General features: G+C 42.3%; 3 protein-coding genes and 2 long non-coding RNA genes across 5 annotated transcripts; 4 read left to right on the top strand and 1 right to left on the bottom strand.

Annotated features, from left to right (window-relative positions):
- The first annotated feature begins 8,673 nt into the window (after positions 1-8,673).
- On the top strand, positions 8,674-10,044 carry LOC134439922 (uncharacterized). Its single transcript, XM_063189847.1, has 4 exons — positions 8,674-8,863; positions 8,970-9,269; positions 9,379-9,531; positions 9,896-10,044. Exons 1-4 carry the CDS (start codon positions 8,674-8,676, stop codon positions 9,979-9,981), a joined length of 729 nt encoding a protein of 242 aa, XP_063045917.1. The 3' UTR covers positions 9,982-10,044.
- Positions 10,045-10,718: 674 nt separating this feature from the next.
- LOC134439921 (immunoglobulin superfamily member 1-like) lies at positions 10,719-25,898 on the top strand. Its single transcript, XM_063189846.1, has 12 exons — positions 10,719-10,743; positions 11,519-11,635; positions 16,550-16,849; positions 17,447-17,746; positions 17,846-18,142; positions 18,393-18,508; positions 23,561-23,616; positions 24,582-24,640; positions 24,722-24,749; positions 25,205-25,359; positions 25,509-25,536; positions 25,829-25,898. Exons 1-12 carry the CDS (start codon positions 10,719-10,721, stop codon positions 25,896-25,898), a joined length of 1,551 nt encoding a protein of 516 aa, XP_063045916.1.
- An 82-nt stretch (positions 25,899-25,980) lies between these two features.
- LOC134440487 (uncharacterized) lies at positions 25,981-28,744 on the top strand. The gene is made up of 3 exons (XR_010032970.1): positions 25,981-26,012; positions 27,777-27,824; positions 28,601-28,744. It is a non-coding gene; the product is annotated as an uncharacterized LOC134440487 (long non-coding RNA).
- Positions 28,745-40,306: 11,562 nt separating this feature from the next.
- Positions 40,307-42,151, bottom strand: LOC134439631 (uncharacterized). The gene is made up of 2 exons (XR_010032801.1): positions 41,404-42,151; positions 40,307-41,307 (listed from the first exon to the last, which is right to left on the bottom strand). It is a non-coding gene; the product is annotated as an uncharacterized LOC134439631 (long non-coding RNA).
- A 9,832-nt stretch (positions 42,152-51,983) lies between these two features.
- Positions 51,984-56,331, top strand: LOC134439898 (uncharacterized). Its single transcript, XM_063189808.1, has 8 exons — positions 51,984-52,058; positions 52,196-52,495; positions 53,247-53,288; positions 53,462-53,572; positions 53,947-53,971; positions 54,069-54,124; positions 54,767-54,826; positions 55,317-56,331. Exons 1-8 carry the CDS (start codon positions 52,028-52,030, stop codon positions 55,388-55,390), a joined length of 699 nt encoding a protein of 232 aa, XP_063045878.1. The 5' UTR covers positions 51,984-52,027; the 3' UTR covers positions 55,391-56,331.
- The last annotated feature ends 4,617 nt before the right edge of the window (positions 56,332-60,948 follow it).

Here is a 60,948-nt window from a genome sequence, read left to right as displayed (position 1 = left end):
TTACGGCCCTCAGATAAATTTGAAGTGGCCCCTCCATTGAAAAAGGTTCTCCACCCCTGTTTAAGAGGATGTCAAACATCAGCTGAAACCATGTGACCAAGCTGCTGAAGTATAATGAATATGTACAGTAGTATAGTGAGATAATTGGATACCACTTTGCTGGTTCTTTGATGAAATATCTGTATTATCATGGAATATTATCTTCTTACACTGTACATGCCATAACCTAACCCTTGTATAAACCCCAGCCCATATACATGCAAGTACATAATGTTACAAGCTACATGTATTATACTTTATTAAGCTGTACTTAGTTAATGTAATGAGGACATTCAAATATACTATAGCTGTGATAGTTGTGACCATTTAGCTTCTATGTTGCAAAGCTTTGGAACCAGCTTCCAGATGATGTAAAAAATGCACCCACTATTAAATCTAGACTCAAGACAAAGCTGTTTGCAGACGCTTTCCCCTTGCAGCTTTACATTATATGTTTTCATTCTTGTTTTTTTTTTATATATATTTTCATTTTTTGTGAAGCACATTGAGTTGCACTTGTGTATGAAATAGGCCTACTCTATACAAATACACTTTGCCTTGCCTTGTCATTCTTACTTTTGTTATGACAAAAATGCTTTATCCAACTGTGAAACGGTTGTAATATAAAGGCTCATGTGACACTTGTGGGATGTATTAGGCCTATCTTGAAAAAGGTTAAACAACTGATGTAACATGAGTGATTTTGAAGCAAATCAACTGAAGTCGAATTATTCTATTTTTCTATTTTTATTATTTTATGATGATGAGTCCGGTCCGTTCCTTGCTAATTTCAACAGAACTTTTCAATTCACATCTTTTTAATACATGTGATTTTCTAGCAACATTTTAGCCAAATAGAATGTATGGTTTTTCGTGAGAACATAGGAAAGATAATACCATGCACAAAATGCAAAATAAACTGTCATCAGGTGTTCAATCCTGCCCTTTCCAACGGTATGTACAGTATATCACGTTTGTGCGTTCCAGAGTTGGCAAAATATTAACGCCAACACAAGGCCTACACAATCAAGTGATCAGGGATTTGTTTTAAATCTCGTTTTTTGCACACACGTTTAAATAGGCGTTTGTATTGACATCAGTTTTGTGTATGTGTGAGTGCGTGGTACCATTGAAAATGTCTGTTTCTGCCCTTTCCAACTGTATGCGTATCCCCTTTGAGCGTCCAAAAGTAGACGAAATATTAACGTCAAGTAACAATAGCTGCACAATCAAGTGCTCATCACAAAATGTGACATGTTTGACGACCTCATTCATGCGATTGGCATAGCCTACTGATGGACAGCTGAGCTCATCTTTCGAATGGTAGGCCTTTGTATGCCATGTCGGTAATGTAGGCTATGATTTGGCAGCATTGAAGCACAGAAGTAAGACAGCGTTATGTTAGCCTGATCAGCAATAGGACCAACAAATGTACACACAAAAATCACATTCAATTTAGTTATGAATACAACACAGCCCATAGACTTTTCAGGCTGTAGGTTAGCAATAGCGAAAGTTATGTAATCTAGGCTATATTTAGTTAGTTAGCCTACCTGGCCAAATGGCCTGCACTTCAAACATGTGTACAGGCTATTATTGACACTGCCTACCAATATCAATTAATCAATATCGATATTAATTAAAGGTAGAGTAGGTCTATGTTTTAGTGGCTTATTTCCAGATTGTATGCTGTCCATCATGTTAGGCTACCTTTTCAGAGTATCATCACCATCAAATTCTAGGTATGCTTATTCAGTAGCTTACATAGCCTACTGTAGGCCTATGTCTTGTAAATCTATAGGCCTACATTTTCCATAGGTCTGCTTACTTTGTTGGATCTTCTACATGTGTTGTGCACAGACATTTTAATCTACCTTTTCATCATTTCAAAATCATTACTTGAAAATCATTTGGAGTTATCATTTCTGTCCACCAGTCCCAACTTTTTTTTCTCCACATTTTCACATAGCCTACCTATATGTAGGCCTACATGATGCGGTACCGTATCCAATATTTGTCCTCTGTATTTGAAAATGTCTGGTTACGGCCCTGGACAAGACTATTTGTCCTGATTAAAAATAGCGATGCAAACTGCTGCGCAATGGCACAGATAACGTTACATAGCATCCCTAGGTTTACTGTTTAACTTTAGACATTCTGCTGACATTCCAAGTTGAGCGCTGCATGCACTCATGATTGACAGCTCTAGCTCTGCTCACTCCCACTTCCCGCTTTCTTGAAACGATAGAACAGGCCTTTGTGTGTTTGTGTGTGTGTGTGTGTGTGTGTGTCTGTCTCTGTGTGTGTGTTTGTGTGTGTGTGTGTGTGTGTGTGTCTGTCTCTGTTTGTCTGTATGTGTCAGTGCATGCACACATCCTTGTGGTGTATATCCATGAATGCAGATATGATAAATATAGTACGCAATACACTTACACTTTCTTACATGCAGGCGACACACAGCAGTGAGCACACCCACGCACTTTCTCACACCAGTGTCGAAAGCCACTAGCACTCTGCATACCTTTTGGACAGAGGCTGACCATGAGTCTTCAGCTGATGATGACCCGTAAGTTAGTGTCTTCTTCCATTATGCATTTTACTTAGAGTGAGTATTATTTGGGGCTTGGTGGCTAATAAATACTTATTGTACATTGCATGTGTCATTGCATCCATACTGCCTATCACACATGTGTTCAACAGCTTTTATTACGGCTAAGAGTAAAGGGTGTTTTCGTAATATGGGATGTGCAGTTTGATTGATATTGGAGTAACGTGATCTGTTTTTGTGTGTAGTAAAATAGTTTTTTAAATATCTTGTAATGTTAAGGTTGACTTAAAAAAAAGATTGTATATACAATAATTCATCACTGTAATGCACTTGATAAGTTTTTCATGTGGCACAGAAACCCCTTTGTAAGAAACAAAGGGTTTGTCTGGAATGGCTGGTCTGCATGGGAATTTATCTTGACTCGATGAGCTCTCATTTCTCCACAGTTTTGTTGAGCCTTCTTGATTGGCAACTTAAATCAGGTATTTCTTTTCATTGATTCATGTTACGTTAGGAAGTGATATTTTAACCACCCATATTAAAGCAGTCATCTACTGTCTATTTCTTGCTGTAGCTTACTGTCAAACTGAGCCATTTGAAATCACCACAACACCCTCAAAAGCACCGGATCAAGTGGTGACTGGACTTGGCACTGAGAATCGCACTACACAACCTCCTCATGTAGTATGGCCGGCGACGATCTTTGTGCAGAAAGCTTTCGTAAAGGAGGGTGATGAGGTCACTATAAAGTGTAGCTCAGACGATGCTGTATTAGCTGACAGTAGTGTGTATCAAGAGAAAATCAACATGAAGGTGTACTTATGGAAAGACGGCACCTGGATTGCCCTCAAACCTTACAAGAAAACTGACGACATTCGTTTTAGTTTTCTGAATGCCACTGTAGGCCTTTCGGGAAACTACAGCTGTGTGTACTCAGGTGACACACTCGCACCCAAGGAAGTGATCAGGCCCGGACACAACACCATCTCTATTCTTGTTTACAGTAAGCTCTGTTGGCACTAAAGACACTACAATACACTGAACACTTTTGTAGGAAAAATAAAATAAAATGAGGCCAGTGCGTTGCTTACTTAGTTTTTGGATATTTAACTTACAGTGTAGCTCCTATGGTTAATTATGTTGTTTACAGTGACAGCATCACAGTGTTATATGAAATATGCTTTTATTCCACAGGTAAGTCTACGACAGACACGGCCGCAGGTGAGTACACCATGCCACTCCACTGGAATTTAAAAACTGATGCCTCTTTGAAAAACATTGGTTTGGTTTGAAATGAGGTCAAACATGCATATTTAAAATACTTTTATAAAAAAATGAATTTTATTCATTTTATTTTAATTTTATAGTTGATACACTGTCAGAGGGACTGAAATAAATGATAGAAGTCCGCAACACTGTTAATGCTCCCAGTGATTTATTTGCACTACGTTTCGGACCTTCGTCCTTTCTCAAATCATGAGCTGTGAAACTTGAGAAAGGACGAAGGTCCGAAACGTCGTGCAAATAAATCACTGGGAGCATTAACAGTGTTGCGGACTTCTATCATTTATATCTATATATTTATATATAGATATTTATATATATATATATTTATATATTTTGTCCAGCACCTGTACCACTGATGTGCGCGCATTCTCCACCTTCCTACACTGTCAGAGGGAAACAGTTCTATATCTGTATATGTACATTCCATTTTTAATGCTTTTGTCAAATGGCATGCATTTGGTCACATGAACATCTTCTCTCCGCAGAGTCTGAGTCAAAAGTGGGTCACATGTGGCAGATGAATGTCATCAGATTAATTTTCTCAGCCGTGGTCTTTGCAGCCGGCATTGCACTGACACTTAACCATTTCTGGCCTGCGAGCACTCAGCGTTGGGGGTAAGATCTACTATTAACACCCTCCATACTACAGTAGTCAAACCAGATCTCGAATTTACATGGAGGTAGTATGAGACCCGGAGAGAGTGAATAAGTCCCGCCCCCAGTCAATTAAATGGGAAATGCTAGGCTAGTGAATTTTTTCAGCTTCCAAAATTACTTTCATGGAGCTAATTTCCGGGACCAGTTTACTCAGCCAATTACGTACGTGCCACGTTACTGACTGACGTAAGGTTGACCAGAACGCTATATGGAAGGCGGACATTGCATGGATGCATGGAGGTATTATAAGGTGCCCAACCACAGACCTATATAACCCTAAACTCGTGCATGTGCTGAGAGCAATGGCGCACCTACCAATTATCATGAGCGAAGCCTCCTGAATGAGAATGTATGTACAAAAATAAATGTCATGCACCAAAGAAAGATTGACCCTTAAATGAACACAGACAGGGCCTCGTTTCCGAAAGGGCCTTAAGTACTACTTAACGCTACGTGCTACTTAAGTTCACACGTAACACCATCGTAGAGCTCACGGAGCGTTTCCCAAAGCCAACTTAGCAAAGAACCATCGCAGGTTGACACGTAACTCTAAGAGAAATCCACGAGTGATCTGGAGTAGTCTTAACGCGCTAAGATTGATCGTAACGGCATGGCACAGTGGAGACACCCGTAGCATATGAAGGGAAATAATAATAAAAAAAAGAAACTCGCGCAAAAGATTGCTGTTTTAAGACGCGAGTGGCATGGCACAGTGGAGACACCCACAGGAAAAGAGGAAACTTGCGCTTCAAGTTGATGTTTTAAGACGGGAGTGTAAATATCATGGCACCACAGTTGACACTGTAACGAAAATAAGAAGGTAACATTAATTGTGTAAGTGTATAAAATAAAAGCAATGTGTTTGGAAAATATTTTACAGGCAGTAAAATAGTTCAGCTGTGTTTGATAAATCAGGACATTATTAAACTGTGATCAATCATAATTTGTGTGGATGCTTCGTGAACAAGAACAAGGCATCCACACGCAAAATAAATAGGGGGCTTCGGCGACCAGAGACAAGAGTGGTGATGTCGGAGGGTCACTACCGAAACATTAAAAAAAAGAAAAACGGTCAGCGAGTCGTTGCGCCCTCTTTCATTTTCAAGTACCCTAAGAAAGGGAAGGCGACGCAGAAAAGACAATATAGTTGTAGGCTAAGGGTAAACTATGACATTAAAAAGGCAGCGATGGGAATTCGTGAAGATTTTTTGTTTTAATAACAGCAGACTGCCGTTCAAAATGTTCCTCACAGTTAAAGCCTTGAGTGCACGGTACTTTGCGCGCCGCTCCCCAAATGCGCATTCCAATTTGGAACTACTAGGCCTACTTGTCTTCTTAAATATTAAGCACGGTAGCCAACTGCACGCGCTTTGCCTGGTTTAACGGCGTAGCTCGTGGTTTTGCATGATTTCATTGTGTGTGTGCATTTTATTTCATTTGCCAACAATAACTCCTGTCGATAGTTGCAAACTGCTACAAATGTAGTCCCACCCTTATAGAAAACAACTTTTGATACTGACACACGCCTTACATTTTGTAAATGGTTTAGCAGCATGACGGCGCAGTTCACTCCGAGGACACTTCAGCACCACACATGTGGACAGTGATCCTTAAGAACGACACTACGAATGATTGTAGAGGCTGTGCGCACGCATTCATATACGAGTGTCTTTGAGAAACGGGCGTAGAAAATCTAAGAACATTCGTAGAATCACTGGTTAACGACACACTTAAGGCTAAGAACCATCGTTAAAGGGAAACGAGGCCCTGGGCAGATTTTCACAAGACAAAATTTGTCGCCTATCAAACATAATGTAAAAATAAGCAGATATGTCACTTCAAAACACTTCAAATACGCAGATCGGGTGTTATACTTAATCACTGAATCACTCTCATCTTTAAAAAAAAAATCAACTTTGGCCTTAAGTGTATGTTTAGGGCCATTGTAGTCATGGAAAGCAACACAATGAAAAACAATGAAGATCAATGAGAGATGGTGACATATTCGCTATTCGTAGAGCAATTGTTTAACTTGATTTAATCAATGATAAAAGCCCTCAAACACCTGCAGCATGCATGCAGCTCCTCATAAGAGCTATATCCCTACCATGACTAATGTGTCTTTATTTTTTCCAAAAGGTCAAAAGTCATCGAACAAGCATCCGATATATCACCAGGGAAATTAACCGTAAAGGATCTGGGGCCAGACACATTAGATAGCACAACATGTGATCAAGACATTCAGCTTCCTGTTTCTGAACAGGCAGGGCAGGATGATGAGCAGGACAATGTACAATGTGAGATACTGATGTAGCCTAATTATGTGTGGTATGGGGGACTTAACTCTTTACAGTAATGTAATTGTACGAGGCATATTTCACAGTACTTCAGTGTGTCCTAAAATGTAGCCTATACTATGTGTATGAATTTCGCATGATTTCTGTACCTTCTGTAAATAACTTACCGTGCCCATGTTAGACTTTTGTGTGAATAAAACTGCTTTGTGATTTCTATGAATTGATCCGTGTTTGATAGATGAACAATCGTGTAAAGTTGAGCGATGCACAGATTCATGTAAAAGTTGTAATACAGGTATATAATATAATATAATATAATATATTATAATATAATATAATATAATATCATATAATATAATATGTTTGTGCTATCTTACTATTCCAAATGGAATCTTGTTTGGATAATTTGTCTACAAGATTGTCTTCACGCAGTCACAAACAAGCATCAAACTTCACTGCTCCGTTACCCCTTCACTGTATAGTAATTGCAAGTGAGAGATGATCTTCTGATACTCAGCCACCTCAATGAATTTATCCACAAAATAATCTATCAAAACCATAATACATCTACCCAGCTTACCCATTTCTGACATGCAGTATGACCAATCAAGTTGAGGTAAACAATGAGATATAGTGGGAATTTTCTACCGCTTTTTTGGGGGTATTTCTGCTTCCATATTCCTACTTAAATTAGGCTATTTTAATGTATAATATTTTAATGACCAAGTCTCCATCTGTTACTTAAGGCTCTCAATAATGTACATGTACGTATCGTCCATTAGGACAAACAAATAGATACAATACATTGCCGTTTTACTTCCTGGTGTGTGTGTGTGTAGCGAAGGGGGGTAAAGTTGCCCAGCCGAGACTCAAACCGACGTTCTGGGGTAGTAAACTGGGGCTCTGACCGCTACACCAAAGAGCCAGACTTGTTGGCATGACAATCAGAACATACCCACAACCCTAGTGATGGTCACGCCATCACACAGTCTCCCCCTTCGGGAAGCACACCTGTGTGCTTCACACACTCGTGCCCCATCATCAATGCTTCACCCATCACTGGGGTCCCTCGCACCGGGGTCACCAATCCTGATGTTGGGAAGGGGAGTAGAGTTGCCCAGTTGGGACTCGAACCCAGACCCCAGTATAGAGTAGTAAACGGGCTCTGACCGCTACACCAAAGAGCCAGGCTCGTTGGTGTGACAGTCAGAACACACCCACAACCCTAGTGATGGTTACCCCATCACAGCTATTAATGGCCACATTTGAAACAGCTTTCTTACTGATCGTAGCAGCGTCAAGAGAGTGTCTCATTGCTCATTTATCATGCAAATGAAGGGATTTTGGCTCTTTACTTTAGGTACGTACATGTTTTATGATGTACTGTGAAATGTTTAGCAAGTTCAAGGATACATACCAAGATATTGTAACATCAAATGTACACATAGATTACATTTCTGACGTAACTTTCTGATGAGTGAATTCTGTGTCACAGTAAACATGAAACCTAGCCTAACTAAAAATCATCTGATTTTAATCCTTATCACTTCTATTCTTTAACAAAGTCATTTCATGTGTATTGGGCACCTCTTTTGAGACAGGTATGTTTGCATTAACTTACTTCATTATCTTCAGTGTTACATGGGATTTACACACTCATACTTGTATGCATCAATACAGTATAATCTATGTTGCGAATATTCAGTTTAAATTTGTTTCCCCTGTCATATCTCAGATTTAAAACGTGCAGATATCTTTGCACCAGGAACAGAGCAATTGGCAGGTGATGATGTGGAATTAAAGTGCATGACTTTTAAGACGGATAAGCATGTCGGTGTACGATTCATGTACCTGTGCAAGAATGGCATTGGAGTCAGGATGGAGAAATTTTCAGGTTCAAATGGAGTGGACTTCAAGCTTTCACAAGTGACGCAAGAGGACACGGGAAACTACAGTTGTGTGTATTCAGAAGGCAGACTTGTAGCCCACGAAATTACAACTATTGGTCAGAAACACGTCTTCATTCAAGTCAAAGGTACACCTAATTTGGCTACTCTTCATTTGACTCCTCCTGATAAATGAAATCAATAATTCATCACTTAGAAACGGATCCTTCATATTTTTATGTGCCCATTTTTCAGAATTTCTTTCGGGCAAAATCCATGTGACAAACAGTGTCATATTTGAGGGTGACAGTGTCAGTCTCGCTTGTACTGGCACTGTCACGAACAATAGACCAGCGTTGCACATATACCTTTGCAAGAATGGCGTGGGAGTCGTCAAGAATGTGGTTCAGGGAAAAGAAGGTGTCCAGTTTACATTGGAACAAATCAAGAAGGAACATTCAGGCAATTACACCTGTGTGTACTCATTTAGCAAGTATGACCCCCCGGTCACTGTTTGTTCAATAAGTGACAACCCCGTCCTCATCCAAGTTGAAGGTAGGTCTACAGTAAGAGTGTGTCACACTTCTAAACAACAAAACACATCTTTTGACATACTGTATAATGGAGGCCCTACAATATGGAAATGGCTAATATCTTGCATCAGATTTTACTCGGACAGATTTTACTCAGCCAGATTTGGACGTGGGCGGACGTAGTCGGACATGGTGGGTGAACGTCTTCAGACTGGCGTGTTCAGCTGGAGTTGTCATGGCAGCGGTGGCTGCTCTCGTGGATTCTTATGTCTGGAGCAAGAAAGGTAACCAGGTTACTCTGAATTGCCACATTGTTATTGGGGCTAGGTTCCCAAAATCAGGGAGGGGGGCGTAGCCCCAGGAGCATAATGGAGAATGAGCATTACAAACATGAGCACGCTATCAAATGCTTTGTAAATACATTTATTATTTGAAGAACATTAAGGAAATTAATCTAAAATGGCCCTAGCCACACCCATAGTCATTGCTATTTCAATATCAGTCAGCAAATACTATAATCTGAATCTCACTAAATGAATGTATTTCACATTGTTGCATTTGATGAAACAAGTGCATCAGTGAATTATTATTGATTAATTGATTAGTAATGTGTAAAACTCAGACCTTTTTTGTTTGTTTTTCCCCAAGCGTTGCACAGGGAAACCCCTAACGAAGATCCAAAACGGGATGACGACAATTCCACCTCCATGGGACCACAGACGCTGCCAGAATGAAGAGAAAGAAGTCAACAGGAATACTGAACCCAAACACCTTCTTTTGATCTCAATGAAGTGCAATGCAAATAAAAAATAAATAATCATATTTGGCCTGTTTAATTACATACCTCTATCACTGAGTACTGCAGGGCTGTAAATGCAGAAGTAGCGTATCATATCGGTTAAATATGGTCAGATATTAGAGAAGATAAAATGAACTTGTGTCCCCAAAGAAGAAAATAGGGCAAGTAGAAATCACATGCTGCATAAAAATATATAAAGAAACAGGGATGTATCACCAGCAATAAGTCAATCTATCAATCAACCAATCAAGATATATAAGATATGCTTAGCACAATATCACAACCATACAGTTGACCAAAAAGTGCTTTCACATACACATTTTCACATTCATTTTACTGTTGTTGAATACATACTGTATATATATATATATACACCCTGTGTGTGCTGCGTGCTGTGCTGTACATTTTAGAGGTGGAGCGTGAGGGCTTGAGTAGGGAGAGAAAAAAAAACGCTGATGGAGAAGGAGGTTTGGAGTTTGGAGGTCATACTGACTGAGCAAGTTCTTAACCATTTGAAAGGCTCCTCAGGCAAAACGAAGTCAGTGCTTTTCACAATTCTAGCAGACTGCAAAGTTAGTTTTTAAAATCTACTTCGGGTCTGTAGGAATGACTGTGACCTGATGTAATTCAGGATTAGTTAAACCGTAGATTCACATTATCCTCCACTCGGCGATGAAGCTTCTGATCACTATAATTGGTGAGTATAATCAACACACATCAACAACAGCACATTCAGTTTCATATCATCAACTTAAAATAATTCATAGAATATCCAGTGGGGAGTAAGCTGAACTTTCCATATTTGTCATGTTGCTAATACAAATCACATACCCAGAATAAATCTACAATAAAGCAATTGTCGATTATAACAACACATTGTGTAATGATGAGTGATCCTAAGTAAACTTCTTGTTAAGGCCTGGTCTTCAACAAAGGATGTACATGTGCTTTTAACTTGTCATCAGAGACTGGTATGTACATTTAAATCGTTTACATTTGCACATCAATTAAAAATTTGTATGGAAGGTTGTGAAGGAGCACATATTTTTGTATGCTCTCTAGATGTAAGCCCTGCTGAAATTTTCTCAAGAGTGACTGAAGTCATCGAAGGGGACTCTATGGAACTAAAATGTGTCATTTTCGATGTAAATGAGTCACATGATGATGAGCTACACATGTACCTCTGCAAGGATGGAGTCGAAATCAGGATGGCAAAGCTCTCAAAGAAATACACTGTATTTAAGCTAACAGATGTTAATAAAGATGATGCTGGAAACTATAGTTGTGTCTACTCGAAAAGTAGACATCCACTCCCTGACGTTTGCACTGTTTGTGGCATATCCATCACCATGCATGTCAAAGGTATTTTTTTGTTTGTTTATGTACAATTTTTCTTGGGCACGAGGAACATTCTTCATTTCAAAGCCTGTTGATGTGACAGGCAAACACACATTTTTTCCCTTTTGTTGTAGAGTTTGGTGCAGGCCGCATTGTTCTAAGGAACCAAACCGTATCTCAGGGAGATAGTGTGGCGGTCCAGTGTATGGCTGTTGAAACCAAAACCCAGAGTGCTTTGAACATGTACCTTTGTAAGGATGGAACTGCATTCAACATGGATTTCGTTCAGGCAATTTCAAGCACAGCCCATTTTACACTCACACAAGTCAGAGCCGAAGACTCTGGCAATTAAAGCTGCATGTACTCAAGACAAAAATATCCCAGACCTACAGTAATGTCAGATGCACAGACACAAACTCTGCTTTCATGGAAGTAATAGGTAACTTATTGTAAACACTGCTGTATGCCATTTGGATTTTTTTTTAACAATTCAATCTATTAGTACACTGTTCTGTATTTTAGCATTTTAAGTATCCTATGTATTCTGGTTCCTAAAAACCACTTGCTAAAAACTCATAAATTCACATCAGCCATTGATTACTTTTTCAAATCTTAAATCTAAAATATGTGATTGGATGTTTTATTTTACCAGATTCTGCAGTGATGGAGGTCCATCAGTGGTGGGTGAACGTCTTCAGACTGGTGTGTTCAGCTGGAGTTGTCATGGCAGCTGTGGCTGTTCTGGTGGATTCTCATTTCTGGAAAAAGCACAACACAGCAAAACATAACATACCCAGGTCATTCTAAATATCTTTACATCACCATTGCTATTTCAATATCAATCACCAAAAACTGTATTTAATGAAATACTTGAATCAGTGAAAGCTCTATTGCTGTTGCATCTGGTGGATTCTCATTTCTGGAAAAAGCACAACACAGCAAAACATAACATACCCAGGTCATTCTAAATATCTTTACATCACCATTGCTATTTCAATATCAATCACCAAAAACTGTATTTAATGAAATACTTGAATCAGTGAAAGCTCTATTGCTTAATTTTAATACAGTCAAAATGTGTGAAATTCTTTTTTTGTATGGAAGCATCCAATGAAGATCTGAAACAGGAAAAGGAATCCACCTGGACCCAAGCTGCTGCCAGAATGAAGAAAGGAAAATCAAAATTGATAATGAAGTGCTCAACATACACATTAAATATCTGACTTAAATGCAATAAAAGTCAAATAAATCAATTCACTTGATGGTTGTTTTCATTATACACCCGAATCATATTTGGTTAAATATGATCAAATTGGACTAAATATGAATGTGAGCCAAGTTCAGTGAGGTACAACAGCAGTACAAAAACAAGATAAAAAACATTTAAAAATAAAAGACCAAATCATAACAATTTGTCATCTGAACTTGATTATTTTGATGGGGTTGCTAGTACTGATAGGGCTAGATTGAATCCTGCAAACGCAGTTCCCTCTGAGAATTCAAGGATGCTGATGACATGAAGTCTCCAACCCTGCTACGCAAGGGGGGCTGGGTGGCAAGTTTCGATGTGGTTGTGGCCGCATAAGGACAGGGCTGGACTGGTCATCTCACATACAGGGCATTTTACCGGTGGGCTGACAGTCCTCAGGGGCTGATACTGTTGTTGTTTTCATGGGGATTGGGCCACAAATTAGAGGGGGAGGCCCATTGCTCCATCATCAATAGACAGTGGATTCAGCCACTCAAAATATAGTATGAAAATGATCTTAGGGGCCGGCCTATGCCAAAAATGCCTGGGCCATTTTTGGAACCGGGTCCAGCCCTGAGGACAAGTATTTAACCTTAACTCATATGTAGAGGCGATATTGTATTGCATTGTAATGGGGTCGCAGCTCTGCTTGACAGACATATCGACCACAAACTTCTCCATATGTGGTGTGAAGCTGCACAAAATGTCACTACTCAGTTATTCTAGACAGGCCCGCTATCAAGAACATTTCAGATCTTCCAGTGGTGGGAAACAATACATTTTGATTATTTCAGGTTTGGGTTGTGTTTCCCAAAAACATTAAGTAGTGCTGAGGCCCGTTTCTAGGATTTTGGGGGCCCTAGGCAAAGGGGTTGTCGGGGCCCTAGGTTTTTTTTTTTTNTGTAAGCGGGGGGGCGGGGGGGGGGGGGGGGGGGTGTAGCCACGGCCACAGGGTAGCCGCGCCAGAACTTCTGTTTCGGGTTTCGGAGGGGCCAGACAATTTTTGGATGGCACTTCAGTCATTGTCACATAGCCTACCATTACAACACAATGTCACAGAAACCATAGAAATCTAATGGAACAAACAAGAAGTCACCTTATAGACAGTGTTGTGGCAGGGCAACACATGCATGAAGGGCAATGAATGCATAAAGAGCAAGCCTACACCAGCATTTCCTGTGAGGAAATGCAATCTAGTATGATAACTAGTCCCTACAGTTCATTTTATGAAACTTTATGAAGAAAGACCTGGGCAAATATAGCCCATTCCATTCAGTAGGCTCCGCTCATGAAGTAGGCTAATTGAATGTTCAGTTTAACCTGGCCTGTCTCACATGAGAGTATGCCTATATGGCCCAGTCAGATTTTTTGACCCTACCACGAAAATCATGATCTGCATTGCCAATCACAAATAAAGAAAGGTCTAATCTTTCCAACCACTTTTAAAATCTAACCAAGGGTGCTCCATTTGTGCAAAACCAACTATTGACTCATAAAACAATAGGCCTAGTCCAGAAACTCAAGGCTGAAAAACGAATGAGCAGGCACAGTGGGGGGTTTGGGGGGATGTGATATTGGTAGCAAGAATTCTAACCAAGCCAGGGGGGGGGTCTCCCCGACGAGATTTTTTTTCGTATTGCATCCACCACGCATTTGAAAATACAATCCAAAGTTGTTAGTACCGGTAGTACCGCAGCACACACAAATAGGCTACTCTGTAGCGACCAAGGATCACTGAACAACCACGTTACTCCGTGGTTGACAGCTGTGTCAATTATAGGGGACCAATACCCCGGTGCCCTTACCTTGAGTTGTCTTGACCGCAGAATGTATCCCAACCTCTCACTGTAATCCACAAGTTTCCAGAATCATGGTCCCAAATTCCAATGTGTAATCCATATAATAGCAAGAAAGTGGGCTACAATGTAGGCTAGCTATCCCAGCGCACTTGTGTGACTCGTGTTATCCGAAATATTGGTCATATGCATATGCATATGCACATTGTTCATTCGTTTCTTCTTGCGTTTGTCCACATTCAAAACAGTTCCGTGTCGAAAAAAGATGCGTTATGGAACAATCGACGTTTGCCCAGTGCTTGTTACAGCACATGGATAATCCTTCACGGATGTTTTTGAAAACATAACACTGTAGCCTAAATGAAACATCTTGCTGTCTGTGCGATGTCAACTGGCCTGGGACAGTTTGGTTGCAGTACAGAGAGTAGCCTAATATGTCGCCTTCAAGATTAACTTTTATTTTAAAAGCAACTGTCTTGAGCCAAAAATGTAATATAAACTGGCGTCTGCGCAACATCCAGTGAGAGATTATGTCGCTTCATCTTCAGTTTGTATTTGCGCTGCATTTGACGGTTGTACAAATTGGAAGGGGGGCCCCCTCGAGATAGGGGTACTTTGACTACATTTGTCGTTGCACCTTTTGGCAATTGACATTTTCACGTCGCTGTCGCTGATGCAAACCTATTGGAAGGGGGGCCCCCTCGAGCAGGGGGCATTAGGGAGGCGCTGTTGCTTCCCTCGCAGCAGAGCCCTTCATTGCCTTATTATAAAGCTATTTCAAATCGTCGTTGCTGTTGGGTCCATAACCTGTCGTCCTTGGGGGCCCCACCTACTCGGGGGCCCTAGGCAACTGCCTACATTGCGTACCTTAACGCAACGGGCCTGGTAGTGCTGAAGCCTAAGTAGTACTTAAGTATGAGCAGAGATATTTTCTAACAAGTAGCAACCATCTCTGGTATGGGGTAACTCATAGGCAATAAATCATGTCACTAGAGTGTTGTCACGTTCCCACCAGGTTCCCAGCCAGCCACGCCCCCCCTGTCACTCAGCTCCTTCAATCTCTCAATCTAATTCCCCTGTTTACTGATTGCCCAATTATCCAACCCCATTTCCCAATCATCCAATCACCAATCTGCCACTCACCAGCAGATTAAACGACCTGAATTACTTCTAATCTGGTTTCCTGCCTCTGTGTCCTGACAAGTGTATACATACAATAATTTTATAGGCCTACATTTTTCTCACACATGCAAATAAAAATGATTGTGCAAAGTGCATGTGTAAGTGCAAGGTAAAATAGTGTATACAAACTTTTAGTGACGATGTGAGACCTGCAGTATATTTCTGATATATTGCCAGAAGGGAACCTCATACTTAAGCACCATTTAGAATTTTGGGGACATGTAGCCCCTCGTCCTCCTTACCCTAACCATCCCCTTTTGTTCAGTAACGCCCAGTAACTGATGTTACTATTTAATTCTCTCTAAAACAATTATCAATTAAAATTACTCTGAACTCAATTCATGAATTCTTCATTATGCAATAAGGTTAGTGCTTTTCACAAGTGTTCCTGTTTTAAGACTTATTTTCTAAACATGACTTCCTGTCTGTAGGCTGTGACCTGTGACCTGATGCCATTCAGATTTAGTTGGTTGAGCACAAGAGCCACATTACTCTTCTCTTCAGCTCTCACCCAGCAATGAATCATCTGCTCACTATAGTCGGTGAGTATAGCCAACATATATACACAGTAACTTATAGCACTAAATTATGTTACACGGTTATAGCTACAAATGTTTATAATACAATCAACATTGTTTGGTGTCATACAAGAAAAAGAGTTTTTTGGTCCCAGTACACAACAATGGCTGCATGAGACATGTGAGATGAAATATGTAAATCTCTTCTTTCACAGTCTTATTACAATGTGTCTTTGAGCTCACTTCTGAGGCTGGTATGTATGAATTTTAGTCATCCATCGCACCTTCAGTTAATATCAATTTGTCCAGCATGGATCAAGAAAGCTTGAATTATACATCTACATTAGGCTATATACAGTATTTTGTGGTATTTTACACAGTTGATGCAGCAAAATGTCAATGTTTTCATTCAAATTTTAGATTTTAGTCCTGCTGAAATCTTTTCAAGTGATACTGAAGTGTGGGATGGACAAACTCTGGAGCTGAGGTGTGCCATTTTCCAAAATAATGACGACCACAGCGGTGAGCTACATATGTACCTCTGCAAGAACGGAGCTGGAATCAAGATGGATGTGCTCACAGATACACAAGAGACTATCTTTGTGCTAGAGAATGTCGACAAAGATGATTCTGGAAGCTACAGTTGTGTTTACTCAAAACACAGACATCAACCTTGGAAAGTAACTGCTGTTGGTAACTCCATCTTCATCCATGTCAAAGGTATTTTTAGGACACTTTTTGAGTATATACTACACATATTATTTACTTCAATGTCATTTTAGGGGAAAGGCATATTGATATTGCATGTTGTTATTTTTGTACATGCTTTTGCTGTGTTTATACCACTGTTCATTTAATTGTCCGTTTGTCTGCTAATGCATTCATATCATTCTGAGAAATTGTCTAAGTTATATTAATATATACACAGAGGTGTCAAAAGTAAAAGTAAAAGTAAAAAAAAGAAATACAGTTTCCTTCCAACACAAGCAACTTATCTGATTAACCAGTAGACCCTTGTACTTGTCTTGTGATCAGCTACCTCTGCACTGGTTGGATCAAGTTTGTGCTGGGTCCTTGTTAGGTTTTCAGTGTTTTTCAGTAACAACACAGTCTATCTCATTAAGTACGATGGAGTAAATGGTGTAACAGCTATGTAATGTCATGTGCTACTGGTGTAATTACACCACAAAAGTACTTTTAGTTTTGACACATCTGTATATACAGCATGGAGCATCACCATAGAATGTTACTTTTTACACTCAGTGTAGTCTTGAATTGAGTTTGTCAATGTCTTGCATCAAATCTTTTTACATTTAGACTTTAGGCCTGCTGAAATTTCTTCAACATCTCTTGAATTGTGGGAAGGGGCAACTCTGGAACTTAGGTGTGTCATTCCCCTAAGAAATGAGAGCTATGCTGGAGAGCTACACATGTACCTCTGCAAGAATGGTGTTGGAATCGGGATATCAATGGTCTCAAAAGAGGCTGTTATATTCGAACTACCAAATGTTCACAAGAATGACAGCGGGAATTACAGTTGTGTCTACTCAAAAACGAAACATCCAGTCAATGAAGTGACAACCACTGTAAACAACTTCATAATCATCCAAGTCAAAGGTACTGTAACATATAAGTCATATACAGTTGGGTTGAAATCAAGATCTTTTTACGTAAGGATGTTGATGTGATATGTCTGCTTTTCCCTCTTTGTTGTAGATTTTGGTGTGGGTCAAATTTGTATTAGGAACCCTGTTGTATCCGAGGGGGGCCGTGGGGAGTTTGACTGCATTGTTTTGAGGACAGAACACCAGAAAACTTTGTTCATGTATCTTTGCAAGGATGGAATTGGAGTTCATACAGAACCGGTTCAAGACAATGGCACAGCACATTTTACGGTCACACAATTCACAAAGGAAGACTCAGGCCGTTACAGTTGTGTGTACTCAGTAAAGAGGCATCCCTTTACAAGTGTGAGAGCAACAAATGAAAATGCAGCTATCATCTATGTCACAGGTGACGCATTACCGTTAATTCATTAAGGACTGCAACATCTTCTGTTCTATAGATATTTATAATGTAGCCTATATGGATTTTTCTTTCAAATAACATTGTCTTGAAAAAATATCCCTCTCATACAACCTAATACAGTTTTAACAGGATGAAATAACAACTTTTGTTTTGTAATAAATACTCTTGAGCTAAATGTTATAGATACTTTTCAAGAGCTTAATGGATACTCTATGATCTGATTGGACTTCACCAGGTCCACCTGAGATGGCTGTTCACCAGTGGTGGGTGAACGTCTTCCGGCTCTTGTACTCAGCTGGGGTGCTCATAGCAGTGGTGGTTATCGTGGCTTTTTCTCGTGGAACAAGGAAGGTAAGAGAGGTCTTCATTGTTCCATCATCATAATCACCATCATCATCTTTTTCTTTATCATCTTCATCCTCCTCCTCGTCCCCATCATCATCTTGTTCTTGATGTTTTTGTTGTTTTTCTTCTTCTTCTCAGTAGCTCTTGTAGCCAGTATTACACTTTAAAAAGTACTGTCAGAAATGACACAAAATGTGTGTGCTCAGGGAAAACACATTTGAATGTGTGTGCTCAGGGACAACACATTTTGTGTCAATTGTTAGTGTGTAAGAAAGGGGTTATAATAGTGTAAGAACAAGGAATCAAAGAAATAAAAACTATGTTTGTGTAATATTCAAACCATTCAAACCAAAATGAGTTTTTGGCTACATTGTAAAATTAAAATATATTTATGATAAGAATTATTAATCTGCAATTCTGTACACAAGATGTGTCAAACACAGCATTTTAACTGAATAATACACACGTTGTGTCATATTCCACACACTATGTGTTAAAATCACCTTAACACAATAAATGTGTCAAAAATGACACATTCCTTCTTAGAGTGTACCCTCACAGTAGTCAGATGCAGATGGTGATGCATATTTAATTACTGTAGTAAGTTGATTAGTGACTAATATGTGTAGTATGGTAGCCTAATGCACACAGGGTACTGCACTAGTCGGTGAAAATACTTTACTATCATAGTACTACAATACTTTGACATTACACAGAGTCTTTAGGAATACAAGTGTATAATAACATCGTCATTGTAATACTGATGACAGCAAGTCTATAGCAGCGGTAATGTCTTAACACATTACAATTCCTTACTCTGTCTTCATGATTTTAGATGCGAGGAAAAGCAAGGACACCCCCCAGGCAGTGAAATCAGAAATCAGGGTGCAAATGATTCACACTGCACTGGACATCAGCAGCTAATCCTATGAAGTCACGTCTCACACACACAGAAACACACACACACACACACACACACACACACACACACACACACACACACACACACACACACACACACACACACACACACACAGAGGAACACACATACAGAAACACACACACACACAAACAAACAAACAAACACACACACACACACACACACACACACACACACAAACAAACAAACACACACACACACACACACACACACACACACACACACACACACACACACACACACACACACACACACACACCTGTGACCTGTGGCAAACCATCCTTACAATCTTTGTGCCGTGATCAATATAAATGCAATGTGGATAGAAGAAGTAAATAGAAATTGCAATGTTTCCTGACTGAAATTCTTTTTTTCTTGTTCTTTCTTTTCAATGTTTTTTTGTGTTATTTGTGTTATTTTAGCCAATTCCATTTGTATATGGTTAATTAAAGTGATTAATGTAAATGTGAATAAAATTGTGCTGGAATTGTTATTCCTGGGTTCCTCAATGTATTTTGTGCAGTTATATGGCAGCATACAATTTTTATAAGGGTGTTGGATGGAGTACTGATTCTATTTTTGTATTATAGTGACTTAAAGTGACGGTTCGGGGAAGATTCACCCTAATGCCATTTGAACCGTGACACCCATCCAGTAGTCCACCTGACGTGTTTTCTGGCTTGGGCTTACAACAACAGAGTTACCGAGTTATTCTATGGTTATTTTGAATAGCTTGGCAAGAGCGTGAATGGATCCTGGCAGTATCTCCAAACACTTACCCCACAAAAATCCCATGTCATGACACCAAACTTCTACAGAAGTACATATATGGTCTGTACTCACAAAACAAAGCATTGGGAAGTTTGTAATTAGTCCAGAAGTGTATTATCAACACAAGCTGAATAGCTTTTCTGCTACATTACTTCCGTCATCTGAGACTAGCCTGTAACCATCTACTCCGAACCATCACTTTTAGTAAGCACTGACAGTCAGAGATGTAAAAAGTTAACATTTAACTGGTCCTAATTGAGTACCTGATCAACATCTAGTTTCATGCCATCAATTGCAGAGTATTACACCAGGGGTGGGCAATTACTTTGGGCCAAAGGCCACATAGGGCGAAGAATATTAATTTATAAGAAATAGTGTACGATGATATAACTTGTCAGCTTTGCCATTCCGGCGCATATGTAAATGTCTTTGGATATAGCCCATGTACCTGGTTCACAAGACACATCTCATGTAGCCATTTTAAGAATGTTGAGTGACCGTTGACGTAACCAGAAATGTTGTCTCATCTCGTCAGGTTGTCTTTGTCATGGCAACCTGACGTTGCATTTGCTTTGGGATGGATGGATTTGCATCAAATCTTACTTGCTCACACTCTGTGGTAGATGAACTAAAACTGGGATGCACTTGTGACATTGTCACATTAATTGCCGGTGTCACTTAAATTTGTCTGTTAATGTTACTTAACTATTGCAAGCCCATGTAAGGTTCATGAGGTATAGGGTGTAATGTTCATCCCTTTGCAATAGGTTTGTGTATCATGCTCTGTACGTTTGGGGGTAGGATATGGGTATGTCTGAAAAGGACTCGATTTCCCACGCTGCCTTGCACTGCACATCTATTTAGATGGGTAAGCTTGGTTGGCTAGGGGGGGAATCAGCTGAGAGCTAGTCGGAGCGGTGTGCTGGGCGAGCGAGGCGCGCCAGAGTTTGAACTTGCAGCCTCCTTCATGGGAAAGTCGTGGCGGAATGTGTAATGTTCTAAACGCTGGATTCGCTGGGGGAATTATGCGCCAGAGAAATCGCCAGCCGCCACACTGCTTCGAGCTTCCTTTCCAGCATCGCAAACACCTGGATGCGTGAGGAGGAAGCATTGGACTACTGTCTCAGGGCCCTGACTACAGACACCGGTGAGCTCGAGTTCATTTTTCCTTTTTTGTCGCGACTGCTTCTTTTTTCTCTTTTTCATGTGGATTACTTTTTTCTGACTTCACCGACCTGTGGATTACTTCGTGCAGCCTACTTCGGGAACGAACTGTAGGAAGCCAAATGGGTCTGTGAAACTTGCGTTGGCACGGGGGTAATCGGCGCCGTCCGATATTTATTTAATGGGGGACTTTCTGTGGACCTTTGTCTTGTGGTTTGTGGACTAGGGGATTGGGGAAACCAGTAACATACTGAATGTAAATAATATAGCGCGCTGCGCAACTAAAGTGAGCTTTGGTGTGTGACTCCTTGGTTTTAAACTTAACCTACTTGCAGCAGGTGTGCAATCTGCGGTTGTCCTTTCATCTTAGAACCCCGGTGTAATTAATTTATTTTGTGGTAATACAGATACTTAATTTAACATTTTAAAGTCTGGTTGTTACACACTGCTGATAGAAGGGGCTATCATCCTACAGAGTGCACCTTGATTCATGATTAAGTCATCTACAACATCAGGTCAAATAATTTAAAAAGCCATGAGACAATGGCAAATGCGACTTATAATACTAATTCATCCACTTGTAGCATAAGATTGATGCTCCAGTCATGCTACATGTGGATTGGTCAATTCTAAGTATTCTTATTTCCTTGAACCTCTTAAATATCGTAAGATGACGAAAGATATACATATCGTTCATTATTTACATTATTTACACCCCTAGTAATGGACAATGTAAGTGTCTGTATAAGGGAAACGTGGAAGAGTTTGGTCGCATCTAAAACACCATTGCAACCACAGCAGTTATGCAGAGCCTAGCTATGTACATGCTAACTGGAATAACAGTGTTCAACATTTCAAAGAGCCATGCACAGCTTCCAGGTGCTGGTAAACGCAGGAGTGTTCAATACTTCAAAAGAAAGAAGTTTACCGCACACTTTCTTAACTTAATGCTCGTTTATTCAGAACGAACAACCTGTTTCGCCTACGTGTGTCATCAGGTTTGCTCAGGCATTCTGATTATGCAGTTCATAAACTGAAGCCATACTGCTGGTTCATTGATCTACTAATTATAATATACATAGGCTAATTGATTGATATTTGCAATAGATAGATAGATCGATATGATAGATAGATTGGGAGGTTGAGAGGACATAAAAAACATACCAGCTGTTTGCGTGCAACAATCACAAGGCTTCCTGTCTGCACTACTGCTGCTGTGACTTTAACTTGATGTCATTCAGTACAGCGGTTGGACACAAGAGCCACATTGTTCTCCTGCCAGTGATGAAGCTTCTGATCATAATCGGTGAGTATCATCAGCATATAACACATCATACAACCAACATAAAATGATCAATACATTATCCAATTAAACACTCATGAGCCTGTATTCATTTTCTCATTTTCAAATATCAGGCCTTAATCAGTTCCTCTAAGTTTGTTATTAGGTATTGTCGATACAAGTTATTGAATCAAACCACAATTACAATAAGCATTTGATGATAATATTATTACACTTTGTGTACATAATTCTTATTTGCTATTTTGTCCATTCTTTTTCTACCAAGTGCTGCCATGTGCTTTTCTCCTGTCCTTGGAGGATGGTATGTAAAACTATTTCAGCTCGTCTATTCAGCTTGTTCACCATATAAGCTCAGACAGCACATAAAACCAAAGAAGTTTGAGTAATTACATGTATGTATTGATGCAGGGTAGTGTTTCATAGTATTTTATCTCAAATCACAGATTTCAGCCCGGCTGAGTTTTATGCAAATGCCACTGAAGTACTGGAGGGGGACACTGTCGAGCTGAAGTGTAAAAATGAAATATCTACAAGTACGGGTATGCATCACATGTACCTCTGCAAGGATGGAGTCGGAATCAGGTTGGAAATTGTCGTAAAGGAGGACGCTGCATTCATGCTACAAAATATTAGTATAGTTGACAGTGGAAACTACAGTTGTGTATCGTCGAAAACTAGACATGCACTCCCTGAGGTTTGCACCGTTAGAAAGAAGTCCATCACCATCGATGTCAAAGGTAGTGTGATTTTTTTTATTTTTTCAAGGTGTGTTTTCTACTTTAGGCAGAAAGAGTTGTCTTCAATTCAGTCAATTCAGTTAGTTGTTGCAGAACCTTGATATGACAAAACTAAAAACATACTTTCCCCCTTTTTATTGTAGAATTTGGTGCAGGCCACATTGCTTTGGGAAGACAAGAAGTATCTCAGGGAGATAACGTAGAGGTCCAGTGTATGTTTTCTGAGACCAAAACCCAGAGTGCTTTGATCATGTACCTGTGTAAGGATGGAACTGCAGTCAGCATGGAGATCATTCAGACAAATGTCGGAGCCGCTTTTACACTCAACAAAGTTGTTGCCAAAGACTCTGGGAGTTATAGCTGTGTGTACTCTAGAAGGAAACATCCCAGTCCTAATGTCAGATGCACGGATGCAGAGTCTGCTTTATTACAAGTTATAGGTAACGTATAATACATGTAGGCCCTATTGCTTGATCAGTGCCAATGCTACTCTGTTTTTCTGGTAAAATCTCAGTCCATTCTGTTCCATCTGTGCTACATGTTACTGATAGCTGAGAACATCTAGTAACCCATTTAGTAACCCATTACTTTGTGGTCAACAAACAAACTTATACTAGAAGTCATTCTTTTTACTAGAGGCCAAATGGTGGACATTACTAAGTTATGTTTCAGACTACTGGTGCTTTAAAACTAATGTCTGCCCTTGATTGAGACCTACTGTAGCGCCTCAAATGACAGCTAATTTTCGCTCTCAAATACTTCCCAGGTGGATCCTCTGAAAGTAACTTTCCTTTGATTGTTATTCCTTTCATTTTGATTTGTGTGGTTGGCGTAGCTGCTTTGTTGTACAGAGAATCCAGAAGAAAATGTGAGTAAAGCCATATGCTGATTCATGTCAAACATGCAATAATTAACATAGCATAATATAAATCATTGTGTGCGATTTGTGTGTGTGTGTGTGTGAGTGAGAGACGACATGGAAACCATTTTCTTCCTCTTTTACAGCAGGTGTAAAGGGGGTACCAAATAATCAGGGGTAAGACAATGATAATTCTATCACCCTTTCATATTGTGTTTTTTGAGATCTAAAATCTGTGAAATATGAATCTAATCAGTAGAATTTAACAGTATGTCGCACACTTAGACCGTTTTCATGTCTCCTAGACAAACAGTGCATGCTGGGTCCACAGACATCATCTGCAGTGAAGGAATTCATACCCATGGTAAAGATGCCAAATTATGTCCTTTTCTGTCATTGATACATATCAGTTAAACACTTAACCAATATGTTGTGTTCTATACAGATCAAAGCATGGCTGAATTACCAAGTTGGTACGTATATTTGAAAACGCACACGCATGCACGCACGCACGCACACACGCACACACAGGGAGGGGGGGGGGGGTGTTCTATGTCTTTATTTGATAGGAGAGTGTGAGATAGGAAATTACTGGGAGAGAGAGATGGGGGAGCATTGGGGAAATGACCTTGGGTCAGAATCAAACCCTGGTCCCCAGCACAACAGCACGGTACCTTTGCCATTTGGGCCACGGCCAAGGCCAATTTACACCAAATCTTGTGCACTAACACTCTATGATACCGTAATGAACTGATTAAAATCTGGAGTCCAACGCTTTGAAGATCACTTTCAAAATAGCTGATTGTTTGTGTGATAACTTTTTAACAGGAGGATTTATTTTCACCAAATATTTTCCCTGCTCTTTACCATCATCTCACCCGCCAAGAAATAGACATGCGTGTAACACTTGATTTCTTCTTTCCATTAGTGGGATGAGCAGCGGCGATCCTACTCTGATTTGCACCCCGCATGACTCCCCCTCCAGGGGTAATTGCCCCGTCGGCCCACCCCTTGAACCGCCCTTGGGCATGAGGGAATCTCAAGATGCAACATACAGCACTGTAAATGTAAAACCTCACAAAGGTGCATGTAGTGTACTTAATTTATTATAATTATATTTTTATGGATTTCAAGCTGTACCAGGGTGTACAAAATGAATAGAATTAATTTTGATGGCTCCACACTCATGTTTCTAAAACAATACTATAAAATACTTATCTTTACTTCCACAGATGAAAGGAAATCTGAGCCTTGTACAAGGTATGTGCAGCATTTGTCCACAGTGTTTTACATCCGCTGACCGTGATATGATTGAACTGAGTGTGTGTGTTTTTTGTTTTCTCTTCTAAAATCACACACACACACACATACACATGCGTGCACGCACGCACATACACACACAGGGATCCAGTAAAGCTATACATGAAACATACACAAAGCGCACCTGTCCTTGTGCAGAACATGAACAGTAGGTACATATTACATTTGAACAGTGTTCTTGTCTTTGCTGCTGTCTCTGCTGCCCTGCGCTGTACGCTGATGTCTTTTCAAGGCAAACCCCAGAAATGGCACAAGCAGAAGTGATCTACAGTGACCTGAAACCAAAAGACAGAGGTGTGTGACGCCCTTATCAATCTCATAAAAAAAATGTCAATAATGTTTTTGCATGTGCAGGGGTTATATAATGAATCACATTATCTTTTCACAGCTGAAAAGGATCCCCAGGCCTGTAGGAGGTAGGCTGATAAGTAAGGGTTAACGTTCGGCGAGAAGGTCGCTACCGTGGAATAGCAGCACGACAGAGAGAATCTTTAGACCCCGACGCGGAGCGGAAGTGCTGCTATTCCACAAAGCGACCGACTCGCCGAAAGTTAACCCGCTTATTATATGGATATACTTAAATGATTCACACATGGCGGGGACATTTCTTTAGGCCTATTTAATGTTAAAGGAGAAGTCCAGTTTTTTGAACATTAAGGCCATTTTCTGAGTGGTCTGCAATGTTTTAGAGTCCCCCTCACCGTTTATTTCATGATTACTGCAGTCTCTGTTATTTGGCTGATTTGGATTTGATCTCAACCAGCTTTAGAATGGCCGTCTATGGGCACCTGCAACTCTGTTCTTAAAATCACCTTTAACATTTGTTTTCAAGAATATGCAACTCAGCAAGTGTTCAGCAGTATTCACTGGTGTTCCTTAACCATTTTTGTAGCGAAATATGGCATCTGTCATGTTTTATGTGTGTTTTATGTAGCAATTTGTAAATAAAGTTTCACTTTCACTTTCTTTCACAAAATGGCAAATAAAAAATGACAGAAGCCATACTTCGCCTTGAAACTTGTTAGGGACTGCTAGTGAACACCCCTAACCACTTTGTGAGCTGTAGACTTTCGAAAACAAATGTTTAAGGTGATTTTAAGAACAGAGTTACAGGTGCTCATAGACGGCCATTCTAAAGCTGGTTGAGATCAAATCCAAATCAGCCAAATAACAGAGACTGCAGCAAACATGAAATAAACGGTGAGGGGGACTCTAAAACATTGCAGACCACTCAGAAAATGGCCTTAATGTTCAAAAAACTGGACTTCTCCTGTTGCTGCGCAAAACAAAACAGTGCCGTTGTGGAACACCGCTAGGCAACAGCTAGGTAGCCAGGACAACAGGTGTTGTCTATCACAGCAGCTGATTAGAGTCTTGTTGAAAAGTCGCTTTAGCAGTGAAAAGTCTTGTTGCCATTGACAGCGGTCTGTTATAGACCAACCCGTCCGTTATCGAAAAATAACAGACGTGCGAACGTTGGGGAGCCCCGTTGAAATGAATGGAGCATTCGACCGATGACGTCACAACCATATAATAAAAATATACTAACGTAACCCAAATCACTGAGCACCTGGCCCTGCCGTGGCCAACCAGTAGGGTACTCGTGTGCCATGCAGCCGACCCGGATTCGATTCCCGGCCCGGGTCCTTTGCCGACCCCTCCCCATCTCTCTCCACATTCGCTTCCTGTCCACCCCTCAAACTATCCTGTCATCAATAAAGTCATAAAAGACAAAAAAATCATTAAAAAAAACAAGCAACAATGAATGATATCAACACTAGTAGACTAACGCCTTCCCCATTTGTGTCTCAACAACCTAGTGGGGACTGAACAATTTGTGAGATTTGTCAAATGGTCTGAACGCCACATTAAAATGTATGTATTTATAATAACAATGAAGTGTATTCGTAGGACAGTGACTATTCTAATGATGTAGGCACTGTTTTTTCCATATAGGCCTACTGTATGTATAATTAGAATGTGGTCTGTGTGTGTGTGTGTGTGTGTCTGTGTATGTGTGTGTGTGTCTGTGTGTGTGTGTGTGTGTGTGTGTCTGTGTGTGTGTGTGTGTGTATCTGCATGCCTACATGCGTCTACTTCTGCTTGAAATACGCCCAATTCATATCTTGATTATTTTGTTCTCTGTCATACTCTCTGTACTTCTTTTTTCTTTTCCACAGTGGGGTAGAGGAAACTACAGAGTTGGTCTACAGCCAAATAATATGGAGGTTTGTTTGCTCTTTCATATTGCATGCTTTTGGTGTTTTGGTGCCTTATGTTTCTACCATCACAACTACAGTGGTGCAGTTAAAAAATCACTTCAGTTTAGTGTGAAAAGTAGTAGTAAGGTGGGGGTGGGGGGGCTGGGCACTGTGGCGCAGCACGCAAAGCCCCCCACATATGGACGTGTATTGCTTGCAAAATATAACATGATGTCTCTGATTGAGTGATTGATTAATTGATTGGTTGATATCTATAGCCTTACTAGCCACCTGGGCAGTCATGGGTAAGCAGTTAGGGCGTCAGACTTGTAGCCCAAAGGTTGCCGTTTCGACTCCCGACCTGGCAAGTTGGTGCTCTCCCCATCGTCCTCCATGACTGAGGTACCCTGAGCATGGTACCGTCCCGCTGGACTGCTCCCTTGGGGCGCCATTGGGCAATTTCGTTGTGTGCAGTGAACACTTGTGTGCTGTGGAGTACTGTGTCACAATTACAATGGGAGTTGGAGTTTCCCAGTTGGGCTTTCACTTCACTTCGCTTTCACTGACTGCTGGAGCTGTGCAACCATGATGCCTTTTAGTCTGTTTGACAATTTATCCGTTTAACGTGCCTGCACGACAACAGTTGAGTAGGTCTTATGCAGTAAGTCATGGTAAGTATAGTCGTGTATTTGACTGTCTATAGTTGGAGTAGATATCAACAGTGTATTACCACATTAAGCTGCTATTTTAACCTGGCATCATTAACCTGATATTATTTGACAACAATGTGGTCTTTTACACAGGAAATAAGAAGAAACCGTTTCCAGAGGAACCAGAGGATGTTTTTGGGGAGATTAGTAGACGACACCGTGCCTTGTAATTTCTAACCATAACACAAAAGTACTTTGTACATTGTTCATTGCCATATACGTCTGTATTGCTTTCAACATCTGCTGTCTGAATAAATATGTTAATTCATGCGAAAGTTGCTTCTAAGTTGTTTTTGTTAGCTGTAATATTTTCGGTTGTTGGACAGATATCTGCAGCAATGTATTTGTGTGTGTGTGTGTGTGTGTGTGTGTGTGTGTGTCTACGCTCTTGAGGCCACTGCTAATGGAGCACACCCACATGCTGGGGCTCTCGCCCCGTGTGGAGCCCAAATCCTGGACCCCACATGTTTTGTCCCTTTTTGCTGGGATAGTTTTGTTGTTACTGGTGAAAGTAAAGTATGTCTATAAGAAACGTGATTTCAATTCTTTGTATGACCAGTGCATGTAAAGAAATTGTCAACAAAGCTGACTCGACTTGACTTGACTTAAAAGTGTAAAACCATTTCCTCACTGAAAGGTTAGGGTTAGGGATTGTTTTGGTTTGGGCACAGTTTAGCATTCTTTACCTATTGTTGGGGTTAATATGAATGGAAGGGCCCCACAAAAACAGGAGGGGCCCCACAAAGATATTAAGGTTGGGCTGTGCTTGTGCACACGTGTGTTTCAGGTATTTATCCCCTTTTTTATTATTCATTATCCACTGTCACATTGCAGTGTGTGCTCACAGTCCATAGACTCTTACTGCAGATGGGCCCATCGACAGGGCCTATTCACTCTTTGCTGAAAACACTCAACCACATCATAACAACATTGCTATGACAATGCAGAGACTTTTAAGTAACCAATTAAGACTTGATCATTGCCATTTTGTTGACAATAAATTTATAACAGAGTCTCTGGACTAACACAGCACATTATCTGAGGACCCTTCAGTTAGACCACTAAGCAGAACAAATATATGTAGTCGTGTAGTGTCTTTGCTTTGAAAAAAAGAGACTAACCTCATACTACAATGACACAGTCACAGTCTTTATTAATAAATTATGATACAGTAAACACAACCATACAACGGGGGCCATGTTTATATATATATAATTATTTACATGTTCGAAACGTTCACTTCACATTTCACAGTGCATTTAAAACCAACACAAGCCTAAAATTGCCTGCAAGCTGTAACTAACTTTAAAAACGACAATGCACATTTTCCGAGCGTCTGCTCGCTATGTGAAGCTAACCGCAGTTGTCTCTGGCCCTCCGTCTTTATTTCTGTAGTGATGAGCGGCAACATCAACAACATATTAAAATATAAATGTCAACAGTATTCTGGTCTACATGTTTATTGTTATGAAGGCTGCTTACATGCTATATTTTTTGTTCACAGTGGTTTCGTATAGTCAGCATTTAGAGCGTCTGTGGTTGTGGGTACCCTGACTGCACTCGTCTTCTGTCACGTAGCCTGTTGATATTCCGCAACAACAATGTAAGCTACCATACGGTGTATTTAAAACGGTGAACCGACCTTATGAACTGCATGTGCCTATACATATCACCGTAGTATGTATTATCTGCATGTCGTCTAGCATACTGTACAAAGTGTACACAGCACACTTTGCAGAGTTATTTCAACACTTAGATAATAACACTATATAGAATAGCACTTCTATAGTGTATTTGAAGTTTGAGTATGCTTGGCTGGTGACTGAATGGTTTACTGGAGACTCCCTAGTGTAGAATGAAGGAAGGGAACAAGGTCAACCTTCGATGAGCGCAAGCTTTCAAAAAACTGCATGAGGCAAAAAAAATACCACACTTTCTTTCACAATGTGCTGTTAGTCCCCAATAGGCTCTGAGTTTGACTTCATTGTTTTCAATACAACCCTGCACACTGCCGCCCATGTCCGCGGACATCCGCAAATGTCGGCTGGTGATTAGGAATGAGTTCTATTTTGTCGGAGCCACCCATTGATTAGCCATGCTCTGCTGTGGTGAAATTGTGTGTGGGGGTAACCAAAATTGTCGGAAGTGAAAGTGCTTGGCAGTGCTGTCCTAACAGATTTTGCGGACGGCCTCAACCCACACAAAATGACCCGTGATCGTGGTTGAAAAGGAGAGCAGGTCATCAGGTCACAAGCAGCCTCTGTCTGGTCTGTGAATGTCTCCAACTGGCCACCATACAAGTGTTTTACTGTACATGAAGCGTAACTGAACCATTGTCAAAAGAACAGCTAACCACTGCACAAACCACTTCCTACATTTGAACTTGAACTTGAACTATTCCTAACACTGTGTCTGTGACTTGGTAGGATAAGCACAACTGTTGTTCTGTTACTTGTCATGCGCAAGGATATCCTGCCTAGCATTTCATCCTGTAATTTGAATCTAATATTTAGAGTATACTCCAGCCCTTCCGTCTCTCAGCAATGATCTCCATACTTGGTGAGTAAACCTCAAATAGGAGAATTAAAAAAAAAAAAAAATCCAATAAACGATTATTAATCCAAATATTTATACTGTAAGTAAGCTTTGCAACTTTTCACATTTAGAAAATTCTATAATTACCTGCATTAAGGTTCTGTTTTCGGTTGCGGTGGTTTGTTTGTCTGTCTGTTTGTTTGTTTGTCAGCAGGATAACTCAAAAAGTTATGAACAGATTTTGATGAAATTGTGGAGTTGTTCGAAATGATAAAAGGAACAAGTAATGAAATTTTGGTGGCGATCTGGATCACAATTTTTTTTAGGATTCCTCACCGTTGTGGGATAGCACGGATTTTGATTTACCAGTTTCTAACTCCACAAAATCAAAACATAAAGGCTTGGGAAAACATTAGGGTGTGACATGGTCAAATGTTCTATCAAACAGCTTCCTTGGCGATGGTCTGCACTCTGTGAGTGCATTTCTAGTATGGAATACAGCATGTTAAGTAGTAACATTTGAAATTGTAATTTTAAAATTTGTTTCTCTCAAAAAAGTTTTTATGTGTGGCTTGAACATCTCTTCTCAGACTGGTATGTGGAATTTACTACAATATTCCATATTTTATTAACTGTTAAAACTCACACTACTCATATTATATACCCACTATACCGAAGTAACATCAATATTTGAAGTGTTTTACTCATCTATGAATTTTTTTCTTTTACTGCAAGTCGCAGATGTTCAACCCGCAGAGATTTTTTCAAGTGTGCGTGAGGTATTAGATGGGGGAGTCATGGAACTGAAATGCCTGGCTTCCCAGACCACTGTAAACCATAGGGGTGAGCTACACATGTACCTCTGCAAGGATGGAGTTGGAAAGAGGATGGAGCTGATTCGTGGAGGTTCAAGTGAAGCCCATTTTACATTCAAAGTCACGACAGGAGACTCTGGGCGTTACAGCTGCATGTACTCGTTGGAGAGGCACGTCCTTGACAGTGTCAACTGCATTAATGAAAACTTTGTCGTTCTTCAAGTCAGAGGTAATGTACTACAAAGACGTCCCTTGCAGTAGAACACTTCCTGGTATAATACATGTAGATTTGAGTCAACCTTCTGTTGGGATATCATGCTATACTATAAATATTGTTCTTTTTAAACAGATATGGTAGTTTAAACATGCGAAGAGTTCAGATGCAAACCCCCCTAACTCCATTTCTGAAGTCCTGCACTTCTATATTTTTAGAGAACCCCGTTGTTGGTTTGGTTTACATTCATGTACTTGATAATACATATAAATAGTTGTATTACATAAATAAAATGTACAAATATGCAATTTTGATAGTTTTGCATTAAATAAAAATGAATTAAGATTATTTTCTGAAATGGCACTTAGGGGGTTTTGCATCTGAACTCTGTTATGCTACATGGTACATTGGTTTTGTGGTCATACTCATTGACAAACTCATGGACTGTGACACATGGAAGACAGCATGCTTTGGCATAGTTGTTATTGTTGGGTGGGTGTGTGTGTGCACGCGCACATGCTAATTGTTTTTTTTTTTCAGGTATCGGTGCATCCTCAACAACAACAACACAAGCAGCCCTGGGTTTGTCTGTGAAATTCTTTCGGCTTCTGATTTTTGGATTCCATTTGCGGTACCTTACATTCAATGAAATCAGAAAAGAAGACAACCAACATCTCATTTTCTTTTGTGCACTATATGTTGTAGATGGATCTTCGCTCACCAGTCCTCACAGCACCAGCCTTATGATTGGTATTCCTTTCGTTTTGTTTTGTGTGTTTGGAGCTGTCGCCTTCCTTTACAGAGAATCCCTAAAAAAATGTGAGTAAAGCCTCATGCTGATCAAACATATAGCCTACATACAGTATACCAGGGATGTCAAACTCAGGACCAGACGAGGACTCCGTTTCTCGATTCTTGTCGTTGCTAACCGTCTTAAGTCGGTCTTGAGTTGGTCGTAAGTTGCTCTTGAGTTGGTCTTAAGTTGCTCTTGAGTTGATCTTAAGTTGGTCTTCAGTTGGTCTTTAGACGCAAGACCGACCGAAGTCGCGACCAACCTTTGGACGTACATACGTACGTTCTCAGACACGAGGAAGTCTTCGGAAATGCTTGGAGTGTCTCGCCTCAGCTCGGCTGCATTGGTCGCAATCAAAGTAGTGACGGCGTCATGATTCACGTGGCTGTCAGATACAATAATTACAACGCTATCAAAGTCCACAAATCTTTGTCAACACAACCGTGCCCTCAAAACCATCCCTCTTCGACAGCAGAAACCAAATAATGCATTACATGTCACAATGTCTTATATTTTATTCCGGTTTTGCTAAATCAATTTACGATAAGTCTTCAGTAACTTCTCTCGGAAACCGGTGGTTGGTGGATGAATGGTTGTCATGCCTTGCCGGAGGGTAATAGCAATGATTCTAGACCCGAAGGGATAAATGTATGCATGGACTTTTAAATCTCTAACATCCATAATATTCTCATCTGAGTCCGCTTGAGTTCTAATTTTCACAATATGTTGTCGCAGTGGGAAACAAATACCCACGCGCGCACAACGTGGTCGGATTGTGCACACATTGTGAACATTTCTACTATGTCATTGTTGTCTATAGACTACGCTACACGAACTCCAACCCATCGCAACCCTGGGAAAAAAATGCAGCTTAATGAAATAATGTGAGGATAGCCTACTCTGAAAGGCATGCGAGATCACATTGGGATCATTTTACTTTGCACATTTAGCCTACTTTACGCGGCCACCTGGTTACTCTGCGGGAGGCAGAGGGTTGAGAATATGGACACGCGCGCGCACACACACGCACACACACACACACACACACACACACACACACACACACACACACACACACACACACACACACACTTGTCGCGCTGTCTTTGGGTCTCTGTTGTGGGTCAAATATATGTCTATATATATGTCTAACCCATGTCTGTTACCCATATCTCTAACTTGAAGTGACTCAAGGCGCTTGCTGGAGAAAGCTCAGTCTTACTGTAGTTGATCAGATGTAGGCTATTTTTTTAAGCTTAAACTCTGTAAACCCCAAGGGATGCCTTCGGGCTGGCCTCTGACACTGCCAACACCCGAACGCATGTAGAAGAACTCTAAGTGCGAGACAACAGCGAGGTCCTTCCCCACGCAGAGTGGACAGTTCAATGATGTTTGAAATGATAACTGAAAGGAATCGATCATTCTAAAATATATATTTGGTTGTTTATGTCGTCTTCCTGCCTGCACGCCCTTACGCGCAAAATAGGCTACAAGAAAAATTATTGCCATTATGACCTTTACGCGTAAAGATGTGCAGGAAGGGATGATGCACGGAGGGTCCGTCAAACACAGTACACATGACATCTCCATGAAAGTCGTTAAATACTTGTCAACGCAATCATGTCACCGAAATCCATCCCCAATAACCAAATGTCGGTCTACATATCACTGTAGCATAATAACTCCAAATAACTACACAGAAATGGCCGGTGAAAGCGTGATGGCATGTATACTATCCTAATTCTCACTTGCTGGTGGTAACTGGTAACATATCCATTTTGGCTGAGTTTAAAATTTAGCGCAGGTGCCTTATCTGCACAACAGTATATTCAGTATATCCACTTCCACTCATCTCTCTCTCTCTCTCTCAGTGTGTGTGTGTGTGTGTGTGTGCGCGCGCATCCAGGCTGGCGCGCGCGCAATTCGGGCATATTCGCAACTCTCTGCCTCCTCTCCCTCGTGCGCAGTGACAGTGGACCGTGTGACTGACGACATTGCGAAGTTATTTGGCGCGATTTTATTGTGCAGTGATATGTACAGCGACATTTGGTTATTGGGGTGGATTTTGGGGGCATGATTGTCTTCACAGGTATTTAACGACTTTCATAAAGATGTCATGTGTAGCCTACTGTGTTTGACGCACCTTTCAATCTTCCTGCACATCTTCAGGCACAATGCTCTTAATGGCAATTATTTTTCTTGTGGCCTACGTTGGACGTAAGGACTTGTTGGCAGGAAGACGGCATACACAACCAAATATATTTAAAATTGTCTAATCATTGGACATTTTGTGTGGTAAAAGTTAGACGCTTGTGCACTTGGTGGCAGTAATCAATCACTGTCACTTGAACTCTGCCTGAACCTGCCCCAAGACGCTGAAATGTCAGGAGCAAGACCAACTTAAGACCAAGCCGGAAGACTGTCTTACGAGCGACTTAAGACCTTGGTTACAACGTTGGTCTTAAGAACGAACAAAATGGCTAACGTCGTTAGCAAAGGCACTGTCGAGAAACGACCCCCAGTTCAGAAGGGGGGACAATCCCCCCCCTACAAATCTCACACTGCTTGCCACCAATACATTCATTTAAAAACATTCTCTGATTATAACTAGAGAGAAGACACCGGAGCAGCACAAATGAGATTCTTTTCTTTTTTAAATCAAGTGCACAATATATTAGGGACTAACGATTCGACTGGTAAACTGAAGGGAGATCATGGAAAACTACACTGATGTGGCGAGAGCCAGGCTATTAGGAGTATTTGTTGCACAATTTCAAGTGTCAATGTTAAGTGCAGCTGTACACTTTGTGTGTGTGTGTGTGTGTGTGTGTGTGTGTGTGTGTGTGTGTGTGTGTGTGTGTGTGTGTGTGTGTGTGTGTTCCTGTATTATAAAGGCTTAATACATAATCAGAGGTAAGACAATGCTAATTCAACCTGTCAAAATGTTAAATACAGCTATCAATCACAGAACAAAACTTTTAATCTACAGCAATACTTTCAACATTCGTTTTCATTTTCTTTTTCGTAGTCAAACAAGCCAAGTCCAGGACGCAGGCATAGTCTACATTGTAGGAGCTCATATCTATGGTATTACTAAAATATCATTGTCAATTACCTTTGTAAGCTTAACGTTTTGTATTAGTAACTGTTTCTTTTCTGTTCTGTTAAGAGAGCCAAAGGCCATCTTCATTAGAATTACGGACCAGGTAATGTAACTAAATCCAGAATTGAAACATGGAAACCACTGTGAAAGAAAAACAAAAAATCAGAAAACCCACCCACACACACACACAAAGTACACAAAGTACACACACACACAAAGTACACACACACTCACACAAAGTACACACAAAGTACACACACACAAAGTACACACACACTCACACAAAAGTACACACAAAGTACTCTTATTCTCTTCTCTCCAATAGTAGGTATGGAGAGACTCCACAGACAGATGTGGTATACAGTCAAGCAAGACACAGGTGTGTACAATCTGTCCAGATATCTGCATTATGTACAGAATAACAATAACTATGACTCATCACCTGTTCTGTATGTATACATTCACAGCTGAAAGACCATCTCTGCAAGTCAGAGAAATACCATGCTGCTTTGCACAATCGTTCCAGCATGGTTGATGGACTAAGCACAGTGGCCTGAGTGAGGGAGCCAATCAGCGAGTGGGGATGGGTGGGAAGACGGTGACATATACTCCTTGACAAATGGAAGCTAGCTAGCAATTTATTTGAATCATAGAGGTAGAATGGACTAGAGGTGACACAGCAATTCGCGACAGCACTGGGAAACGGCACATGCAGCCTCCCATCTTGTGTAGGTAGTGTAGGCACCTTCAGTCAATGCAAGTCAATGGAGAACACGCCCACCTCTGTCAAAAAATGGACTAAAACTGTGTGAAGATGAAGTAACACACTAATCAAAGACCAGATTTGAAATGTCCGGCTTAATATCTACTGAAATCCTTTGAGTCGATAAAATTCATTTAAAAATCAAATTATATTGATAATGTAGATATTTCGCGACACACTTCAACTATTGTCCTTGCATGTGTTGATGGACATTTTCACATTATTAAGCCATTTTTGGACAGTTCTCCATTCATTTCCATTTCTCAGGTCTACCTCCAAAAAATGAAAAGGGGGGCGGGGTCACCTCTAGTCTAATGTTCTACCTCTATGGTTTGAATACAACTGACAAGACTGGCTATAGGCTATGTATGCATCAAATGATACATTTGAAACGCCCAATGAATGTCTGGTGTGGACCAGGCAAGGTGTGTGCAGCTTGTTTTACATTTACTAACTGTTAATAGATGCAGTGTGTACACACAAGTCGCATTCTCTCTCTCTCTTTCTATCCATCTACGTATCTAGCTAGCCATCTGCCTATCTAGGATGAGGCCACCAGATTCATCTTTGCTTCATGGTCCTGAAGACAGTTTTGGTGACATTGGAAGATACCAGTTGTGTAGTGACTATTAAGGCCATGGCACAGGATTTGGAAGGCTACCACCCTGTTTACAGTACATATACTGTCGATGGGTATTTTGATTAAACTGCTATTTTCTTCCCTCTGCTTACCAAAATAACTTAATTTGCATACCATCATGATTCCACATAAATACGTAAGTTGTCGAGAGTCATCATAAATACGTTAAGGGCCCATCCCCACACAGCGAAATTCTACTCTGCTCTCATTGACTTTGAATGGAGGCGATAACTCACTTGACAGCAAGATGACAAGAGCGATTCCGTCGCGGGACACGATTTGATATTGGCGAAACCCCAATATCATGCAAATTAGACGGTCCAATAACCAATTAAATGGGCGTATGGGTAGCTTGGGTGGGAGTTGCAAAGTTTTCTGAAAAACACACTGTGGTGGTTATTTGTGTGACTTCCAACATCAAAGTTTTTGCTTAATTTAAAGAGCCAGAGTGATTATAATTGTCAAATTTTCGTGGGCGGCAGTGTCGGGGGAAGGAAAAGGTCAGTCGAGTGTTCGTCTTTCTCTGTGCACATGCAATGCAATGTAATATAATGATTATACACATACATTTTACATGATATATATGCAACCAGGACTTCAAAATCCAGATGCTATGGCCAGTCTTTACATGTTAATCCATTGGTGTTTACTCCAAATATATTGAATCTCTAGTGTTATGTTTGGATCTGTGCATTGCTTTGTGTGGCATTGTGCATTGTTGCTTGTGTACTGTTTTATGTGTATGCTGGTCACCTTAATTTCCCTCTGTGATCAATATTCTCTTCTGCGCTGTATTTTAGTCAATACTCATATCACATACTCATAAACAGTGTCGTTTCAAGGTATTTGAGGGGCCTAGGCAAAAAAAGTCCTCATTAATCTAGGGGACTCAGGCATTTACCTAGTTTGCTTGCCTGGTTATGACAGGCCTGACTACAAAACATTAGAGGCACCTTCTTTATTTGACATTCTGAGGAACTTTTATTGTAAACCTTGGAAGAGATCCAGTTCTTTCGACTGTTTATCAACATAACACTTTTAGAGAACTTCAATCAGCACACAGTTTTAAATCGTTGCATCAGAATTTTGTTGTTGCCCTGCAACATTGCTCAACATTGTTCCACGTGGGCACATTTGGCTTTTATTTTGACGGGCGAAGTGGGAAGCGGGCGCCTCCTCTCTTCCCGTGGATGAGATAAAAGTGCCATAGAGCTAGCTAGCTGTGTGATGCTGGGTTGTTGAGATCTTCAGTTGTAGTGTTTGTTCTACCTCTCCCATGCCTGCTTGGATGCAGGCTGAGGTGCGGGAGGGTATGGTGGCGTGTATACTGTTGCCGGCCTTTGTGGTTACTACTCATGAGCCTGGTCAGGCAATCTGAAGGCTCCTTCTTGATGTGCTGTAGTCTGCTGGAACCCGACGTAACTCATGTAGTCATCTGATCAGGAGGAGGAATTTGTGCCATCATCGTTACTGTGCAACAACCCAAGAGGGGGACACTACTGTTCCCTTCCCAAATTGTATTTGTTTTGTTTCCGTTTTCCTTTGACATCCGAGACAAAGGGGCTTGTATTCATGTATGAAAACTAAGTCTATTTCTTGGGCTAGTGCAATTATTATAGTGCAACCCATGGGCAGTAGGCCTATTGCCAATGACCTTTGGAATGGTTTCTGGTTGCTGTAGTGGGAGACCAAATGTAGAATAACCTAAGTGTGTGACCAATCCAGATTTTGCCCACTGGCAGTTTTGTTTTGGTTCAGTCTCAGTTTGATGTTTTGTGTTTTTCTTTTATTCCTTTTTTGTGTGTTTCATTTTTACTAGGGGTGGGCAAAGATGAAAATCTTTAATCACATTAACTCAATGACTTTCTGTGATTAATCGCGATTAATCGCATAGCGCGCGAAACCCAAAAATAATAATAATAAATAATAAATAAAATAAAAATATTTTATAAATTAATAAAATAAAATAATTAATAATAATTTGCATATGTACTGTGTAGATAACCTATGTAGGTCTAATATAATATTCCACAATGGAAATGTAGGCTATTTGCCAAACTATCAGTCTAAATTATAGTAGGCTATAGGCTATGCCTATCCAGTGTAGGCCTACTAATGAAACAAATGATTGCATACAATATTACACTAGGGCTATTTAAGTAATGTACTGAAACTGATATATTAGAAATTGTAAACTCAAATTAGGATGGTCTACATGGGCCTACAAGAAGAAAAAAAAACTTGAAAAAAGCAGGCAGCAGGCAGGTGTGCGTCTGTGAGATATGTCCTGCCTTCTCTCACTGTCAAAGACTCCCACCTCTCTTATCTGTCGCTATTATTTAAGGTGTTTCATCGACTAGAAACTAATTAACTCTCTGTTGGCATTGACAGCAATTACATCTTTCAAAACAATAACGTTGACATGACTAACACTATCTTAAATGCTGACGAGGTTGCCGATGTCGGTCGCGAAGTTGATGCAGTCTACTATACACGCGCAGCCCCATATAGATACCAAAACGTTGCGTGAGGAATGTAATATCTCGCGGTCCGCTTTTTGATCAGGGCTTTAGTAAGTCCGCGTGGCGTTATTGACAGCTGATAGACGGCCAGCATAACAGACTACCTTTTCATGCTGACCGTACAATAGACTAACCTTGCGAGCTGCAAAGGTGAGCCACATGCTGCTCGAGAGTTGCGCAAGGAGGACTGTAGAACTGTGTACCGAAAATGTCCATTCAGAAGTTGACGTCCTTCTGTATGTAGTGGGCGAGACCGTTACAGGAAGTAGTTCGACTACGCCACCCCCGGGGGTGGAGCCCCCGGAGGAAATGAATTAGGGGTAGTTACAGATACCCCGGACCAACACACAGTGTACCCGCACAATAGATTACCGGCAAACACAGGTTCGTGCACAATGGAGGCAGAGACAGTGGTGACAATTAATAATTCAAATCTTTATTATTATTTTCAGTATAAAAATAGGTTGGTCACTCTTTGCAATAAATATAAAAAGTTACTCACAATTGATAAAGTGCAGGGGTGGGCGTGCTGCCACCACACCCGCGGATCTGTAAACACCTGCCCCAAAGTATGTTCGCTAGTTCACAATAAACAACACACCTGGTAGGCCCAAGGCCTTAGAACCCACACTCAGGTTGTCAGACTGTGCCACTAGGGGCTGGCACGGCTAACACAATAGGGCGAATGGCACACCTCAGGATTAACAAAAGAAAAAGTAAAGAAATAGTTCACAACAAACAGAAATAATTCACGGCAAACAGAAACAACAAGAAATCATAGCAAACCATGCAAAATAAATCAAAGTCCAGTAAACACATGCAGTAAAATAAGAAATTAGATAATTGAATGAAATAATGAAAAAAAGGAAATTAGGCACAGCAAACGAAAGAAAACGAAAATCAAAACATGAGGTAAACCAACCCCAGAGGCTCAGCTCAGTGCAGTCCCCTAGGTATCCCCACACTCACTCGTCACTACACACACACACACTCACCGCACACACACTGTGGAATGGCTCACACACCAGCTCACACCGAGCCGAGCGCCCACACACACACACACACACACACTGAACTAAAGCGCGCCAACGCACACTCACACACGAATGTCCGATTTCCCGAGGCCGGAGCAGCAGCCGAGATACGGGTTCCCGGCTTCCAGAGGCACCACACAACCGGGGCTAAAAGTCGCCGCTCGTGCACCTAAACGCGTGGTGTGTCTGACCACGGCCACACGGATACAACCTGCGAGGGAGGAGGAGAGCGTTAGCCAAGCTAGCAGGACACCCACTATCACACGATTCTGCTGCCGAGAGGTTACCTTACCCGGAGATGAGGGTGCACCGATGCGCGATTCTCACAGTCGGAGTGCCAATACAGAGGTACACGGCCGAGGCGCCGGTAGCGACCACACGCTGAAACCATAATAATGGCCGTCGTTAGCAACCATGGTACGAAAACAAACAGTCAGGGCTGGGTAAAGGCACAAGCTAACCCACTATAATACATACCGGCGTGCAGGAGACGGGAAAGGCGCAAGGTAACCGTTGGTATTGTCCACTGAAGTCCTTGCCAGTGGAGAAGCAAGAGATCACTCTAGCCAAGTAAGAGACGCCAAGTTGGAATCACAACCTATAGAACAGCAGACGCGAAGTTAGCCACTAGCTGCTGGCTAGCACATAAACAGCGACAAGAAATGGTCCACATACTCACGAGGACAAGAAATGGTCCACATCTCCTAGATCTGAACTGGACACCGCACTCCTCTCGACGGCGAGGGGAGAAGCAACCACAGCATTCGCCGGTGGCGATGAAACGCGCAAAGGGGAACTTTGCAGGCTTACCGAATACTAGCCACTGGCAGTGTTTATGAAGAGACTTCCCATAAGCCTCTACGAGCGGCGTGGTGACGTGTGCCGCAGCGTCAGACTTCCCTTAAAGGAGCAGCGCTCCATTACAATCTACCCCCCACATGTTGAATCGTCGGCCCGACGATGCAGGTACGCTTTCCCCCCCACTCCCAGATCCAAAATTCCATCAAGAGTTTGAAGTCGCCCCACCAGGCAGCCGATGGGGATTAGAGTGTTGTCCCGCGTTAGACCGGAAAGTCCGGCGTGGGGGCACCTCGCTGCTGCTAGTGCCACGACCGGGTAGCTGAGCGGCCGAACTGCTGGGGGAAGCCTGCGAAGTCCGACGCTGCCCTTCGTTTCCTCCTGAGGTGCCACCCTGGGGTGCATGGGGCTCTGCTGGGACACCCAAGTCAGCCTCGCCCACCTGCTCCCCAAGAAGGATATCTTCTTCGCTCGATAGCTCCCCTGAGTCGACAGGGGTAGGTTCGCCTGGTCGACCCGACCCCGGGGGGGTGTCGGGGGCCAGGGGGCCCACCACTCCTTTCAGCATGCTGCGGTGAACGTGCTTCAGCTTCGTTGGATCGTTGACGGGGGCGATCGTGTACACGGCTCCGGTCTCCGAAGGGGTACGCACCACCATGTGTACCTGGGAGTTCCACACATCTTGGATTTTATTTCGACCTCGCACGCCGAGGTTGCGTACATATACCCGTTGCCCTACTTCTAAAACAGCAGTCTTCACCCGTGCATCGTGTCTGTCCTTGCGATATTCCGCCGCTGCGGCCAAACGCTCCCGAGCCCCATCAAATGCCACTTGAAGCCGGGCCTGATGCTCCTGTATCCAGTCGCACACTCGGCCATGGACCGGTGGCCGAACTCGGCCCAGGAGGAAGTCTACGGGTAGCTGTGGCTCTTGGCCGAACATAAGGAAGTGTGGCGATTCTCCTGTCGCTTGATGCGGGGTGGTATTATAACAGAAGGTTACGTGCGGCAGGCAAGTTGCCCAGTCGCGCTTCCGAGAGGCCGGTAGGGTACGCAGGAGGTTGTGTAGAGTGCGGTTAAATCGCTCACATTGGCCGTTCCCGGCCGGGTGGTACGGGGTGGTTCGGGACTTCTGGACCCCGTACAGCCCGCAAAGCTGCTGAATCAGGGTGCCCTCGAAACAGCGCCCCTGGTCGGAGTGGAGCCGACCAGGAATTCCGAACCGGTAGAACCATTCCACAAGCAAGACCTGGGCGACCGTCGAGGCCCGCTGATCCCGGGTGGGGACGGCGATGGAATACTTACTGAAGACGTCCGTGATGACTAAAACGTTCTCCACCCCCCCCGACGTGGGCTCCAAAAGCGTGAAATCCACAGCTACCACTTCGTTGGGCCGAGATGCCAGTAGGTGGCCCATATGCGCGGCGGCTAGAGGAGGCTCCCCTTTGGACTCTTGGCACCTAAGGCACTTTTCACACCATCGGCGCACCTCCGCAAACATGCGGGGCCAGTAACACCGTTGCCCAACCAACTCCAGTGTTCGATTCATGCCCTGGTGGCCATGGTGCTCGTGTAGCTGGTTTAGGACCTCTGATTGCAGGGCAGCCGGCAAAACCAGCTGGAGGCACTCATCACGGCCACTGGGGTGTAGCACTCTCCGGTAAAGGACTCCATCGTTCTCCACAAACCGTTTCCACTGCCGCAACAGGATCAAGGCCAAGGGTGACAGAGCTTCCCGTTCCTCACGAGTAGGCCGCCGACGCGCCTTCCAGAAGGCCAGAATCGGCTGGATAACAGGGTCTCCTTCTTGCAGAGCGCACAGGTCCGGCAAAGGGTAGGAGGGCAGCACCGAAACAACCAACTGAGAGGCGGTGATGCTACCCCCCGGGACAGCGGCCGGTTGCAGCTGACCACCGGGGTCGCTTGCTTGCAGAGTGCGCAGAACCGGCAAAGCGTGGGGGAACAACCCCGAGACACTGGACTGAGAGGCGGTGCCGCCATCTCCCTGAGCCGCTACCTGTTGCAGCAATCTAGGGACCGCTGTACCCGGAACCAGGTCACTCACGTCTTCTTGGTCTGGCTGATTCTGCCGCGACAGGCCGTCCGCATTACCGTTAGATTTACCCGAGCGGTACTTTAATTCAAAATCAAATGATGCAAGCTGTGCGGCCCACCGGTGTTCGACCGCCCCGAGTTTGGAAGTAGTGAGGTGACTCAGGGGGTTATTATCAGTGTACACGACACACTTCTGGCCCAAGAGATATTCGCGAAACTTCTCGGTGACGGCCCATTTTAGGGCGAGGAACTCGAGCTTCATAGAACTGTAATTGTTCATATTCCTCTCTGTAGGTCTTAACGTTCTACTGGCGTATGCCACCGGTCGGACTTTGCCGTCCACCTCCTGCGAGAGGACCGCGCCCAGTCCGCAATGGCTGGCGTCGACCTCAAGAATAAATGGGCGGCTAAAGTCCGCGTACGCCAGTACCGGCGCCGACACGAGCCTCCCCTTGAGTTCCTCAAAACTTCTTTCGCAATCCTCTGACCATGCATCAAGAAACTGCTGCCCCGAGGGCTGACGGGAACGGCTCCCGTTCAAGGTGGCCACCAATCGATGCAACGGCGCGGCCAGCTTTGCGAATCCTTCGACGAATCGTCGATAATAGCTGGCGAAGCCTAGGAATGATCGGAGCTCCGACACATTGGCAGGTCGCCGCCATGTGGCCACTGCCTCCACCTTGCCAGGGTCGGTAGAGACACCGTGCTGAGAGATCACATGTCCCAAGTACTGAACCTCCGGCTTAAAGAACGCGCACTTCCCTAATTTAGCCTTCAGCCCCTCCGACTGCAACCGGGTCAAGACCATCTCCAGGCGCTGTAGATGTTGCGCCACGGTGGACGAGAAGATCACGATGTCGTCAAGATACAGTAGAACGGAATGACACTGTTGGTCGCCGAACATACGTTGCATTAATCGTTGAAATGTACCTGGTGCATTGCACAGGCCAAAAGGCATTCTGTTCCATTCGAACAACCCGAAGGGGGTACAGAATGCCGTTTTGGCCCGATCACCTTCTGTCACGGGGACTTGGTTGTACCCACTGGCTAAGTCCATCGTAGAAAACCAGCGGGCACCTGCCAACATGTCCAATGTCTCCTCGATCCGAGGAAGCGGAAAGGCGTCTTTCCGAGTTCGGGCATTTAACAGGCGATAGTCGACACAGAGTCGCAAGCTCCCATCCTTCTTCCGGACTAGAACAATGGGAGAAGCGAATGGACTACTGCTTTCTCTGATGACCTTCGCCTGGAGGAGCTGGTTGATATGGGTTTTTACGGCCTCGTAGTCGGAGGGGGCAATGCGCCTGTAACGCTGCCGGACCGGTGTCGGATCCAACAGCGGGATGTCGTGCGAGATTAGGGAAGTGCAACCCAAGTCGCCCTCATGGGCGGAGAAGACCGAAGAGTACCTCAGAAGCAGGGCCCGGACCTCAGCCTGTTCCTCGGCAGGCAGGGGTAACAAGTCCACTGCGCGGATTTGTGTCTCCAAAGGCGACGGGGCAGGCGCCTGAGGGTCAGTAATGGCGGCCACGGAACGGACCTCCACCACGTCCCGTGGCAAGCTGATGATCGACACAGCATTCACCTGTCCGAGTCTAGTACGAGGGTACAGCAGGACGTCCGTACAACCGACGTTAACTACAGGGATCTGCACCAAGCCACGGGTCACCTGCACCAAGGCAGGGGACACCAGCAACCCCCCGGGCAACCCCCGGTCCGTCGGCTCAAAGAGGGTTCCAAGCCCTGAATGTTGCTCCGGGCAGGTGGCAGGAATCAACTTCATGGTCCCCCCCGGAACCCGCCATGGCGCACGGCCCCGGACATTCACCACGCCGCTGGTCTCGGGGGTGGGCCGGATTTCAGCCTGATGACAGTGTTGCAGCGCTTTCAGCACCGGTCGAGGGGCAGTTGACACTGATGGGAGATCGAAAAGCGTGGGACCGTGCCGCCCAAAAAGTTCCTTATAACACTTGCCGATAACATTCATACCAAGAACCCCAGGGACCACGGAAGCCGTGCCCCCTGGGGGGTCGCGAACGACCAGAACACCGCAATCAGGCATACTCTTCCCGCACAGCTCAATATTCAGCTCCAAGTAGCCCAAGTAAGGAATCTCTAGGCCGTTGGCCGCTCGGAGCTGCAGCCAGTGACATGAGCGTAAACGCTCCTGCCCCAAAGATTCGAAGTTGGCAGCGAAGAAGAAACTTTCAGTGACGGTGGACACCATAGACCCAGTGTCAATGAGACAGGGGACCTGAACCCCGCCTATCCGGACGAGCAGATGTGGACAGTTAGAAAGTAACGCCTCGGCGGCATTGGGAGGGTGAAGGGCATTACGTGAGCCAAGAGAGGCCCCCCCCGGACTGTGACTCCTCAGTCCGGTGGGCGTCAGTTTCCCGAGGGCTGGTTCGGTTGGAGGGGCCCATTCTCCGAAAACCCGGAGCCTCTACGGGAGGGTGCTTGTGGGGGCCCCACCACTCGTTCTCCGTCACAATCCGCAGCAATATGGCCTGTCGCACGACAGCGCCAGCAGACAAGGGGTCCCTCCCGAGGAGACCGACCTCGCCTCCGTGGCTCCCCCTGTGTGGCCGCACCCCGAGAAAAATGCTGCAACTGAGCCTGTTGATTTTGCACCATTTCCATGAGCTTCGCCATGTCGGCCTGCAACTTCTCCATATCAGATCTGGTCGGCGCCCCACCACGGGGATCCATGCTTACGGCGCAAGAGGTACCAGGGACCCCAAGGGAGCGATCGAGTGAAGACAAGGAAAAGCTACGCGGCCGCTGCGGTTCGGCGGCGCCCTCCCGTTCCCAACGCATGGCTTCCTTACGCACCGCGATCAAAGTGGCTAACGGCGTGGTCCGAATGAAACTCTTCAAGTGACGACGCAAGGCGCCCTCGTTAACATGCTCCACAAACTGATCACGCAGAAGAACGTCAGCGTTAAGAATTCCCTCAGGCGCATTTCGTCTAACCTTATCAATAAGGGTCATTAATGCGATTGAAAACTCTAGCAGTGTCTCTCCCTCTTGCTGTTTTCTCGAAAAGAACGCCTCCTGCAAGGCCACGTATGACTGTGGGCAACCGTAAAGCTCCTGTAAAATTTCTAAGATTTTCTCTGGGTTTTCTTTTTCTTCTCTCGGCCTATAGCGGATCTCATCCCGTGCCTCGCCATCCAAGTGATCGTAAAGAAAATAGGCTCTCTCGGCAGCAGAAAAATGGCGCGCCCGCATACATGCCTCCGCCTCCTCCTTCCACGCCTCGATACTTATGCCCCCATTTCCCCTAAACAATGGGCACTTCTTTTCCCTTGGGACAAAGACCAAACGTTCTGTAGCGGGCCCTGCCGGGGCGCTACCATTTACTGTGCTCGTACTTGTGGCCCGCTGGGCGAGGGAGGCCTTTAAGCGCTCATTCTCGGCTCTTACCTCAGCCAACTCATCCCTAACCTCTTGTGCGTCCCGCGACATGCTGCGGAAACCGATCAAGACAAATTTGGAAAATGCAAAAACTCACAGGGATGGCTGGTCCAAATCCCGAGAGAGGGGCGGTCTCCCAACCTCGGCTGCTGCTCCGCTTCTACAGGAAAAACACAAACTCACAGCGCTTATTCAGTGGTGCTCTCACTTTCAACCAACCACATACATACACTCATTCAACCATTGACCATATGACAAATTTCTATTACAAAGAGTGACAAAACAAAAACCTAAAAAAATGAAACCAGTGTCTCTGCTCCTATGCCAATCCTGCCCGACTATAAGCCAAAATGTAGTGGGCGAGACCGTTACAGGAAGTAGTTCGACTACGCCACCCCCGGGGGTGGAGCCCCCGGAGGAAATGAATTAGGGGTAGTTACAGATACCCCGGACCAACACACAGTGTACCCGCACAATAGATTACCGGCAAACACAGGTTCGTGCACAATGGAGGCAGAGACAGTGGTGACAATTAATAATTCAAATCTTTATTATTATTTTCAGTATAAAAATAGGTTGGTCACTCTTTGCAATAAATATAAAAAGTTACTCACAATTGATAAAGTGCAGGGGTGGGCGTGCTGCCACCACACCCGCGGATCTGTAAACACCTGCCCCAAAGTATGTTCGCTAGTTCACAATAAACAACACACCTGGTAGGCCTAAGGCCTTAGAACCCACACTCAGGTTGTCAGACTGTGCCACTAGGGGCTGGCACGGCTAACACAATAGGGCGAATGGCACACCTCAGGATTAACAAAAGAAAAAGTAAAGAAATAGTTCACAACAAACAGAAATAATTCACGGCAAACAGAAACAACAAGAAATCATAGCAAACCATGCAAAATAAATCAAAGTCCAGTAAACACATGCAGTAAAATAAGAAATTAGATAATTGAATGAAATAATGAAAAAAAGGAAATTAGGCACAGCAAACGAAAGAAAACGAAAATCAAAACATGAGGTAAACCAACCCCAGAGGCTCAGCTCAGTGCAGTCCCCTAGGTATCCCCACACTCACTCGTCACTACACACACACACACTCACCGCACACACACTGTGGAATGGCTCACACACCAGCTCACACCGAGCCGAGCGCCCACACACACACACACACACACACTGAACTAAAGCGCGCCAACGCACACTCACACACGAATGTCCGATTTCCCGAGGCCGGAGCAGCAGCCGAGATACGGGTTCCCGGCTTCCAGAGGCACCACACAACCGGGGCTAAAAGTCGCCGCTCGTGCACCTAAACGCGTGGTGTGTCTGACCACGGCCACACGGATACAACCTGCGAGGGAGGAGGAGAGCGTTAGCCAAGCTAGCAGGACACCCACTATCACACGATTCTGCTGCCGAGAGGTTACCTTACCCGGAGATGAGGGTGCACCGATGCGCGATTCTCACAGTCGGAGTGCCAATACAGAGGTACACGGCCGAGGCGCCGGTAGCGACCACACGCTGAAACCATAATAATGGCCGTCGTTAGCAACCATGGTACGAAAACAAACAGTCAGGGCTGGGTAAAGGCACAAGCTAACCCACTATAATACATACCGGCGTGCAGGAGACGGGAAAGGCGCAAGGTAACCGTTGGTATTGTCCACTGAAGTCCTTGCCAGTGGAGAAGCAAGAGATCACTCTAGCCAAGTAAGAGACGCCAAGTTGGAATCACAACCTATAGAACAGCAGACGCGAAGTTAGCCACTAGCTGCTGGCTAGCACATAAACAGCGACAAGAAATGGTCCACATACTCACGAGGACAAGAAATGGTCCACATCTCCTAGATCTGAACTGGACACCGCACTCCTCTCGACGGCGAGGGGAGAAGCAACCACAGCATTCGCCGGTGGCGATGAAACGCGCAAAGGGGAACTTTGCAGGCTTACCGAATACTAGCCACTGGCAGTGTTTATGAAGAGACTTCCCATAAGCCTCTACGAGCGGCGTGGTGACGTGTGCCGCAGCGTCAGACTTCCCTTAAAGGAGCAGCGCTCCATTACATGTAGGCTATGCCTGTTTTGTTTTGCCTACTTTTCTAGACATTCTTCTTCTTTGTCAGCAGTCACTGGAAGCAGCAACAAGTGCGCTGATGCTTTCAAAATAAAAAACACGAAAAAAAAAAAACTGATGCGTTATAGCGTTAACAAAATTGTCGGGCGATATTAGCCTCAATAGTTAACGCACCGTTAACGCTTTAACGTTGCCCAGCCCTAATTTTTACTAATAATGTTTGCAGTGCATTGTCTTTATTTGGTCCCCTTCTCGTGCAACTGACAGGCATGAAAATCCCTCACCTTTCGGCGAAATTCGCCGTTTTGATCTCAAAATAGGTCATTTCTGTGAATCGTGTAGATCCGAGGAGAAAAAAAAGAGGGGGGGGGTCAAGCGAGGAGAAAACTAGCGCCAACTTACTGTAGCGCTCTACCGCAGAAAACTTACAGTTTCAGGACAGGAGAGATTCCACAACTGACAATGACGTTTGACCAATCCCAGCATTTGTTGCTGTCGACACAGCCAATAACCTGAACGAGCACAATCTAAGTCCCGCCCTTCATACTTGTCTTTGAAAGCCCAGTTTAAACAGGTGTCACTTTGGTCTGCGGGGCTGGCGTAGTTGTATCAAATATCTTTCTTTATAGTTCTAGAACATATCTGATTATAAGCAAATGTCCAAACGATCTGTCACAAATAGTCTACACGTTTCCCAGACAGGTAGCTATTTGAGATCATAATACTTGTTATGAGATCAAGACGCAAGCATTTCGATGAGAAGTGAGTGGATGTAGTTAGCCACAGTGGGTAAGCTGTTTTTCCTAATAATTTGAAACCGCATTTGCCCTGCCCACGTGAAAAAGTATTTATTCTCAAAAGAGCTCCGTTAATGAAAGCTTGGGTAGGCCTACGGCACGTTTTCCTGACGGCTATTTTAACGGATCTGTGCGCTACGAAATGGCGAAAGTATCTAGTAGGCACTACGGAGAAGAAGCGCATGTAGGCTACGCGAGGCATCCAACATCATGCTTCGAATCATATTGCTGCGGCTTCTTATAGCACGCACGCGAGAGGGAGAGGGAGAAAGAGCGAAGCCTAACTTAGTCAATCGTTTGACACGGGGCAAATTGTTACAGGAATCATGCCACGTTTTTTGTAATCCCTTGGTAGCCTACATCTAAATGACATTAAAAATCTACCGATTTATATTTAGTGGAACACGGTCAGTTTGTTTTCACGGTCAAAGTTGGAGCTTTCTTATAATTTTTTTTCATAGGGAAACAGATATACTAGGTGAATGGACTAAAATTTGAGTAGTGTGGATAAAATTTCAGTAGTTTATCCAAACTGTGACAAAGAATTTTTGTATTAGGCCTACAAGTTGTCTGAAATATGATGATTAACTGTTCAAACGAGATCACAACCAGGCAAGCATTGAGGGGACATTGGATAGTGTTGAGAGGAGGGGGTGCTTAGTTGCCATTGGGGGACATTAGTCTATTTTATTTTTAAGGGGGGCATTGGCAGGGTTTTGAGGAGGTCAATGGGGTGTTGGGAAGCTTATAATGAGGTAAAGGGGGAATTTATTTTTTAATAAGGCTGAGAACCAAAACCCATTCTATCTATCTATCTATCTATCTATCTATCTATCTATCTATCTATCTATCTATCTATCTATCTATCTATCTATCTATCTATCTATCTATCTATCTATCTGCCCCCCTCATCAGACATGACAGCATGACAATCATGAAGTAACGAAGATGGTTGGCAGTTCTTCTTATGTTCACTGTCCCTGGGTCGCTACAATATGCTCAAAATTCATCATTTAAAGACGGTTTTAGCTAAATTTGAGAGCATGCCCCCAGACCCCTCCAGTATGACTCTTATACAACACTATCCCCCAAAAACGCCACTGCACACCACACATGCGCGCGCACCGCTGCAGCACACGCGCCGCTCCGTGCCACCGCGCCACGCCGCACCTTTCTCACCTTTTTCACCCCTGACCCGTTTTCATGCCTGAACTGCACATTTTGCACATTATTGTAATTGCCCTCAATGCCGTATGTATTGCACTTGTTGAGAATTCATGTGGAATCCATGACTGAGCCCTTGATGCAGACACTTGAAGTGCAGAAAACATGAGAATCACTGAAAGAAAATAAAAAGAACTCTGAATTGTTTGACGGTTGTATTTCCAGTTATTCACGTAACCTGTTGCGGGGAAGTTGAGTCAAGTGTTTGATGGTTGGGTTCTCTCACCCTAACAAATGACAGTGGCGTAGTCATTAATAACCTTGAAAATATTACGGTAAAACTAACGCTGGCCACACATGTATCATTACATTTAGTGCAGCACTTGAATGATAGTACATATTTGTAACACCAAAAACAGGGGTTCTTCTACATCTACTTCGTACACTCCTGTAAATAAACCACTTCCTGCTATGATCTGCTATGACCACTGGTGTCTAAACTAATAGGGTGAAAGCGCCTCTCTGTGTTACCAAGTGAAGCCTACCCCACGGTTCACAACATACTGTACAGTACGTTCCGTCTGGTCTGCATGTCTTTGCAATGGGCCTACTGCTCCTTATGCTTGGTGAGTTCAAACAATAATGTATCGCTTTCATTCCAATATTTTGCAAACAATGTTGTAAGTCTTGTGGAGTTCGAAATTACCATATGTGATGATATATGTTGAGCTCTGAGTAAATGTGTGTGCGCAATTCTCACCACTGTGTCCTTTTCATCATAGTTTTCATGTGTGATGTGGATCTCTGTCATCAGACTGGTATGTCATTTTTGCTAATGTTGTTTATATTGTTATTTTTATACTTTATTACACATATTTTATTACACGTATTACATGTATTTCAGTGTTACATGTTTTACACGTACACATACAGAGTATTCCACTTTTGTTTGCAGATTTTAAATCAGCAGACATTTTTTCAACTGCACCTGAAGTATTGGAGGGGGGTGTCCTGCAACTGAGGTGTGCCATTTTCCAGACCACTGACAACCACAGAAGGGAGCTACACATGTACCTCTGCAAGGATGGAGTTGGAAACAGGATGGACATTGTAAAAGGCGAGAAGGAAACAGTCTTTAAGGTAGAGGGTGTTGAAGAGAACACTGGGAACTACAGCTGTGTTTACTCAATACCCAAACATCCACTGCCTGAAGTGAATTGCACCAGTGAAAAGTCTGTCTTCATTCTTGTCAAAGGTATTAAACCTGATACATTATTTAAAAGGCAGAGTTTGAACAACAACTGAAACAGTATTTTATCCTTTGTTAAAATGTGTGGTTGTTAAAGGAACAGTCCACCCTTTTTTGATTTTCACATATTTGCAATAATTCCAAGCATTATTCATGAATGTGCATTTTAATATATCATATCATTTTAATTTCAGGGTTTTCAATAGCCTACTTATATATATTGGTATCAGAATTATTAGCATAGCTTAGCATAATCACTGGAAGTAAATGAGAGCATTAGCATCAAGCCACAAAAGGACAGGATTACATAGGTGTTTTGCAAATTTTACATTCATTTTAAAGCAGTTTGTAAGTAGGCTACATTTGCTGAGATTTTGTTTGGTCCCATAGGCTTGCATTACTACGTGTAATTTGGTTATATAGTTAAACTGACCAATGCAAACACATTGTTGCGATGTATTGTCATATTTTGCTCATTTTATGTTTATTTCATGCCAGATTATTGAAAAGAAATGCACACATTTACATTGAACAAAATAATAATAATCATAATAATTTTAAAAACATGGACAAACAGCCATGGGATTCATGTATATTTTTGATGTCCTAGTCACAAGGTTCCCATGATGCAGATTCGATGGCACATTTAGCCTACATGTGTGTGTGTGTGTGTGTGTGTGTGTGTGTGTGTGTGTGTGTGTGTGTGTGTGTGTGTGTGTGTGTGTGTGTGTGTGTGTGTGTGTGTGTGTGTTTCCAGGTACTGAGACTGATGCACCTACAACCACACCAGAAAACTCCAGTTTGTATTTTTACATCATTGCTGCATTTCTATCTGTATCTGATGTCAGCAGTGTTGTGCATCCTCAGGGATGTCAATCAATCTCAGATCTCTCTCTCTCTCTCTCTCTCTCTCTCTCTCTCTCTCTCTCTCTCTCTCTCTCTCTCTCTCTCTCTCTCTCTCTGTGTTTTCAGCTCTGACTGATGTTCCAGCCACAACAGGAGGCTCCAGTGGGTATTTGTACCTCATTGCTGTGTTTCTATGTGCTGCCCTACTGTCAGCAGCATTGTCCATCCTCTGGAAATGTAAGTCCACACATTTATCTATGTGTGTTAGGTATAAGTCATATTATTTTACACTTTTCAGCAAAGTGAAGCATCATAAAAACATTGCAGGCACGGCAATCCTAATGCTCTTCCACTGGTTGTCAAACTATTAAACAGAACACTGTATAATCTAGATAGGCCTACTACAGTTGCTGTTCTCTTCCAAACACTTACTGATACTTCATAGCTTTGATAATGGAAAATAGGCAGAAGAGTACGATACATATCAGTTGGTAGTGTGTAAGGTTTGACACTTTCACTTTCATACATTCAAAACATACATTACACTTATAAACATTATGCAGCACACCAGTCCATTTACTTAGGCCTATTATTTTTTTTGTCATTCACAGATAAATGTCAACAGATAAGGGGCAGGTATGGTTAACAACTATTTCCTTCAGTAGTGTCCTTATATTATATTCCCTCTTATGTAAAATAATAATTCTCCTTCATTTTCGCTCACCACAATTAGTGAGACACAGGGCACACGCGGCACTGTTGCAGCGCACAAGAAGACTCGCTTTTCAGGTATTCATTACAATTTTATGAAGCATCACAAATGAAGAGTTTTCCACTTTAAGTGACTCATCATCTTGCAACAAAATAAAAGGCGACTTTTAATTCATTCCACACCTCACATGGATTTCAATTTAGTCTGGCCTTACCATTCCCTGGCACCATTGATTTTTGTATTGAGGGTGTGACCCTGCATATTTCACCACCAATTCCAGGTAGAAGAGGTGAACTCTGCTGAAGTTTAACACAATTAGAGCTGGTTTCACGCTGGTTTCACGTTTGGACACAACATATCTATTGCCAAACTACTTTATACAACCAGCTAGATTACAACCTCACATCCATTCGCTGATGGTCATGGTTTGAATGCCCTTTGTACAAGTTTGTGTCCAGTGCGATAAGGCCAAGACGTGTCTAAGAGGTACATAGTTGAGTGGAAGCTTACGGATGGTTATGGCCAAGCTCGGTATAACCACACTCCATGTAAGGTTGTAGGGTATATGGAGTATCAATAAGTATAGTCATCTAAGACAGATTTCCAATCAGCAGAGTGACGGAGGACAAGAACATGGTACAGCATTACTGTAAGTGGAAGTTGCCAGGCTGAACTGTGAACTCTAAATCTAACCCAATGTCTGTCTCTCCACACGGCAGTGAGATCACTGAAGAAAAAGCGCGAAGAGCAGCCTGTATACCAAAATGTTACCGCCTCAGGTCTGTGCGCATACATGTATTTATTCTTGTGTTTGAGGTTGCATGCAGTAGTTACATATTTGTTGCGTTGACCCGGTCTTGACCAGTTCTGCATCAGCTTATGTAATGTCACGTGTGTGTGGTAAATGCATTCTGAGCACATGTAATACCACTGCGGATTCATTTCTGAAAAAGTTGTTTAAATAGAGGAGGACCACAACCCTCGGTTTATCGTTTCTTGTAGATGTAATGGAACCTAATTATGCCATGAGAAGGTAAATAGCAAAGAAAGCCGTTTGCTGGTGGTTTATCTTATATGGACTTACAGTCTCAAATGTACTGCATAGTCCATTAAGACATGAGGAGGAAGGAATCAGGAGAAACTAAGTAGATGGTCATGCATGCACATAACATATTGAATCATGACCAACTTACATTGACCATTTCTCCAATGACCCACGTGCTCTATGAAGGTCAAAGTAATGATTGTGTCCTCAATATGTCTCTACAGCCAACACGGATGATGAACATACACAGCCTACGCCAGCTGCCGCTCTCTATCAAAACATGAGGATTGATAATTGATGCTGACAACGTGTACTGCAGCCTGCAATACCCTGATTCAACTGTTTATATTAGTTAGCCATGTTCAGCATGTCAGCCTTATATTACATCGTCTCTTAGTTTGACAGCTATGTTGCGAATGGTTTGTTTTGTTTACTTCAACAAATAATGTGTACTCACATGCTGCACTGTACATTGAAATGCATATTGGGCTGGTGAAGACTTTCTGCTATGGCCTATGACGTAACTGTGAAACTAGCACTTGAGATATTATGAAACATGGTATTTTCTATTTTGTTGGCATTTTATCTTAGTGAAAAAAAAAACGTTTTCAAATTTGTGTACATAAACCGGCTAATTTCCATTATATAACCATCACATTTTAAATGTCTCAATATGGGTTCACGATAAATTGACATTCATCTGGGATTATATTGATGATTTTTGAGGTTATGTTTGTTGTTTTTGCTGTTCAGTGCACAATCTTCTAACTATTAAATGTTTTTTGGGTCACCTGTGTTGTATGTCAGTACATTTGTCTGATTTTAGCGATCACAGTCTGTTATCTACCAACACTTACTGCGCTCATTCAGCACAAGCCGTCTGGCTCTGCCATCCAGTCGCTCTAGGTACTCCCAGTCAAGATTGTTCTCCGTTGTTGTACCCAAGTGGTGGAACGGTCTCCCAGAGGCAGCAAGACTAAGCATATCTCGTGCAGCCCTCAAGAAACAAGTAAAGACCTTCCTCTTTCGAGAGTATCTACTAGACTAATGCTTGAGCTGGCCTAGCCCCAGGGCAGACTCTTGACATGATGTGTCTGTATGTGTGTTGTGTGTGTACTCTTTATTTATTTTTTTAAAAACTAACCCTTTGCAACTGCACTTGTTGTTCTGTATATTTCCTATGCACTTTGTTGGCTTGATTATGTCCTCTTTTGAAAGTTGCATTGGTCATAAAGCGTCTGCCAAATGTAATCTAATGTAATGTAATTTACCGATGGTAGTATATCTTTTTTTTTAATCTATACGCTGTAATACTATATTTTGTCTAATATTATCCAATAAAACTTTTGACATTCCACAAAAAAATAGTTTGTGATTACCTGTGTTTGGGTTGCTACAGCATGACTGTGTGAAATGATTTGTGTCCTGAGAATGTGAATAACTCCAGCAAAGATTTTCTTAGGTCTAATTATAGAATGTTTCTGATTCCAGAACACACACACACACACACACACACACACCCACACACACACACACACACACACACACACACACACACACCATTGCTATGGGCCTTTCATGTGATGGCCTTTTCTGGGTTGCCCCAACGTGACTGTGTGAACTGATTCGTGTCCTCACAATGTGATTAATACGAGAACACACACACACACACACACACACACACACACACACACACACACACACACACACACACACACACACACACACACACACACACACACACACACACACACACACAGGTTTTTTCCCATTTCAATATCAGCTGAACATTCATATATGGGTCTTTTTAATGATGTATCCTGTTGAATGAACATCCATCCATCCATACTGTACATCCATCCATCCATCCATCCATCCATCCATCCATCCATCCATCCATCCATCCATCCATCCATACATACATACATACATACATACATACATAGGCCTACATACATACATACATACATACATGATAGCCTACTTCTATTCTGCCTGAAACCGGTATTAGTGTACCTGCTTCTCTTCAAAATGGAACTTGTGTAACGTCACAAAAAAGGCTAATTTGCTTTTGGTCGTTCCAAGCATTCATGAGGGAACACTGCACTAAAGGTTTTTCTTACGTACATGTAGTTTGGTTATTTGATTTAGCATAATGTGGACTTGATTAAGTTAGACCAGTATCATTTTCAAATTTAGTAAAATGACCATAATGTAGCCTCCCACCCAGACAGCTGAAAAGGCTGAAAAGCCGCACTGTGGAAGGAAAAAAAAACTGTGTCAAAACTCAATTTGGTCAGCCAACAGTTTCAGTATATATTGTTCATTAACCACAGCTGTGTCTAGCACTCAGGCCTTATTTTAATAATGAGAAAGAGAAACGTTTGATATTGAGAGGTCACAGTGACAAATGGCATCCATTTTGGCCTGCACGTAGCCAACGTAGTCAACAGTAACATTATCTGTAAACATTACTGATGATGACTTATGCCTTTCTTTTACATTTTTTTTGTAGATACAGTATGTCTCATAAGTGAGTACACCCCTCACATTTTTGCAGATTTGAAAGTATATCTTTTTATAGGACAACATTAAAGGGACACTGTGCAGGAAATGGTCAAAAAAGGTACTGCAACTATGCTGCTCATTGAAACTGGGCTGCCTATTGCCAAATTTGATCTTTACATGAAAGTTTACTAAGTAATAAACAAATATTTTCTACTATGGTCCAAGTACAGTCATTTTTGCAGCTAAAAATGGATATTTCTGGAAATTCAAAATGGTGGACCATGGAGAAGATCCCCCTTTTCATGTATGAAAAGTGCAATTTTTCCAGTCATAATGAATACTTAGAATTTGATGCTGGTGGTAAGTATTCATGAAAAAGCAGCATGAATTCTGGAAATAAACAACTAAAAATCTCACACAGTGTCCCTTTAAAGACATTTCATTTTGCCACAATAATTAGTGACATGTTAACAACATACATAGCATCTTAAATGTGTTGATCACTTACAAAAAAATCTAAATACAGCCATTAATGTTTGAACATGTACCCACAAAAGTGAGTACACCCCAGATTAAAATTCGATGGAGAAGGGGCCATTTTAGCCCGAATCGGATTAAAAGGGAGGTCATTAGTGTACGTTTCAAGCTTTCTTTACATTGAACTTTTACATTTTGAGTCTGCACCTAGTTTAAATACATTGGTGTGAGAATTGAATGAAATCCTATGGAGAGTATCATGATTTGCTTCGGTAGTCACAGTACATGTTGACATGCAGTTTTTTTTTTAGGTGTAATTCAGATTTCCAATCTTGACGGCATCCATTCATTCCCAAACCATTTCAGTCCCACTACCATGCTTGACTATTGAGATGATACACTTTTCTGCAAAACTCACTTGTTTACCACCACACATGCTTGGAACCATCTAAAGCAAATTTGTTTATCTTGGTCTCTTCAGACCACACAACATGGTTCCAGTGATCCATATCCTTGGTCTGTTCATGTCCCTTGAGACCAAGATAAGCAAATGTGCTTTAGATGGTATGAAAAGATATACTTACAAATATGCAAAAATGTGAGGGGTGTACTCACTTATGAGACATACTGTATCTTACTACTGTGTCTTCATTCAATGACAATTGTGAACAAATGTATAACCTTCATTATTGAATGCACATATGGCATTAACAGTGCAAAAGATAAAACAAGCACGTATTGCCACCAATACACTAGGCCTATATCTCCCTAAGAAATGAATACTGGTAAAAAATATTTCTATTGTTTGCAAAAAAGTGCATTTAACATTTCAAATACATTTTGGTACTTATATTTGCAGTTTCAACTAATTTGGGGTTGCTATGTAGTTTGAGCTTCCATGTTATAATAGTGGTTTAATGTTAACGGTTGTTTAGGAAACACTTTTCTGGTCTGTAGCCAAAAAAAGCCAAACCACTTCCTGCTTGAATGACTTTTACTTTGTGAAGCTATAGCTTTCTCTTCCAAACTACAACCCCAGACAATGGAGCTCCTGCTGCTTTTGATCTGTGAGTACTAGATCTGAAGTAATGAATTTAATATCGGCATATTGTATAAAATGCTTGTCTTGTGGAGTTTAAAAATCATGTTTTCTGCATGCTTTACTTATGATGAGTCATATAGGCCTTGTAGACATACATCTTTGATCCAGGCAGAAATTGAGAAAATATAGATTTTATTCAACTATTTGCTTTGCTTGCTTTCACAATATTTTACAACACATATTGTAGGCGATGTATGATTCTAACTAAGTGTTCCTTTTCAACAAAGTTTGTACAAATGCTCTGGACCTGTCCTCTCAGTTTGGTGTGTAAAATACTTTCATTCATAATTTTCATAATTAATTGATAAGTTATTGCTGATACATCCACAGCATATCTACACCACTGTATTCACACATATTTCAAGAATTTTTGAAGTTGTTTATTCACTTTAGAACATTGTATCATTGTATCAAATGTAGATTTTATACCAGCAGATATTTTCCGAAGCAGTCTTGAAGTACTGGAGAACGACACTTTGGAAGTGAAATGTGGGATTTTCCATAGAAATGAAAACAGTTCAAATAATCTACACATGTACCTCTGCAAGAATGGATACGGAATTATGGTGGACATGCTAATAGACTCTAAGGAGACAGTCTTTCTGCTTCCACATGCCACCAAAAACGATTCTGGGAACTACAGTTGCGTCTACTCAACATCCAGACACATAGCGAGTCTGATGACTTGTGTAAATGGCAAGTCTATCTTCATTCATGTTCAAGGTAGTAGGCAAGCCTTCTTATATATTGTACAAAATATGTGATTAAAAGCATATCCTTCACCAAATGCTCAATACAGAGATTGATCCCTCTACATTGCTGAAGAGTAGTAACCAAAACCCTAAATAATTTTAAAATTGCTTTGGATTAAAGTTTCAGCTAAGTACTGTACTAATGTACTGTAGGCCTAATAATGTTTTGATTTCTTTTAGCTAACCTTCCAAACAGTCCTCCCATGATGTTGACAACTCACAGGTGTGTGTGTGTGTGTGTGTGTGTGTGTGTGTGTGTGTGTGTGTGTGTGTGTGTGTGTGTGTGTGTGTGTGTGTGTGTGTGTGTGTGTGTGTGTGTGTGTGTGTGTGTGTGTCCGTGTGTGCTGAGGCCTATACTACAAAGCTGGTTCCGGATAAGTTAAGAGGTAAATCATCTAATACAAGAGCTTTTCGTTTTTTCCTTTATTTGATAGGACAGTGTGAGAGGTGGACATTAAGCGAATAGGGAGAGAGACGGGGAGGGGTCGGCAAAGGACCTGGGCTGAGAATCGAACCTGGGTCAGCCGAATGGCAGGCAAGTGCCCTACCGGTTGGCCACGACTGGGCCTACAAGAGCTTTTCTTAAGAAAATGAGGACTCTTGGCTTCTATTAGATGATTTACCTCTTAACTTGACTTATCCTGAACGAGCTTTGTAGTATAGCCCCCTGGTCTGCATGTTGTACACTGTATGCTTGTAAGTTGTAAATAGAAATAATAAACAAACAATTAAAACAATTACTGTATACCGTAAATCTAATTAGTGGTCAGTGAAGTGACCCACAAGAGGGAACACTAAGCAAGCTGCAATAGCCATTATATATGCCAAAGATCACTGCAATAATAGAAATAATATGTTTTAGCCTAAGCACCTTTTGAAGTGCCCAAGAACACTTAAAAAACCAGAAAGTACACAATATTTTCAGTCTAACAAATAGCACATTCTGTATGTCATAGACTATGTACTGAAGCCTATTTGCATGTGTGTCTGTCTTTCTTACAGATTCCAGTAACCAAG

This window comes from Engraulis encrasicolus, chromosome 23 (genome assembly GCF_034702125.1).
Source record: "Engraulis encrasicolus isolate BLACKSEA-1 chromosome 23, IST_EnEncr_1.0, whole genome shotgun sequence".
NCBI lineage: Eukaryota > Metazoa > Chordata > Actinopteri > Clupeiformes > Engraulidae > Engraulis > Engraulis encrasicolus.
Note: the sequence above shows the minus strand (reverse complement) of the source record. Positions and strands in the feature narration are given on the sequence as shown.

What these genes read in the sequence shown, in the direction of transcription:
- LOC134439898 (XM_063189808.1), top strand. Translation starts at nt 52,028, where the DNA reads ATGTGTGATGTGGATCTCTGTCATCAGACTG. An exon ending in TGTCTTCATTCTTGTCAAAG is followed by an intron (nt 52,496 to 53,246) that starts GTATTAAACCTG and finishes GTGTGTTTCCAG; the next exon opens with GTACTGAGACTGATGCACCT. An exon ending in CCAAAATGTTACCGCCTCAG is followed by an intron (nt 54,827 to 55,316) that starts GTCTGTGCGCAT and finishes ATGTCTCTACAG; the next exon opens with CCAACACGGATGATGAACAT.
- LOC134439922 (XM_063189847.1), top strand. Translation starts at nt 8,674, where the DNA reads ATGTACCTGTGCAAGAATGGCATTGGAGTCAGGATGGAGAAATTTTCA. An exon ending in CGTCTTCATTCAAGTCAAAG is followed by an intron (nt 8,864 to 8,969) that starts GTACACCTAATT and finishes CCCATTTTTCAG; the next exon opens with AATTTCTTTCGGGCAAAATC. An exon ending in TTATGTCTGGAGCAAGAAAG is followed by an intron (nt 9,532 to 9,895) that starts GTAACCAGGTTA and finishes TTTTTCCCCAAG; the next exon opens with CGTTGCACAGGGAAACCCCT.
- LOC134439921 (XM_063189846.1), top strand. Translation starts at nt 10,719, where the DNA reads ATGAAGCTTCTGATCACTATAATTG. An exon ending in TGCTTTGAACATGTACCTTT is followed by an intron (nt 11,636 to 16,549) that starts GTAAGGATGGAA and finishes TTCAAATTTTAG; the next exon opens with ATTTTAGTCCTGCTGAAATC. An exon ending in ATGGCTGAATTACCAAGTTG is followed by an intron (nt 24,750 to 25,204) that starts GTACGTATATTT and finishes TCTTTCCATTAG; the next exon opens with TGGGATGAGCAGCGGCGATC.